Here is a 72089-nt window from a genome sequence, read left to right on the forward strand (position 1 = left end):
CCACATTTTAAGTGACCCACTCCTTATTTGTTTAAATAACAAATTGACAAACTTTGGCCTCTTTCTTTCCTACATCACTTTTGGAACCTCCTCAATGTTCCAAATGTTATGGTGCATGGGTCATTGGGCTTGAAGGCAAACCACAAGGTTTTCTACCCTATTTGTTGGAGCACTAAGCCAACAAATATTTCCCTCACGTATAATATTTGGAGTTTCCGTAAGTCTCTAAATGTCCTATAAGCTTAGAACCAAATTCTAAGTTCTTCCGCATCATTTTGTTGGAACACAAAAATCAACAGATATCCTTCTCATGCATGTTGTTTTGACATATCCAAAAGTTTCAAATTCATCGTTGCATGAATTATTTGAACTTGGAACCAACTTCCAAGTTTCTTCTATCCTATTCATTGGAACACAAAAATCAATGAATAATCCTTCCAAACATAGGACTCAACCCATACTTTCCTCCATTTACTTAGCCTAAATTAAGTGAATGACCTCCCCTCTTTAAACACCAAATGTCCAAAGAGTATCTTTAGTTCACAACTTGCAAGTCGTGTCTTCTTCTCCTACCTTCTACAAACCAAAGGCGTATAACATCTTCTCATTCACTCAACTCAAATTGAATGAATGAATATCCTTTATTTGAATACCAAATGCTCAAAGAAACTTTATGAATTTGCAACCTCCAAGTTGCATTTCTTCCCCTTCTCTTACAAATCAAAATTGTAGGAGAACATCTAATCCTCATGTTTTGTATTATGGATTTTCTCAAAACCATAAATACATCATATTGTAAAACAATTGAACTTAAGATCAAACCTTGAGCTCTTCCCGTTCATTTGCTTAGCTACATATTGGGCAAGTGAACATCTCCCTTTGAACATCAAAATGTTCAAAGGATGTTTGTGAATTTGCAACCCTTAAGTTGCACTTCCTTTCCTTCACCTCTCCAACCTAAGTTGGAGTGAACCCCTCCTCTTTGAACACCTAATGATGTAATACAAAACAAGAATTACTTGTACGAAATTAATAAGTTGTGAACTTAGCATAGTTAAACATAAACGAATGCATTTTCAAGATAGATCTTAGAAAATTGCACAGAAGAACTAAGTAACGACAATTGATTATAATTAAAAGCAATAGGAGATTAACAAAATAACATCAACAACAAATAAGTAGAGCAAATGGCACGTTAACAAAATCTACGGTTTAAAATCTAGATCATTCACCTTGGAATCCCTCACTTACACTCTTGATATCACTCGGTTTAGCGGAAGAGGATTGCACACTAACTTAGGGATGCCACTAGTAGACACGTGAAGCCAAGGGGGTTAGTCGCCGGGGAAGGAGCCGGAGTTTGGGGAGCAGTTGGGCGTCCGGTGATTGTCCGCTCTTCCGTTGGTAGTTGCTCGTCGATGACGTCCACTAGATGGGGAAGAATACGGTTTAGGTATTCTTCAACGGTGTGGTCGAATCCGAATCCAACGTCGAAAAAAGATAATCGGATGATGTCGATCTCCCCTTGAGAATTGAACACAAATCCGTGGTCAAGCTCTGGATCGGACAAACATGATCATAGGAGATCCTTGCCGTGTGTAGTGGTGTTGTGGTGGAGGGGGGGGGAGCCGCCACTTGGGAGGAGCGGCCAAGATGAAGAGGAGAGAGGTGGGGGCTCGGATTGGAGGAGGTAGAGAAGGGGCGGCTAGGGCTAGGTGGGGATTAGGGTGGATGAATAGAAATCTGAAATTAAATTTCAGATTAGTAGGTGGGTAATTAATGAATAGGTGGCAATTAATTAAATAGGAGAGAGATGGAGAGGATAGGTGGTCGGCCATGTAGAGAGGGGATTTTGGTTTAAGTAAGTGGGTCCCAAGATTAATTAACAATTTGAATTCAAATCTAAAATTTATATCATATTTTTATTCATAAGGAAGGTTTCCTAATTTAAGTCCAAGCCTTTAGGAAACAATTGGATCCCAATATTTGATTGAAAATCCAACTTAGAAACTTTCCTAAGTGTCTTGAGCTTATTTTAGGAAGGTATTGAATTCCCCTTTGGAATTCAAAATTCAAAGGGGAAGCCAATGGGGAGTTGGCGGGCTGGTTAGGGGAAATTGGGGGGGCAGCGGGATGACAGCAAGGGGAGGAGTCCGGCGGGCTGGGCTAGGGAAAGAGGGAGGCGGATGGCAGCCAGGGGGAGGGAATCCGGCGGGCTAAGGGGAGGGGAAATTGTGGGGTGCTGGCTGGCAGCGAGCTAAGGGGTGGGAGGTGGAGTCGGCTAGAGAAAAAAAGAAAGGGGAGGAGAGAAAATGAAGAACCAAGAGCCACGAAGGGGGCTGTTGGGCGGTCCATGTAAGCCTCTCCTAGGCTACTCCTCTTCTCTAGAACCCACAAAGAGATCACAAGCAAAAGCTGAAATTTTCATATCAATAATCATCTCTTATTACAATGCAAGAGGCCTTCTAATAAAATACAAGAACAAATAAAAATACAAGATAAATCAAAGTAAAGACTCTGTATTGTAGCCGTCGATCTCTTACTCCGAGGATGGTACACATGTCGAAATCTGATGTCCTCATCACCTAAAGCTTCAAAGAAATTCATAATGACTTGTAGTACAAATCCACATGTCATCTCCTTGTATTTTCCCAACACAAATTGGGTGGATCATCGATTTTCTTTGAATGCCAAAGTATTCAAAGAGACCACTTGAATTTGTAACTCATATGTTGCATTTTCTTCTCTTATCTCTCCAACTCAAGTTGGAAGGGTAAAACCCTCTCTTTGAACATTAAAATGTTCAAAGAATATTCAAGAATTTGCAACTCCTAAGTTGCATCTTCTTCTCTTCCATCCCTCCAACCCAATTTGGAGGAATGAACTTCCTCTCTTTGAAGTTTGAACAGTAGCGTTCAAGGGATTTCTATGAGTTGCAACCTCTAAGTTGCATTTCCTTCATCATCTTATAAAAGCCAAAATTATAGGAGAACATACAAATCTTTCCTCACTTCTATAGGCCCCAAAAGCTCTAGAAGATTTCTAACCTTGACTCAAAAGTTATAGATTCCTCTTTTTCTCCTATAACTTCCAAGTTGTGGGAGATCTCACTCTCTTTAGAACCAAAAGCTAAGGAGGTAATGCAGGCAAAAATTTGGGAAAAAGCCTCAAATTTTTGCAAGCAAAAACTTAACTCTTCTTAGGATAAGAAAATACAGAAAATACTCAAAAAGACACAAATACGACAAACCATAACTTTTTATAAGATAAAAGACTTACAAATTTTTGACGCTTACAAACGACAAAATAAAGACATAACGACTTTCCTAAAACTGCTTGCCAAATGTTGAGGAGAAGGATACAGGTGAGGTGGATACTTGTGGGAAGAAGAACGAGATTAGAAGCCAAGATGAAGTATAGCTTGCAAGCTATAGAGAGGAGAAAAAGGTGAAGGACATAACTCGCAAGCTATTCCAAAGAAAGAAGAAAAAACCTCTCAGGTTTTTATCCAAAAATCACATTTTAACCACCCTTTTTTCATCTCAAATTATCTATAATTTATAGGCAAAAGGAAGAAGCTAAACAGCCACAAAACCTCCAACTAAAACCAATCAGTTTTGGGGAAATGAAAGGCCAAAAGACACCACAACATCCCACAAAAACTGCATAAAAAAAGGGAGAAAAAGCTACGGGAAACCCAGCCAGCAAAGCCACGGGAAGCCCATCCAGCAAGGGACCCGAGGAGTCAGCACAGGAAACGGGGCAGAGACTCACGGGAAAACAGCCAGGGGAAAACCGAGAGGGAGAAGTCACAGGAACAGCAACAGCAAGGGAAAAATCGAGAAGGCAAAGGGGAAGGGAAGAGACATAAGTCCACTCCACAATAATGAGAATACCTTTTTGATTTTATGAGCTATGAAGTGAATTTATTCCACCAATTATTGAGCTAAATAAGTAGAAGAGACTCATTAATGAGCTGATTTTAGAAGCTCACCAAAATTTAAAACCCAACTTGTTTTGACCTCCCCCTGCCTACATCAGGAGGACTCTCTAATATTTAGCCCAAAAGCTAAAATGTTGAATTCCTAAATCTCCTACCCTTAGCTCCAAAAGCTTATGAGGATCTTCCAATACTTAGCTCAAAAGCTATATGTTGGACACATTCTCTTCCTCTTCTTTAACCCCAAAGCTAAAAAAAGTATCCATCTTCCTAGCTCCAAAAGCTAAGGAAGATGTTCCAACACTTAGCCCAAAAACTAGTATTGGACACATTTTCCTTAAACCCAAACTCTAAGTGAAACACCCTTAGTGTGACATGTCACACAAGCCTCACACACTTAGGTGCACAGCCCCCTACACATGGTAGGAATATTATTTTTTTCTGCACATGTGATTGTCTATAGATTGTCTACGTTGTGGGCACTTGCCCTTAAATGGATAATGGAGAAATATATATGTTCTTCTTGCAGGTGATCATGAGGGGGTAACATAAATCATGATTATTCTAATATTGTTTGCTTGCAAGCGCTGTTTAAAATCTCCCAAAAGATATAACCAATAGGATAGAAGTAGATGCTTAGCACTCGAAGTGCTAAGCAAATTCTAGATGTAATATGTTTATTATATGAATTGCTTTCTGACTCTGTCTTGCAACTTTGAGTCTTTTAACTTTTAAATGTATTTTATTCGACTTAAATTGTATTTTTAAGTTGTGGGATTTAGTTAAAGAAAATGGATCAAGAGGATGTACCTACTGAAGGTGAAGCCTAATATTCACTTAGAAGTCAAAAGCTTGAAGACCCCACAAGTAGATTCTATAATAAAATTTGATTGAGTTGCATAATGGCAAACAACTCAATTGCCATATTTCATTGTAATAACTGAGACATTATTCACATTTTTGCCTTATTTAATTTATATTTTCAAATATGTATTGATTGTTTACTGGGAGCGTAATAGAAACATATTTTTTCCTACGCTTTTTCTCTTGTTTTGCTTCAGGGTGGCCTAAACTTTTGATACGGTGGGCTCTTAAGATAAAATTAAGATTTCTATAGTGAAAAATGTAAACAATCTAAAATCAATTTAAGCTCCATCTTTTTTTAAATAAAAAGAAAATTATATGGCTCATTTCAATGAGCCATGTTTTCCAAAAAAATAAAAAGTGATCGTGCATAGCCCAATGAGCCTCATGTAAAACAACCTTCACTTAGGATCAAATAACAAAAAATATATATTTGTAAGTCAGCATTCTGCATACCACTCATGGTCAGGCATCTTGGCCTAAAAGTCAAGTTATAAGCCCTATCCTTTAAATACAAAAAATAGCCTCCCTACTCTTCATCTGCATTGAAACTAGAAATCATGGATTTAAAAGCAACAAGGTGGCTTTAGTTGGTAACATTTTTTGGACAAGGCAATAAATCCAGAGGTCAAGCTGGCTATGCCTCCTTTGTGGAGTAATTTATAAGTCTATTTCACTTGTTAGACTTAGGCTCGAAGTACTATCCTTCAGTAGTACGCACCACAAATCTAGGATACGAGGCAATGGTTTATTTCAATAAGCATACTAGCCCTCACCATTCGAGCATTTCCTCCAACTCGTGTTATTGGAATATAAGTTCTAACATTATAATCAAAATGATCAATTTAAATAAAAATTGGATTCTAAAATGTAAAGCACAACATAGGATAGTTCGAGCACCTCTGAAATTTCTCAAAATCAAATGCTCATATTTCACTCCTTTGGCTCTTTTTCCAAAATCTGATTTCAAGTTGATCCCTCATCTTCTTTAAAATTCTTAAAAAATCAAAACTCTTTAAACAGGATTTCCTGGACTTTAAAATTAAATTTTAGCCAATATCTAAATGACTTTTAAAAGAAAAGAAAACCGCTAGTTTAATCAAAAGTATTCTCAAGTGCCCTATGGGGCATCTGTACCTCAGAATAAAAATAAATCTCATTCAACTAAACAATGAATGGGGAAATCTCTGTTAAATTGTAAATTTTATTATTTAGTCCATAAAGAAATTATATTTTTATCCTTCGGGCTAATATATCATTTTTCTTATGTTGTAATCAATTATAAAATATGCAATTTGTTTGAGGATAACAAAAATTCTCGAACACCACCTTGTATTTAAACACAAGTAACAGCTCCTACATGCATATCCCTAATGACTTTATAAGCATTATTAACCCCATTCTTTTCTAGAACTCTTTATAGCACTTCTCTCGAAACGTTATCATATACTTTCTCTAAATCAATAAATTATAAGCATTATTAACCCCATTCTTTTTCACACTTCATTTTTTTAAAGCCTCTCTAACTTTGGATTTACTAATATTTTGATAAAAATAAAAAACTCAATTTTCATTTAGAATGTTAGGGTCAATAAAGTCAATCATATTCTCATAGTCTTCATTGAAAAACTTAACAAAATATCTCATCCACCTTTGTAGAATATTCTCTTCTAAAAAAGCATTTTTTTTATTTTCATCATTAATGCACTTCACTTGAACTAAATCCTTACTAATTCCATTTCTTTGTTTGGCTAACAGATACATACATCTTTTACCCTCCTTAGTATCTACTTTATTATTTAAATAATTAAAAGCTAAAATCTTTGCATTGCATATACAGGCCTCTTTATATTTTTTCGAATTTTCAAAGTTTTACATCCAAACTACAAACTATAACAAAGCTTCTAATTTTTTATCTTTTCTTGAACATTTTGATTTTACCACAACTATTTTTATTATTAGAAGCTTTTCTTTTTGAAACTCCAAGCACATCCTTCGCAATATTGTTAACAGTACTTGTTATTTTTTTTCCACATAACATTCAGTTCCTCATGCACAGACAAATCTTAAGATATTGAATCTTACTTTAAAAAATATTTTTGTTAGTGTTCTTTAATATGTCAAGTTCTTATGCCGTACTCGATTATAAAATATGCAATCCGTTTGAGGATACAAAAATTCTCCAACAAAGCTCCTTGGCTTCCTCACGTAAATGAAATGACAAACCCATCCTTTCGTCTCCTAACTGATGGAACGCTTCTACCTTGTTGTCTTCACACGGATAGTCATTCTTCCGCAGCGCTTTGTCTTCTTTGTCTTCTTCACGATACAGGACCTTAGTTTGGGGTATTACATAATATAACAAGATTTCTCATGTCATCCTTCCGAACTAAAACGAACCTCAAAGAACCAAAGACACACTCTTGAAAAGGAACATCACATGTAACAGCAATGAGAAGGCATGCACCACAAAATGACCCTATAAACAAAAGATGATGTGGATTCAAAATAGACATGCTTGAAACGGGAAATAAGCTTTTTCAACTTAAAAAGAACCAAAATATACTGCCAACTTAAAAAAAATGCAGAAGCTGAAATCTTCCACCAATTTTCTACATGAATTCTCAGTATCCGGGTCTTACAATATGTTTAGCGTGGAGTGGCTTTAACAACAATACAATAATCCAAATCCAAAGCATGCAGATCAATTTCCAACAAATACAAAAGAACTTAAAAACAAATACCGTGGATTTAACCAAATTCCTACTCATTTAATCACACGTGACATGGTTATTAGCCTAAATTTCCACATACATGCTTTATGTTAACAGAAACTTTTGCAGCCAAGTATCGTGCGTGGATCAATTACTAACTTTGAAGCATTCATTGACTTAAGGTTTCACTATCATCATTGGCCCCATCCCAAATATTTGGCGTCAGCTTTATTAAACTTAATTGACCTGAGGTGTAGTAAACCAGAAACTATCTAGCCTAATATGTTTGCCAACATGCCAAATTGGGCATGGCTAACTTTACTTAAACCTGATGAGAACGGTATAAAAGGTTGGAAATTAAATATTAAATACAAGAAAATAAGTTAAAATCATGAAAGTTGCCAAACCTCAGGATTACGTGTTTTGGCATCATTTTCATGAGTACTTTTCTCTTGCACTTTCAATCCAAGCTTCGCATTTTCTGCTTCTCTTAGAATCTTTGACCAAATCAAAAGTAATTCACAAAAGCAAAATACAAGTCAACAATAGTTTACAAAAAACAATAACAAAAATTAAGGTGAGCAAAAAACCTGGCGTGGAGGTTGCAGTTTTTGACGAAGCTCCTCGGAACAGAGATCGTACACATCCAATTCTAATGGATAATCTACTTTCTGAAAGTAAAAGAAATATTCTCATTTAAACATAAAAAGACTCTGTATTACCGGCAATCTTGTTTTTATTGAAAAAGCTAGCCATTCAATTCTCCTCTGGTAAAGCCTGCTTGAAATCAATTTAAACTACTGTACTGCATATGCTAAGTTACAAATTAATGTAAAATAATAACAAAAAATAACTTACCCGCAAGATCTTTGCCTTCTGGTTTGTTTCTCTTTTCCAGAAGAAACGAACAAATTGTACAGTTAAATACCTGAAAATAACGGGCAACAATTTTCATTTCGAATGAAATTCACATAAGACAAAAGGATAAAAAGTTATTCTTGCCTCGGCAAATCACTGATACAAGATTCTTTGGTAAAAATGGCACTGCGCCCCAGTACAGGGGAAGCCTTCTCTAACTCAGATTTGAGTCCCTGTTTGAAACAAATCAACAGACAGGTAACTCAACAAAGAACATAAAACATATTAAAAATAAAAAAAAAATGAAGTACAAAAGTTCATAAACATGCAAAAACGAATGAGCCAGCAAAAAAATGATAGCTGAGGGCTGGAAAGCCACTCACAACCAAATTATCATAAAGCCATTGACTGATGCTCTGTATATTTTGCTGGTGATAGTACGAATAAAGCATTGGAAATGCCTTTTGTATCACATCAACCCTAACATGATTTCAGTCCCTACACTAGCAGTGGTAACTGATCAATTCTCCATTACCTTACCACCTTTCTTCCAAAATTTTCAATTAAGGTTTGCATTAGCTGAATCCCTACGCCAAAAAACAGTGAGTTAAACATTGGATGTAGCATAATTAGGTCAGTATACTTGTCCGCTTCCTTGGAACTAGCAGATTTTTCAAATAAAAAAGAGGGCAATTATCCTTCATCTCTCACTTATGTTCTCCAGCAACATGGGCAATAAACTCTCATTTCGTATCCACTCTGCTATTGTTATTACTAATAAATAGTAGTTCACATAAAAAAACAAGTCTTGTGTATATTTGAAAATATAAAACCAACCGAATCAAGAACCCCTTGAGTTGCAGTGAAAAGAATAATTTAATTAAATAAAGTGGAAGTACATGGCAATCTCCATTAAGAAATGCATAGTATACACTAAAGCACAGTCGATCACTTTCATTGAGAGATGCAAAATAGCCGAAAGTACATCATATTTCTACATTAGATGAACTAACTATGATGACCTGAACTATACATTTATGCAGACGAGCACTTACACACTTGAGCCCTTCATGTAAGTGATTGACTTCTTGTGAGATGTGGCATTTCAATGCATATACAGATTCTGTTTCAGAACTTTCTTCTCCACTTTCAATACAAACAATCCTAGCAAAAAATGAGCAGAAAATAACTTCAAGAGGAAGTTACCCAGCAACAAAAATATAAAATCATATTTCAATCACACATGGAAGATGCCAAAGCAAACAATTGGTGAAGCAATAGGCGAAGCGATCAATTAGTGTTAACAAGATGTTCCACATAAAGAAACCCAGAAATAACAGATATGAAATCAAATTTCAATCACACATGGATTTTGCCAAAGCAAACATTTGGTGAAGCGCTAAATTAAGCAATCAATTACTTATAATGCATATATACGTGAAGAAAACAAGTGAAGACACCAGCCCAAAGAAAAACGCACAACATATAGGCAAGCACTCTAGCATGCATACCTGCTAACAAGATCAATCCCAAAAAGAGTCTTCACAGCAGAAGATATTTCACTACACAAATTTGAAAAATTACATAAGATATAAATCAAGTCGACTAGCCAAAAAAAATTTCAATGGAACAAACAAATAAATAACAGTTGATATGGAACAATAAAGAGAATGATGAAAAGCTATCATGAAAGCTAATGAGAAGTAACTCAATGTTTAAAATAGAGAAATTAGAGGTGTGTATCACTACAATTTTGAAAAAAATGTTATGAGACATACAACTCACATTAGCTAGATGAGGTGTTCATATCAAATATTAGGATTTAGGTAATTTAAGAAAATTAATTAATAAATTTAATATATGAAATTAAACTTATTTTATTACTTCTCTAAATCTAAATCTAAACCAAATCAAACCAAGAACCACAAGCACATCTTCAACTAGCAGCTAAATGCAACACTTGCAATCAACGACGCTCGCAACCACATGCCACACCACTTTCGCTCCTCCAACACCTCTCCACTCCTTGCTGGTAACCTATTTCCTCATTTTATTTTGTCTTTTTTAAACTTCTTTTTTTCTTTATTTACTTTCTTTTTTATCATATGCATTTCCCCTTGTCTATTTGTTTAGATTTTCTCTATTTCGACTAAACATTTCAGTTGATGGTTATTCTAAAATGGTTGAGACTCTGAAAAAATGCTCTATGGGAAATGTACTAGATCCAGTATGGAAGTAGAATGTTCAAATGCAAAATGACGCGAGCGAAAATCTTACATTTTTTTGAAGTACAACTATTGTGATGAAATGACTAAAGGTGGTGAAAAAAAACTGAAAAAATATATTTTTTTTGTTCACATGAATAAAGTGATGAGTCAAAGCATTTAGTACCATGACAATTTGATGATAGAGTTGATAGTAGCTCTTACTATGGTAAAGGACCAAGTGGAAAAAATACATTTTATTCTTTTCTACATATCTACAATAGAGGTGCAAGGGGCCTATAGATCAATATAATGTATGTGAAGGGTGACAAGAATGATAGTATGAGGGTAGCCCATTAAATATTTGAAAAAAAATGCAAGAGAGGCTCACAAGCGTGTTTGTATAGACATTTACAAATTCTTTTATGAGAATGCCATTTAATTTAATGTGGCAATTTCCCCATTTTATGTCAACGGACTCATCCTATATAGCTTCCTATAGTCAATGCCTTAAACCTCGTTTATGATCCTTCTATGAGACTCAGACATTGATGGAGAAATTGAATAACATTGAAAAGGTTATTGAGGAGATCAAGAGAATTTTTTGTCACAAACTGGAGTTTATGATCATGTATGATGGTTAATCAAATATTAGAAATAGGAACTCTATCAATATTCTAATAAATAATTCCCATTACAATATTTTCTAAATTCAATTGAAGTGTCAAATAAGTAAAGGATGTAAAATACATTTCATATTAATTGATGGATTTATAAAGGTAACTGGAGAGCATTTACTAGTCCAAGTTGTTATTCATAATGTTAGTACTTACAAGAAGAGAAAGCATATTTACAAAGAAAAAGACCAAAATGGTCCATTTACTCTATAGGAATGATCAAAATGATCCCCAACTATATTAAAGTACTATTTTGTTCCCTCAACTCTTAAAAAAGAACTAAAATAGTCTCATTGTTACTATTTTAAGTAAAAATCAATAAAAAAATGAATACATTGATGATGGGAGGGTATATCTGAAATATAGTAAATTCATCGAAGCCAGCTGCTATAAATTCCTAAAGACCAAGACGAGAAATTGAAATTGAAGGATTTATACCTTAGCGACAAACCCCTTGCAGTGTTGAACCCCCATCGAAGACGGAATTTAAACACGCGAATGTCGAACCCCATCGTCGAACTCCAGCAATGTTGAACACCAGCAATCGATTGTTCTTCACATCCTTTGGCAACATCAAACTCCAGTGTGAACCCTAGCGTCAAATTCCAACAATATCGAACCCTAGTAGTCGACTATTCATCACGTCCTTAGGCAGTGTCAAACTCTGACAAAGTTGAACCTAGCAGCCATGAAGGACACCTTTCTATGGAGTTGATGTCCTTTGGCGCAAGGAAAATATCATCGCAAATTGGACCCCCACCCGCCCAGTCGTCGAGTTCAATTGAGCACCCACGTGATCAATTTAATTCAATCGAGCAATAGCTAGTGAGAGGTATATTTTTAAGTTGATAAGTTTGAGAGATTATTAGGCAAGTTTTGTTAAGGCAAATTAATCAGTGGTTGCTCTTATAATGATCATTCTCTTTCTTGCCAATACGTATCTGCTGCATTTCTATTGTTTAGATATATTGCTTAGTGTGTTTAAAAATATTTATTATATTTTGTTTCAAACAAAGGGGTATGATGTTTTACAACAGTGAAATGATAAATGTAATTTCTTTATTAGTTTATTGAATTAGCTATGGTTTAGTTTTCTTTTTAAAATTTAGATGACTTACCTCAAGCAAATATAAAGTTGTGAATGATATGATTAATTTTAAAAAAAATTGTGAACCGAGTATGATTAATATTTATGTGTTTCATAAATATTTTGTTTTAAATGATTTATCCTCCTTAATTAAATAACAAAATTATATAATTGAAAATTGCATTTGTTTATTAATGAGAAACTATATTGTATGTTATTTTATTATGTATTCATCTGAATGCTTTTTGCAAATTTTATAATAGGAACAAATAAATATAACGAAGTGGCGCTAAATCCAAAGAGTGACGAAGACAGAGATATTTTCAATCAATGAATTTATATTTTGAAAATTCAACTAAAATTTAATGAAGTTTTCGTGTACAACTTTTTGCCAGAAATTCTATATGAAATATTTAATGATTACCAAGAAGCATTACCAACAGAGTGACTTGAATATTTAAACTTCTCGCTATTATTTAATAGTTAAACCGAGATGACTAATATAAACACAAACAAGGGCGAATAAAGTAGTTAAGGTGATGATGATAATGATGTAGAAAATACTTGTGTTGATTCAGATGAATCTAAAAACTTTAATGATAGTAACTATGAGATAAAAAAAGCTAAAAATTTATCTACAAAAAAGAAGTAGATGACAGGACGAGATGGATCTCATGTTAAAGGGAAACAAACCATTGAATCTATTGGAGAATATCCCACTAAAATTTTAAAGGGGAAAAGCTATGATTTTCATTATGTGAACTCAGATGATGATGATAGCATACATGGTAGTAAAAATGATGACATTGGAATTGGCTGGCCTTCAATCCTGAGGCAGATTTATCAAATCAATCTTTCGAAATTGGTATACTTTTTAGTGGTAAGGAGTTTATGGAAGCGGGTAAGAATCGGTCAATTTGAGGAGAAAAATAATTAAATTTATAAAGAACGATTAAAAAAAAAGATAAGGCTATTTGTAGGAGACCAAATTGCCCTTTTCATATCTACACCTCAAAACATGACAGCATAGTTTAAAACTATGTAATTAGAGGTGTGCCTCAAGGCACGACTCTGCACAATTTCACCCAAGACGCCTTATTGCTTAAGCAATTCTGGGACAAGGAGAGGCGTACGCCTCATAGAACCTGAGGTGCGTCTCAAAGGAGCAATTGCGCAATAACAATGGAGGTGAACGCCTCAATTAAATGGGTCTCACTCACTTAAGTGCCTAATCAAATATCCCATTCATTCCTCCCTAGCGTCCCTTGGCCGACCCGAACTGCACGAAGCTGCAAAGCCCCATACGACCCGCCCTACCGTCCCTTGGTCGACCTTCCCGTCACCTCTCCTGCCGGCACAGCCTCACGCCGGTGAGCAACACGTGTCCGGCCGCCCTCTATGAAACCTCTACTATCGGTTTTGGATTTTTTTAAAAAAATTAATCTTTGATTTCTCAACTTATAGAAAATCTAGGGTTTAAATTTTATAAACTTATTTGACACTGCATAACATGTTGGATGTTAGGCAATCTCTTGAAGCCATGTTTACATCGATACAATGGCTTAATTGTCCATGGGGCAAGAAACCCGAGGGGAAGAAAATACGAAGGATGATTTTGAATGATAAATTTTGAGCAAGTGTGGCCTATGCCATATTGAGCACAAGACCCTTAGTACAAGTGCTATAATTAGTGGATGGCGAGAAGAAATCAGCCATGGGTTTTATATATAATGCAATGGATGAGGCAAAGGAGTTGATTGCACATAATTTGGGAGGAGAAAATGCCAGTTATAGAGAGATTTGGGATATAATCGATGCTCGGTGAGAGGTCCAGTTGCACGGTCATCTACAAGCAGCTGCGTATTATCTCAATCCTCAATTTCAGTATTCAAAGAGGAAATCCTCAAATCCAGAGGTGAAGCTGGGCTTGTACCATTGCATGGAGCGGTTGATACCAAACAAGTCCGTCAGGGTGCTTGAAGATTTAGAACTTGTTCTATTTCGGAATAGGGAGGGATTTTTTGGTCTGCAAGCAGCAAGATCTATTATTCTCAAATGCTCTACAAGTTAGCTTATTTTTACAAAATAACCATACATGCATAAAACTTTAATATGTTCTGATCATCGTTGATCTTTTTGAAAATAGTTAAATGGTGAATCCAATTTGGTGATTCCACCCCTGAGTTACAGAGTTTTGCAGTTAGAGTTTTCGGCCTCACTTGTTCTTCCTCTAGGTGTGAGCGAAAGCATAGCACATATAGTCAAATGCAAACGAAGAAAAAAATTTGACTTTCAATACTCAGAATGAACTCCCTTGTATATATTATGCACAACAAGAGGTTGAGAGATAAGAGGTTGAGGAACAATGGGTTGAAGGATGATGAGGACCCTTTGGTGTGTAATGATGTAGCGTCTGATAATTAATAGTACATAGATGATGAGACATATTTGTCATTATCAGACCTGCAGCTAGAGGATTTAAGTGTGCACATCAAACACATCCACTAATATTATAGCATAATAAGCAAACAAATGTATCTCACAATTTCTTATATGCTATTATATTTAAAATATATGCAATTAACAACATACTAATCATTCTTATTGAACAGTAAAAGAAAAAGTGGGTAAGATTGAACATGATGAAGATTTGACATTCAAATATACAATTGGAGATGAAGATGCATCCACTGAAGATCCATTTAGTGATAAGACATGATTAAATTTTAGATGTTCTTTCTAATTTGTACTTTGGGAGTTCTGATAGACTTCAATTTGTAGTTTTGTACTTTGAATTATGCTATGAGATACATATATTGCATCTATTATATTGTTATCCACTAAGTTCACTTCTCATTTAGATATTTTTATTGCATCATAAACTCTTACTGTTATTTACCTGCTAGAATACTTAAATTTGCATTTATGCAATTCTTCATCCGTGAGGCTTACGCCTCACACAACTTCGAGACTTATGCCTAGCCTCACGGACGAAAAATGACTCGAGACTTATTTATGCAATTTTAAACCTTGCATGACAGATCATATCTTTACAAAAATATACCTAAACATGTAATTATCATATTAAGACTTTAAACTTTACAATCATTGTGAAGGGGTATGTAAACAAAATCAAAGTCAATCCACAAATAAAATGCAATACAATTAGAAAAGAAGTGACAGATGACTTGAGGTTGCGAAAAAGAGTTGACCATGAATAACCATCACATTCAAAGCCAAAAAAATTAGGTAGAGCCAATGTAAAGCTTCATTGCAATAGACGCAGACAGAGCGAACACAATAGAATCACTTGTGAAAAGAGGATGCATATTGAGGAGAGACGCAAGGAGATGATTAGGAAGTTATACAACCATAGGCTGAAATGGTACGTCATGTAATTCCATCAGTTCCGCTTAGTTAACTATTTTGATTTAAAAAAGATATTTTTGAAAATTTTGCTTAGTTCAGTTAAAGAGTCAAACATAGTGTGAGTCAATTTTGCAAACTCCTACACAAGGATCTTCCAATACAAAACCTTTGGTAAGTTCATTTAAATTTTTTACTTTGGGGCTTACCATCTATTTTCTTTTATGAATTTAACTAGTTTCTTCCTTTTGCAGGTGTACACCTCCAAAAGAAAAAAAAAAAACTCACTGATTGAAATATCATGTTTCAGACCATGAACGTTTTGTATGGATGGTGGGAATAATAGTACAAAAAACTACATATTTTATATTTTATTTCAACTTTTGAATGTAATTAAAAAATAGACATATTTCAATAAATATTATATTTTGTATCGATAAAAGAGTACTTTACTGTTCTCTTATGATACATTTCAATGGAAAAGATGAATTTCTAGCTTTATTTAATGTTATTTTTTAAGAACTTTTAAATCTAATGAACTTTTACTAAAGGGAATGAATGGTTCTCATACCACACAAACTGCCCCCTTATTTTTCAAGGGTTGTTACATCAAAAACTCATTGGATTCCGAAACCAATAACATCTCAGTATATGCGCCTTTCAAGGCTGAATCGGAAGGCAACTTAGTTGATTGTGGTGATCATGCTTCAGTCACTTCTTGTGCAAGTGTTGGCTTATTTAGTAAATTATCATTCTAGTGGTTGAATCCTTTGATGAAGAAAAGCTATGAAAAACTGCTAGAGGAGAAAGGCATTCATATGTTAGGAAAAAAAGACGAGCTTCGTACTCTGTATTTCTTTATTAATTCTTTATAATGTTGTGGGTCTTGCAACTATAGCAGTCATGATTGTCATATTATTTATATCTACTGCTACTTTCTTAACTTTCCATTTCCTTAAAAAATTCTCTTAATGGGATGAAAATTATATCTAAAAATAGAGGGCTTGATAATTCGCTAGAATTCTTTTATTGTCCTTTTTTCAACTTCTACTCATATGTATGTAATTGGAAATTTTTTTGAAAAATTATAATTACTTGAAAATTATATTTGATAAATAGTTTTAAATAAAAAATTTTTAAAATATCGCTAATTTTAACACCATTAAGTCCAACATCCATTAGTTGGATGGTGGGACTATTTTGATTCTTTTTTAGGTGATGAGGGACCAAAATGATCATTTAATATAGTTAAGGACTATTTTAGACCTTCCTAAAGAGTAAAAGGATCATTTTAGACCTTCCTAAAGAGTCAAAGGACCATTTTGATCATTTTCTCCATATTTATAGTACGCGATATATATCACATTGCATTGATTTAATCCTTAAAAAATTGAACTATTGCCTCAGCATAAAAATGCCTCGACTTAAAAGAGAAAAATAATAGCAAGTCCATTTGCAATCATAGTTGGGTTTTCACCTTGATGAGAAGTTCATTAAGAATGAACTCGTTAGTCCTGCAACTACAAGATTGTTACGGCATACTTAACTTTACAAACCATTCTAGAAGCAAGGAAAACTTTGGTGCTATGTTCACCTCCACAAACTTGCTAAATTGTGTTTGAGCTAAGAAACCTTATGGAAAAAAATATTAGAAATAATTTTTTTGAGTGAGAGATTTTGATAATTGTGACTTCAACTATCACAACTATTGAGCCCTTAGTTTATGTTTTAAGAATGGTTGATGCAATGAGAAAAGTAGCAATGCATTTTATTTATAATGCAATGAATAAGGAAAAGAAGTTGATATCACAAAACGTAGGTAGAGATGGGTCAACAACAAAAAGATCTTGGAAATTATTGATAGGAAATAGGAGCTTCAGGTGCATTGATATTTGCATAACATTAGCTATAACTTGAACCTCAATATCAGTATGCTCAAAACAAGTCACCAATTCAGAGATCAAATTTGATTTGTACTATTGTATGAATAGACTGATTATTAACTCAATGCGAGAGCAAAACTTGATCTTTAACTTATAGCTTCCAAAATAATGAAGGATTCTTTCTATCACAAAATAAGAAAGGAGTTAATAACACTTATATTCAAATCATTAAAGATATGTATGCAGGAGCTATTACTTGTGTTCAAACAAAAGGGGGTTTGACCAACTATTTCCCTATTTCGGTTGGGTTACATCAAGGATCAGCCTTAAGCCCATATCTTTTAGCTTTAGTCATGGATGTTCTCACTAGACTTTTGCAAGAGGATGTACATTGTTGTATGCTTTTTGCTGATCATATTTTTCTTGTAAATAAGACTAGAGAGGGAGTTGAAGGTAAACTTGAATTATGGAGGTCAATCTTAGAGTCTAAAGATTTTCGTTTGAGTAGATCTAAACCGGAATATGTGGAGTGTATTTTAGTAGTAATAGACCTAACGAGGGGATTGTAACTTTGGGCGATCAAGTCATTAATAAGAGTACACGTTTTAGATTTATTGGATTTATTGTTCAGAATAATAGTGAAATAGAACGGATATTATTAGTAGAATTAAAGTTGGATGGTTGAAGTGGAGGAAGCATCGGGCTTGTTGTATGATAGAAAAATACCCCTCAAACTTAAGGGAAATTTCTATAAGATGGTGGTGAGGCCTGCAACGCTTTATGGTGTCGAATGTTGTCCATTAAAAGAGAAACATAATACTAAGTTAAGTGTGGCAGAGATGATGATGCTCAGGTGGATGAGTGACTTTAACCCTTAGAGATAGGATACAAAATGAGCATATACATGAAAAGGTTGGAGTAGCTCTAGTAGAAGATAAGATTAAAGATAATCGCCTTAGATGGTTTGGTCACATAAAATGACGACCTTCCGATGACCCAGTTAGGAGAGTGGAGGCATTAGATTTGACTTATGTAAAGAAAAGTAGAGGCTGACCTAAAAAGACTTGGTTAGAAAATATTATGAATGACCTTTCTTTATTAGATTTAAACAAGAATTTGACTTTTAATAGGACAAAATGGAGAAAAAGGATTCATGTAGCTGACCCCACGTAGTGGGATAAAGGCTTGATATTGTTGTTGTTGTTGTTGTTGTTGTTGTATAGTAGTTCATGGAATCATGTACACTTGTAGAAAAAACAAATATCTGACTCAGCTAAAACTAATCACACTTTTAGTCCAGTAAAAAAATGAATGAAAGTAGAAGAAAAAAAAATAGTCCTAGGTCGTAGATTATCAAATTGAGATTTTACTAATAACTAAATGATTGATTTTTTTATATGCCTCAAAACCCTCTTAAAAATAAAAAAATCGTCTTCATATTTACACTCAGAAAACAATGCAGCTAAGTGGATGTTTTGTTCGAAGTAAAACAAATGTAGTATAAAATTTTGGCATATTTTGAATGCACCTTCTAGTATAAATTTGGTATATTTCAAGTTCATCCGATCTGGGTTATTTCAAAATATACTATAAATTCATCGTCATTATCATCAGCCACCGCCACCAAGAGCTGCCACCCCACCTCTGATCGCCACCGCCACCCACCCATCGCCGCTGTTGGCTGTCACTTTCGCTACCACCTACCACCTATCTCTGGCCACCAATAGCCACCATCACCAGCTACCGTTGCTACCAATGACCACCACCACCACTACTACAATCGTGACAACCACCATCTTTGAACTTTACACTACATTCATTCTACTTTAAGCTAAACAAGAAAAAATAATCATCTACATACATTTTACACTCATCTAAACAACTCCAAAGTATTTCAAATACAATACATTCCTTTTACACTGTATATATTTTTCAGCCAACCGAATAGCCCTTAAATCCTCACATCTCACTCAAACTCTATAAGTTGAATGGTCCTCATTTCTTTCCAAAAAGAATGAAAAAAATTAGTTCAATAGGTTGAAATTAGTTAATAACAAATAATTTGTTATGCATCTCAGCTATGAGTTCTGTTGCAGGGCTTCAACAAGCTTTCATTGCTCTCTCTAGAACATTATCTAATGCTGTTTGGACCTTTTTGGATTGATTGCATTACTATCAAATAGTCCAGCTGAATTTCTTATCGTCCATTAAAGTAAGAATGCATCAAATCAAAATCCTCATATAATTGCAAATTACATGTATAAAGTAATACTCTGTTGTTTAGAATGGTAACTTAGCAGTAACAGGAAGCCATACCTTGAATCTGATGATTTGAGAGATTGAGAGAGTGTATACATCAACTGGGTCCAACATTCTTCAGCATCCTGTTATTATTTAGCATAAAGAGTATCAAGGTTAATGAAATAAGCATTAATGAAGGGAACCAAAAAGTATAAGTAGTCAAATAACACCTGCTGCATATAGGCACCATTGTGCTGCTGTGCAAATTGCGGATACTTCTTCCTTAATATCTATGAACACAAGTAATGGTAAATTACTGTGAAGTTATGATGAAGAAAATATATAAGGTTAGTTGAATGAGTTCTTATCCTTCAGGGGAAAGTAAATACCCCCCTTTTAAGAGAAACTGTTTCAATACATTAAGGCAAAGGCAAAAATCATGATGCAAATAGATCATGTGTAAGGTTAGAAACGCTATTAGTTTTTAATTTAATGTGAAAAGTCAAAAAATAATAATAATAATAATAATAAAGAATTGCTTTGGGATATAAGAGAATAATTAGGTTTAATCCTGGTTTAATCTCCAACCAATAGCTCCAAGTTGACTGTTTCTCAATTTACAAAGATTAAAGACATTCGAGTTATATGCTTGACAAAGATTTAACAATTTAGAAAAGTAATACAGCCAAAGCAAAGAATTATAGATTTTGAGAAAACGGTCTAAGACCATCCATATGGAATAAACAATTAGTACATAAAACTTCATCATAGACTATGGTTCAGTGAAACTCTAACCACTTTCATCCAACTCGAACAAATTAATTTTTACTAATAACCATGTAACATAAGCATTGAGCTCCTGATGTCTTGTTGGAAAATAACGGATAGGTCCAAGGTTTTTAAAGCTTGGAATTGTAAATGAGTGCCTGAGCTCGACTTTATCCTCAAACCCTTCAAACTTTTCCATATTCCTAGACCTTGCTGAGGAAGTTGAAGTCTAGTTAATATTAATTACAAACAACAAGTCACCCAAAATCAAAAGACATGTCATAGTAGAAGATTCTATGAAGTTACAAAGGCAAACATGAGGAACAACAACTCGGATAATTTGAAGTTATATCACACCACCAAGACACCAAATCAGGGTAAAAACATGAAATTAATCAGCAGGAAAAGAAACACTGAAATTTTGACTGAACTAAGAAAAATATTGCACTTTATTAAATGTAAGACCATCTCAAAGTGAACTAACCGACAAAAACTGCAATGGTGCAACTGGTCTGACATTTCTATCAAGTTCACTAAAAAGATCACGAGTTGCAACAGTTAGAAGATGTGAGAACTGATCCAAATCATTGCTTCTTCCAAAGTTTGTGTAGCTGATCATAAATAGAAAAATGTCAAACTATGTCAAGAAATGGGTGGGGGTACAGATCAATGAATATTAATAGTCAATCAAAAAGGATAAAAGCACTGAAAGAGTGGGAAAATTCCAACCAAAAGAGCAAAAGCTCACTTCTCTAATGCTGCTTTCAACTCAGGAACTGAATGGAGGCATTGCAGAGTAGAGTTCAAGTAGCAGGTGTTTCCCAGGTTAAAAATGCCAGCACTTTGACCCTAATGATGGACCAAACAAAATTCAACCATACAAAGAAAGAAGCAGCAAAGTGGTGATACAAAACATGAATGACAGACATTATGACTAATACACTATGGAAAGAACAACCAACAAGAATAAGATAAATTAAAAGTTTTAAAGAGACATGGAAAAGGTAATAAATTTTTGTACAAGCAGCAGTCTCGGGCATTCAAAAATGTGACGTGACTTGAAAACTTCAACTACAAAACCACTATTCAAAATTCTAATCAAGACATTTAGTTAAAAAAATTTAGAGGTGCCCTTATAAGTTGCATCCTTGAAAGTCCCTCTCCTATGTCAAGGATAAGTAAATTGTTCGGAGGAAGCCAGATTAACCCTGTCAACAGCGACCTATACTCAACAGTCATCCAATTTAAAATGACTTTTGCTAGTTGCTGATTATTTTCATGAATTATAAGCTGCAACTACTAAGGCAACAACCTCCTATGATCACATCAAAAACATCACCACTGTAACCACCTGTACAGCATAGTAGTATAAATTACGGGAGCACATTTGTATTAGCAAGCATTATGTATAAATTACGGGAGCACATTTAGAATGAGACAATTTATGTTATATGGATTTGAGTGTTTGAGGTAATGAAGTCATTAGAGCTAAACTGAGTATAGTATAAATAAAAATGATAAAATGAACATGTGGTGAAATTAGAAATAATATATTATTAAATGGTTTTACTGAAGTTATGATAAGATCTCTCCAATCCCGCCAGCTTCACCCACTCCTCCACCCAAACCAGCCGGCCTCTTCCCACAACCCTCTCTTCTTCCCCACCGAAATTCCCCATCCCCCTCCTAAAGCCTAACCAGCCATCTTCCCCCACCTCCAAACTGTCAACACCCTCACAAACCCTAACCCTAATACCTCCATAACCGCCGAACACCTTCTTCCTCCCATTGGCTCTCACAATTTCATATTGTATTCAAAGCCTTCCTATTTTATACTTCTTAATTTAGTAATGAATTCAAATTCAAAATTCAAATTAATTTGAATTTGAATTTGTTTCCTAAATTAGGATTCTTATTTTAGGAAAGTTGTTTAAATTAGATCCAATTACACTTCTGATTGAATTTGATTTCAATTAATTTTCCTCAATTTCAGATTTCAATCAAGACCCAGTTTAATTCCCTTTCCTAAACCCTCTCCTCTCTCTACCCTCTGCCCCCTCTCTCCTATCATCTCTTGTAAAACTCTTTTTTTTATCGTAGGTGTTGCACGCATTTCGATGCATCGCGACAAAACTTAAGTGAAAATTTAAAGTTAACTGATTCTAACGGAAATAATTTTATAAAATTCTACGTAAATTTCTGAATCATTTGATATATAAAACTTATAGTAAATTTTGTGTATTTTGAGAGATAAAATTTATGGAAGCCTCTAAATACCCAAACTACTCCTAATATGTATTAATGCCGAAATAGTATAAGTGATGGCAAATAGGTCTTCTGGATTTTACTATCTCCTAATATAGCAAAAACCAAACCCTCGCTCATTCCAATTGCACGTTCGGCAGAAACTGAGAGGAGAGGAACGAATGACTAGGGCGAACGAGCGGACGACGAGGTGGCTCCAGCGACGTTTTTCCGGTGAGGAAATTAGTGGAAATCGAAGAGTAAGATAAGGGGAGTATTAAGGTATGCTTTATTTGAAGCGAATCCTTCTCTTTCTCAAGATATTTGGAAAGGGATTTTTAGAGTTTTCCAAAAATAATAAGATTTTCGTCCAATTTTCTTTATGAAATCAATATGGAAGATTTAGTGAAGTGGTTTAACGATAGAAACGAATTTTTTTCACAAATTATTTTGAGTTTTGAAAGATTAGGATTTTTCCTAATTTATGATTTTTAAGCAATTTATAATTTTTATTCCTTATGATATTAGAAGTGTTTTAATGATAAAAATTTTGGTTTTTAATAAAAATTTCATTTGACATAATTTTCTAATTAATTAAATCCGAAAATAATTAAGGTAGTTATTAAAATAGGTTTAGGAGAATTTTTAGCATAATAATTTGAGTGAAATTTAAGATTTAGGATTTTCTAAAATTTGGATTTATAATAATTCCGAAAATATAATTTTAATTATAGTAATTATTGAAAATATCTGTGATTTATGCTTAGTTCAGTTGTAATTGTCCGTAGGTGTGGATTAAGGAGACGACACGTGGTTAAGCAATGTCATGCAGCGTAGTGGTTGTTGTTCGATGCTTTCAAGGTAGGTGATTACATTTAAATTAAGTTTATGAAATTTAATTAAGTAATACTGCACTTTCAAAAATTATAAGTTAATGTTTATGAATTATTCATTATTGATTTTGCTTTTCAATTATTACTTATACTTACGACATGTTACTTAGAAATTTTAAAGCTAATTAAACAAACTTAAGGCATAGCGAGACAATTTTATTACCTGAAAAACATTTATGAACATATGATATAATGAATAATTTTAATCTCCTTGATGAATATAAGTATTATAAAGTGCATGTGCATGATGATCCGGAAGTATCAAATGGTAATGGGGTTCTACGGAGCCAAATTGTAATTAAGGAGTCTGTTGGAGTTTATATTGATATTTATGTGTTTATGGATTTTAGTGGTTGTGGTTTAGAAGAACTTTATTGGATAAACTTTCAGTTAATATTTTTAGTGGCTCTTTCTTATTATGTATTGATGATGTTTGTCCTGCTATAAAAATAAATGAAATTGTTATGATTTATATGTGTTTTCCGTACGACTGTCTGTTCCCGCCCCATTAATTTGAGCTAGCCGGGCAGGGTTGTGACAAGAGCGGTATCAGAGCCAAAGATTTAAAATTGATTAATGAAAAAGCCTATAGGATGATTGTTTGAGTGTTAGAATGTGTAGAAAGTGTGAATTTTATAAATTTCCGTCTTATGATTATTGTGTTTCATCTCAGGAATATGGTTCTTGAGTAGAATGTCACTAATGGCATTGATGGTGAGGAAGGGAGAGAGCTACCAGAAGTAGCAGAACCTCAGAGGAATAATAATAGCACCGCTATGGAGTCATTCGCTCAAATGATGGAAGCAATGACTCAGATGATAAAGACCTTTCAAACTCAGACCAGTGGTAGTGGAAGTCGTTCTATGGATAAGAACTTAAAGCTATTTCAAGATATGAAGCCTCCGTTGTATTCAAGTGGTGGACCTATAGAGGTTGAAGATTGGCTGATGCGAATAGAGAAGATCCTGGAGGGCATGTCTTGGCTAGAAGATAGGAGGGTGACACTTGCTTCTTATGTCTTTGATGATGAGGTAGAAAGGTGGTGGCGTAGTTAATTATAAGAAACTGTTGGAAGACAACCCAGTAGTCAAGTCTCCTGGGAAGAGTTTGTGAAAGTATTCAGAGGCTTGTATGTACCTATGTCAGCCAGGAGACAGATGCAGCATAAGTTTAACATATTGGTTCAGGGAGATCGATATGTTTCTCAATATGAGACAGAGTTCACAATGTTGTCCAGATATGCCCCTCACTTGATACCTAATGATGAAGAGAAATGTCACCGCTTCTTGATTGGACTGAAGGATATAAAAAGATAGTCTCTCATACCTTTTGGAATTGAAAATTATTCTACTTTGATGGAAAGATCTAGAAGGATCGAGATAGACTTGCAAGCAACTAAGAAAAGGAGGGATATTCAGAAAAGGAAGATGAAGGGCAGCCCAAAGCCCTCTCAGTTTGCTCAGTCTTCTCAGTCGGAGGTGTCTACTTGAAAGAAGCATAAATCAAATAATTCTAAAAGTAGTGTTTCATCTGCTATTTTATGCAGCAAGTGTGGGAAACTGCATAAGGGAGAGTGTTTCTCTGGCACAAATACTTGTTACTGGTGCCATCATCCTGGACATATGGCAAAGCCTTGCCCTCTTCGAGGACAGAGATCTACTACAGAGGTCAGGAAAGGCAACAATACTCAGAGGAACACTAGCAGACCAAGAGCTGTGGAGTCTACAGCCTCTGTTCCTTCTCAAGTTCAGACTCGTAAGAATGTTCGGCCTCGAGTCTCTGGATTGTTCTAACAAGAAGCTAAGGGGTCTTCTGACGTTGTTACAGGTACGTAATTTAATTAACTGCCAATGAACATCTTTTTTAAATGATATGAAAGAACAATGAATGTCATGTCTTATAAATGAATATTGTGACCTTTTTATGATTAGGGACAATCCTTATATGTGATAGACCTGTTAGAATTTTGCTTGATACTAGAGCGTCACATTCCTTCATTTCTGAGGGTTTTGTTAGATCAATCAATTTGCTTCCAACAGTTATGGTTAGATCACTGTCAATTTTAAAGCCTAATGGAAATCATATGGAAGCTAAGCAAAAATATCATGTGGATGTCAGGATTTGTGATAAGAACTTAGAGGCAGATCTTATTGTATTACCCTTATCTGAGTTTGATGCAATCTTAGGCATGGATTGGTTATCTTGTCATTTCGTGATTATAGATTGTAATAAAAAGGAGGTTAAGTTTAGTATGCCATGAGAGGAAATTTAAATTTCATGGGGATAAAAGGGTAACAGCTGTGATTGTGTCATCTATAATTCACGCATATAAATGTTTATTATGATCTTTTATTGTTTCATTTTCATACTTAATAACATATTTAAAAAGAAAATAAAAATATTTCATGAATTTAAGATAAATGTTTATCACCTGCTGAGCGTTGGCTTATCCTATTATTGAAAATATTTTTCAAGAGATAGTGTTAAGAAGTGATGGCTACGAGATGACAGTACACCTACCGTCGTAGATGACCTTAGGAAGAAAGGTTTTATATTTTCTGTTATGTGTATCGAGTCAGTAGATTGTAATTAAAAAGTCTGTTTGAGTTTATATTGATGTTTATGTATTTATGGATTTTAAAGGTTATGATTTAGAAGAACTTTATTGGATAAACTTTCAGTTGATATTTTTAGTGGCTCTTTCTTATTATGTATTGATGATGTTTATGTCATGTTATAAAAGTAAATGAAATTGTTATGATTTATATGTGTTTTCCGTACAACTGTATGTTCCCGCCCCGTTAATTTGGGCTAGCTGGGTCGGGTCGTGACTTCTCTCTACTTAATTAATGCTTCTCCATTAAGGCCCCCAATCTCTCTCCTATTTTTAATTAAATCCTTCCCAAAAAAAATGGAACTCCATTTAAGGGAATAATTAAGTACCCCTTCCCTCCCTTTTTCATTTAGTTTGAAATTCAAATGACCCCCCCCCCCCAAATATCCGTTCTACATCAATTCTCTATAACATCATTAAGTTTGGCTCGAGTATAAACTTACAGTGTGCATACGGAGGACAAGCAAGCTATTATTACATTGTCCGTCAATCAAATAAACTTGATATGGATTTTCATGTGAAGAGACCATAAAATGCAACTTATGATCTTAATACTAAACTTGATGTAGTAGGATTTGTGGAGATCTTATACTAGCTATGCAAAAATCATATAGACTATTGCAAGCAAGATGATAACAAAACTAACTAAAATACTATAAGAAGTTTTTAATGGTTTGCTATCATAGGCATGCAAAACACATTTTATTATGTATAAAACGCAATAGAAAAATTTTGGATAAATAACTAACAATGAATAATATACTATTAATTTTAAAAATAATAATAATAGAGAACTTCAACAAATTGAATGGTTTTGTAAACCTTAATTCTATAAGTCAAAAGAGCTTCTAGCATTTGGGATCATATGCCATTCCTAGCTCAGATCATAAGTTGCGGAGGGGTGAGGATGTTAGTCATCATTCACTTAGAATAAATTAAGAACCATCACTAGAATAACAAAGAAGATTATGAAATTGAAAAGATAAAATAAATAAAGAACATCCTGCATCTTTTAAGCCTACTTACAAAGCATACGCACAAACTTACTTTCGACAATGCAAACACAATTGAACGAGTCGGATGCCTTAGTCGCCTATGGAAATGAAGAAGATGACTACCGATAAAGCTTCAATCAAGCGTATGGCACTCGTGTGTCCTTGTCTTCCTGCGAAAATGAAGAAGACAATCAACACCAACCTTTAACACACGTTTGACTTCGAATGCCTTCGAAAAATAAACAAGACGGCGAAGACATGAGCTCCTTCGGCCTCTCTTGCTCGCGTATTACACTCCTTCAGCCTCGGCTGCTGGCTATATAAGTAGGCATGTCCGTGTTCGACACTGCATACCTATATAAGTAGGCATGTTGATGCATCATAGATATCGGCATCTTCAACTTCCTCACCATAGCATCTCCGCTCCAACTTCCTCTCCCTCCAACGATTCTGCCATGTATCATGGGTGCGTGATGAGGACATCGTCAGCATTTTCGACGCCGGAGATCGACGGCCACGAGCATGACTTGTATTTTGTCATTTTATGTAGTAGCGTATTTTATTTTGATGTTTTTCCGTTTTTGCCCTTATGGGCATTTAGTCGCTTATGTAGCCCGGAAGGGCATTTGTGTCATTTCTTATTTTTTTTTTCATTTTGGCCTATTTATATGAGGCCTCATGCATTGTAATTTCAGTTTTGATGAAATGAAAATTTCGGCGAAGACACGAGCTCCTTTGGCCTCTCTTGCTCGCGTATTACACTCCTTCAGCCTCGGCTGCTGGCTTATTATGTTGCTCCAACCTCACATGCTCTCATAAATGAGGAAGACTATGCAAAACCATCACCTACTTGCAAAAGCGACAGAATACGAAAGGATACGAGATAACCTAGATGTACGCATTTCGGCTCATTTTGTTTAATTAAAAGGCATTAATTTTTTTTAATTAAATATCATTGAAAATATTAGGATAGGCATTTCCATTGAAATTTAAATATTATTTTAATTTAACACATTTTAGCCTTATCCGACACGTGTCACAACCGTGTTGGGCGCATATCCGTGTTCGACACTGCATACCTACATAAATAGGCATGTCGATGCATCATAGATATCGGCATCTTCAACTTCCTCACCATAGCATCTCCGCTCCAACTTCCTCTCCCTCCAACAATTCTGCCATGTATTATGGGTGCGCTCCCACCTTTCTTCCATCCTCCTTGCATGACCCGATCCCACAACTCAGCTCGACCCCCTCCATATTCGATCGCCCACTCCCCTTGCTCAAAATGCCTCCCATAGTGCTCGAACACCCCACTACCTCCACCATGAGAAATTTAATCTATTTTGTAACTGGTACATTTTGCTTTGTTGATGCTAGTTACCCACTTCAAAGGGGATTTTATTAAGCATTATCCAGAGACACGATATCATATACAAAGTTTTGTTCGAGGCAATCGACATATTAGGGGTCAACGAGAGTTATTTAATAGAAGACATTCCTTCTTAAGAAGTGTAATAGAATGTGCTTTTGGTGTGTGGAAGAAGAAATAAGACATTCTAAGAGATATGTCAAACTACTCATTCTAGACAAAAGCGTCTTATTGTAGTTCTTGCAATAACACTACATAATTACATGCAAAGACATCAATCAAGAACTCATACGGAATTTGAGGAATGTGACATCGATGAAAATTTTGTTCATCCATAGTCACATGAGTACAAAGTGGGAGAAGAAGTTGAAGCCCTAAGAAACATGGACGGTATTGTAGACTTGCTAGATGGTGTAGCTGCGAGCAAGATAATTGAAGTTAGAGAGAATATTGCAATGCAGTTATAAAATTGTAGCATATATACTCCATTTAACATCAACTTTAATTCAATTTGAATATTGCATAAGTAATTTATATTATTGATAAATAAATCTAATACTAAATTAATGATGTATTGGTTATAATATATTCATTTGATACAACAACAACAACAACATCAAGCCTTTATCCCACTACGTGGGGTCGGCTACATGAATCCTTTTTCTCCATTGTGTCCTATTAAAAGCCAAATTCTCGTTTAAATCTAATAAAGTCTGATCTCCTTTCCCCTAGATTAGGCCAATAGAATCCCGATCAAATCTTGATTAGGGTTAGCAATCGGAACCACCGGTGGAGTTCTGAATTGTATCTCCATGAGCTTCCTCATCATCACTTCCAACCTTCCAAATCGACTCTCCATTTGATTCTCCATTGCTAAAAATCTTCCTTCGATATCTGATTCTCCATGGCTAAAAATCTACCTTAGATCCTGTATAACCTTTCCTCCATCTTGAACTTGATTGCTCTAATTTACCTTCCAACGCATCCACCTTGTTTGCTGTCATCTCTAAAAAAACTCGTTATGATACCAATTTGATGTGTCTTGGAAGTAAAAACCGCAAGAGAACAAGAAGAAAATTGTAGGAATTTGAAGATTGGGGTTGATTTTTTATTATCTTTTCAATAATAAAGAAATATACAATTGATCTACTACTCAATAACAAAAGATCAACTCTCCTACAAATCCTAGACGCCACTAGGAACGACTCCTAAGGAAAACTACAGCAAACACAATCACATAATGAAAATAAAACAACCTAATTACCCTTTAATAAACCATCATCATATTTTCCTCCCAAATCTGAATTTAAATCAGACATCTTACCCTTAATAAAATCTTTCTAATTCCCTCCCAAATCTGAATTCAAATCATCCCTCTTTCCCTAAATAAAACCTTCATAATTTCCTCCCAAATCTGAATTCAAATTAGCCCTTTTTCTTTAAATAAACCTTCTTAATTTCCTCCCCAATCTAAATTCAAATCAACCTCCCTCCTCTAAATAATTCTCTCCTAATTTTTATTAAAATTTTCCTAAACAACTCCCCCTTATTCCTCCTTAAATAGTGAATTAACTCATTTGGGCCCCACAGGGTGGGCTACTTAACATATCAGTCAACTATAAAGCAATCTAAGAACAAATATTCGCCATCTAAGAAAACAATAGTATTAATGGTGTGCCTTAGCAAACACAATCAATCCATGCTAAAAAAGAAGAATATTGATTACATCGGAATGGAGTGTTGTGTGATGTCTAATAGACCTCTCTCCAATGTGTTATTACTAATATATTTATAGTAGTGTGTCCACTTGTATTATGAACAAAGCACATATAAATGGTCAAGTAGATCGAAGCACTTGGCCCCAATATTCCTTTTTGTTGTCGTAATAAATATGTCAATAATAGCATGTTTCACATCTTTACATTTTATTTTTCTAATATATTTGTAAAAAAGGCAATTAAAACCAATGCTTTACATTCTACCAATAGGAACAATAATGATATATAATTATCTAAGAGTTTGTCAAACTTTTGAGAGGAATCATTCCCAAACTTTGCTTTGTAGGCCTAAACATCAAGGCAACAATGACTTTATCCACATGTATAATGGAGCTTCCAATTCTAGAAATAAGTATTGACGTTTACATTTCTTGCCCCCATTTTGAAATTCTGTAAATGTCTTGTCGCCTCTAGAAATGTTCATCCACTATTTGTTGATCCTCACATTCCTTATTGTGACATGGATCTTTCTATGCTCTCTATGTCCAAGGGGAAATGAAAAGAAGGTGAAAATGCCCATGACTCTCATGATCTTGTTCATGATCCCGCTTTAGTGTTACTAATTGTGAACTCTCAAAATACTTACTAACCCAAAATTAGACAATTTTAAACCAATAAAGGTGAAAATTTTGATGATGAACTTAGAGTTCTAGTTAAAGAAGGTCATACCATTGATGCCGCCGTTGAAGATGATATTTTGATATGTGCATTTGTATCCTTCCACACGAATCCCTGATTCCTCCATAGAAGAAGGCGATGATGATGGTGATAATGAAGGTGACAAATCAAATATCCCCTCCCCACTAGTCATGATCATAGACTTGGTCGTGGAAAATGGAGAAGTACAAAACCTTGCCATAGTAGTTAAAAGAATGGAGAGAATTCTAGAGAAGCATATGCTAGAGATATAAAATCTCTAGGAATTTAGACAATTTGTTGACTCAACAATCATCAATAACTTGAAAGATTCAATATCTCCTCCCTCTTCCTTATCTCCTCTCTTGATGGAGAAGGCAGATGATATTGAAAAGAAATTGGAGTCCCACAGTGATGAATTACATGCACTTGGTAAGAAGATGAATGCTCAAAAATTAACTTTTGAGGTTATTTTCAACTAGTTATCTACCATTATGTTAAAATGTACAAGTATAAGCTGTATTATCTTAAGATCTGCTCAAATGACCGTAAGTGCAAATTGAGCACAATTGACTAGAAAGTTTGGCTTACCCGATCCAGAGCAGTCTAAGTACTGGAATTAACTGAGAGCTGAATCTCTGGAAATAGGAATGTATATTGTGGCAAAACTCGATTATCTTTCCCTTGATGAACTCTTGGATTCAAGCATCGAAGCTTTTTTGTCAAAAATAATAGATGATATTGGGATGATGTGGCAAGATATATTATATCTAACTATCTAAGATGCCTAGAATTGCTCCTAATGAACTGGTAAATGTGGAAAGAAAAATTTACCAGGCAAGAAGTTTGGACTTCACTCCTTGAGAGAACCACGACAAGCACGGAGAGGTGAAAAACACAAGAAATAGAATACCCAGCATGAATGGTGTCAACCAATGTATCTCAGTAATACATAATAAGTATTCTTCATTTTCTTTCTTCCAAGATTTACTCATTTTTTAAATTAATGAAAAGTGATTTATTCTCTCAATTTCGGGTTTCAAAGTTGTACATTGTCTTAATGTTCAAATAGTAAACTCTATTTTTTTAGTATTTAGGGAAGCTATCGTCAACCATCAATCATGTTATTCGAGAGCTTTCAATGTGTATTACCTTGTAGATGAATTATTGAGAAATTTTTATCAACTTCCCAGGGAGAATTGCTCAATATATTAAATGCCGTAATAGAGGTTTCTTACTATTTACATTCGCTAGAATATGACTACTCAACTAAGATTTGTGCTCATAACTTGTCAAAGATTCTTTAAGATTTGAGCAATGATGATGGCAGGCAATTAATATGTGATACTTCGTATTCTGAAATTATACATCAATACCCCATTAGGGTTCCACCATATATTCTACTCAAAAAAATAAATCACATTTAAATTCTCTCATGTTGACACCACAACTTTTGCTCTTCCTTGAAATAAGATGTCTAAAAGGAATCTTTTTTCTTCTCGGCATGATCTTCCCAACCTTGAGCATTGTCTACCTACCTTCTTCCAACAAAGGGTGAAAAAGCTAATACTTTTTTGTAAAGTTGAACAAGGAATTGAAGTTCCCCACCACTCTAGACTTACCCACCATTGAGATCTTCAAACTAAAGGTCTGAATAGAGGAGTTGGAGAAAATGTTTGCAAGTTAAGCAAAGAGGCCAAGGCAATCCTGAGCTTAAAAGACGTTAGAAACCCATGACTAAACTTTAAGTTCATTGAGAAGGTTGATCCCCTATCCTTGCTTTCAATGACCAAAACAGAGCAAGATAGGATCAAGAGAAGGAATGATCCTACAGAGTTAGGGAAGATGCAAATTGGCAGTTTAAAATCTTGAGTCACTGAGAAAAAGAGTGGTGCAATTGCTACTTATGTCAATATTGCAAAGAAGTCCAAGTTTGAGGCATTTATAAAGGCCATTGCACCTATCAAATGACCTATGAAGAGAACAATTCAAACCCTTCCCTTAGTGAAAGGGTGAAGGCCATCGTTGTCAATAAGAATATTGATATGAAAAATAATAATTAAAAGCACTTGGTCGTGCAAGCCATATTTCATGGTAACTTACTGGTCCTAACATGAGGCTCGCGACTATTAGCCCTCCCTCTTAACAAACAATTAGTGAATACCATGAGAATAAGTCTCATTAAAACTATCGAAGGTGAGCTCTTTACCTGTAAAATAATTTTTCTTTTGGAAATTTTTTTGGAGTTCTTGAATCCACGGATACATAATTCTAACAATTTGTTTTTACCCTCTTTATTCAAGGGAGGCAGTGGAGACAACAGTAAGGAACCTAACAAATGGCCTTTATTCAAGGGAGGCAATGAGGCATGATGTCAAAATAGTAGTGAATGAACCAAAACTTATAACCATTGAACTCAAGATTGTAAGGACATCATCTTGGACACTAATGATGAAGCAAGCATGTAAAATGTCCCAAGGCGCTTGTTCCCACAAAGTGGCAGTGTTTGAAGACAAGTAGATCAGGATGAAGATGTAGATCCCTAGGTCCAAGCACATTGAGGAACACAATTATTCCTTAGTAGATCACACCTAGATGGGGCAGACGCAAATCGCCCAGCGAACATGATAATGAAAGCCCACTAGCACTTGTGAAGACAGATGCAGAGGTGTGTAGAGGGAGCGCCATTAGGTCAAGGCAAGCATAGCTAGATGTAGCATTGAGTGCCGCTAGGTAGGACAATGCCAATGATAAGTTAGAAGATAACTATCTTTAGGGATATCAAGAAGTTCATGGGAGGGTTCAAAATGATTGCTACATATGCTACTGACACTCTCACATACATAAAAGATGGATTCAGTATTTTGAAAAATGTAATTGTAAAGGAGAATGTAGTACATTATGAGGCCTTTGATGAAAGTACTTTTGAAAATTGCATGGAGAAGGGTGAATTGTTGAGGAATGTAAGAAAATTTGTGATTGATTAAATGTAATTAGATTTTTTTTACTGAATAAATATTATTTTACACTTTTAGTTATTGGTGTTTCATTTATTTTGTGTATTAGTTGTGCATTTGAATATATTTAAGCTATTGCTAATTGATGTAGAACTATCTGCATAGGTTGATGTTTAATTGAAAATTAAATGTTGGACGAAGAGTAAGAACAACTTCAAGCAATTTTAAATGACAGATTGAAAACAATAAAGAGATAATTAGATTAGGCAATTAGTAACATGATATTAGTTAGGAGCACAAAATAACCAGTTCAAATCAAGCTTTGCATTATATGGAGGTTTTCAAAGGAAATCCCTAAATTAACATTTAGAGTAGTCACTATTAGAATCTCTCACTCACATTCTTAGTAATTGGATAGGTGGAGAAAGCTTGCATAATCTTTATGATACCACAATTGAGGAAGACTTGGAAGGAATACGATTCGGGAGAGAGTTCACCTTTGTCAAGATTCGGAAGAGAGTTGCAACTGAATGGGAGGTTGTCGTTGATCAAAAGCGGTTGCAAGGAAGAAGAGGATTTGTTCCACGTACTCTTCGAATGAGATGTCGTTCTCAAGATCTATGTCGAAGAACGGAGATCGGAGAATGTCGATTAACCCTTGATTGTCGAAAACGAAGCCGTGATTAAGCTCCGGATCAGCCATACATGAGTGGACAGCAAACTATGGGTTGGGGAACTTCTGGACGGTAGGCAAAGGACTTCCGAACAGCGGGACAGCAAACGGCCTTTGCTGAAATTTCTGGACAGCAATTTTTATGTCCAGGAAATCCGGACAGCAGATTTTGCGAGGTGGAAATCCTTTGGAATCGATGTTCAGGGGAAGGGAGTTAGAAGGACTAATTCCAAGTAGAAAGGGGGGGAGGAAGTGGGGGTCAGCCATAGAGGAAGGAGAGTGGAAATAGCTCCGGAGTTTGTGTGTTGATAAAGGAAGGGAGGCAATTCAAAATCTGAAATTTAATTTGGATTTTAATGTCTAGAGAGGAGGGGAAAGTTTGAATTTGAATTCTCCAAACAAAGAGGGAAAGGAGGAGGGGAGGGGCCGGCCAAGCCTAGGATAAGGGAGGGGATTTGGGGAATTAAAAGAGTTGCCAAATCTTGTCTACTTGTTAAGGAAATAGTTTTTAAATCCAAACACCAATTAAACTTGAATTGGCATGAATAAGGCAACTTCCCTAATATAACTCATCTCTTTAAATAGAAAGAGATTTAGGATTTGAATTAGATTGGAATTTAATTCAATGACTTTCCAAATTATTAGACACTAAATTTTGGAAAATATTTAGGAGATGTTTGAAAATTAGGGTTTCAAAGGAGGGGTGTGGCCGGCTATGGGAAGGGGAAGCGGTTTAGGCCGGCGGCAAGGCGGGGAAGAGGAGGTTGGGGGACCGGCGGCTTGAAGGAGGATGGGTGGTTTTCTGGGCCGGCGGCTAGGAGGAAGGAGTGGTTTTGGCCTAGGGTTTGGGTGGAGTTCGGCCAAGTGAGAAAGGGGAAGAGGTGGAGGGGTCCAGCGAGGGTTGGTGTGGGGTTCAGCCAGAGAGAGAGGATGGGAGATGGTGGCCAACGGTTTAAGGAGAAGAGAGGAAGGAGGTTGGTGGAAGAGGTGACTAGAGCTCGGACGTTCCTGTGGTGGGTAATATTGCTGCCCTCACCATGGACTTAGACTCTCACAAGAGTTCCTTCATAATCATCATCATTCCTCCCAAGAAAGAAGGGGCTATAAATAGAAATAGAATGATAAAACCAAACGACAAAAGTCCCTGGTACTGACCTACTCCCTCGAGAGGGTAAAATCGAAAAACACATAAATAAATCAAATACAAATAAAAGCTTAGAAATAAATGGGTGTAATTATGGCCGTAGATGTCCAACCTCTTCGCTAGTAAACTCTCACTGTGAATGTCCTCATCACTAATTGTTTTTTAGCAAAGCCCATTTTTTAAATAGGATGACTATGCTTAGATTATGCACAGTCCGTTATAACTTGTGTCAATATACTAAAACTTTGGTTGTTGGCGTTAACATAAAATTTCCTTGGCTAATGGCAACATGGAATAACCATGCTGTGGTTGTTCATTGTGGTCAGTTATTCTGCTTTTGGTTGCAACGACCATATAGTTGCACTTTTTAAGTTAGTTTGGCATCAAAGATGTTAAGAATTACAGAATCTGAAAAGATAAAGGATTTAACGAAAAATGACAAAATAAAAGATAAAGATGACTTTCATGATTGGAGATCCATACAGGTTCATTCATTCATTTACTCAATTTCAATAACATTAATTAGTCATGATATTCATGGAAAATTTTGACTACTGATTGCACAGGAAAATTCTCTACTCTCATCATCCCAATTCATTGTTTTGGTTCTCAATCTCAACTAACTAAACTTTAGAGTTCTTTCCCCAACTTGTGCAAGATAAATTACCTGTACACAATCAACCATAGATTAACTTCCAAGTATAATATAATTCAACTTCGGAATTAGTTCCCCCTGGATCTCTACCAATGAAGAGCACTATGAACCATTTCATCAGAAATTTTTGAAAAGCTTCCATAGGAGAGCTCTCGCCTTGGCTGCTACAACAAAAGTCAACCATTACCACTCAAGATATTCAAACTTTTGTGCCTTGTTATTTCCTAATGGGCTGGCCGAGCATGTGATCTCTAAGGGCAACAAAGTTGTTGCCAAATTTAGTCCTCTTGAGTGTGTGGTGTAGTTTCTTTGTTTGTAAGAGTGATTAATGCATCTTATGTAATTGGAAATAGATAGTGTATGATATGTGTCTTTTATCTGTTAAAATGATGTTGATGAGTCATTCATTATATTATATTTATATATATATATATTATATATATATATATATATATATATATATATATATATATTATAGCAGGCTGCAGCACCCTAATAATATGTTTGTTAAGAATATTTGAACAATCAAAGGTACACTTCAAAAACTACAAAAGGCCGTCTAGGTGGTCTCACTCGCCAGAAGATTAGGCTGGTTGCTTACCACATTAACTATTTGTTCTTCTTCTGGAAGATCTTCCATAAACACAGGACTTTTTCTGGAGCTTTAACAGCTTCATCAGCTGTACCCATCAATCATCAACCTTTGTCCCTATAAGAAAAAAATGTAAAAATAAAGGGCAAAAGACAGAGTTAGGAATTGAAGGTAATTATGGGAACACCTCCTTTACACCTAAAGTAGACCAGTCTGCATCATCCTAAAACAATGAAATGAAAATCAATAACATGCTCTTTATATCATAAATCTTCACTTATGTCTAGTTTGGTAAAGCAAATCCCATACCTTCAGAAGACCACCTTTCACCATGATTCTTTGCCTTTCAGGAGGTACACAGTTAGGTCATACAACTGACACTTAAAACATAAGGAGGCTGATTGGGTCTATTTCAACCGCAGGAAAAGTTTCTTTTTGCCATTTCACACTTACTGTGTAGAATTCCATTTTTAAACAAGTCAATATGAATTTAAAAAAAGGAGAGTAAACCTGAAAAAATAGTCAATCACGTGCAGAACAATGATTAAGAGTAAACAAGGAATACCATACATATATATATATATATATATATATATATAACATGGACTAAAATGAGGATACTATGAATTATTTTAAACCAAAAAGGTTTCCTAAACAAAATGGTTATTGACGCATTTAGTCTTTGGAGGCCCTTCCCTAATTAATATTAATACGAGGGATTGTTTCCTTTTCTTTCTTTTACAAGCTTAATTAGAAATAAGGGGACCTAAGTATATATTATTTTGGATATTAAGCGTATAAATACCCATCCTATATAGAGAAAGGGAGTTTTTGTTGAGTAAGATGTGTTCTGATTTTGGGGAGAATTGCCCACTCTGGATGGGCAAAGAGGCAAGGAGAACGTAGTGGAGTATGGGATTCACCACACAATATCAAGCACTCTGACACTATTCCTCCAGCAATTCTTGAGCCTTATCATGGTCATTTCATCAGTTGTCGAGTGGTCTTTCCTGTGGGCTATGATAGTCACTCCAGAGGTAAATGCCTATTGGAAAGCAGCACACTGGGTATCTTCTCACTTCTCAGTTAGGGGCAGTGAGGTCAGCAATTCAAACCTGTTGATCTTCCCGTCCGCTAAGGGAAGAAAACCAGGACATATTTCCCAGAGAGTGGAATATGAAATTCTGCAGCCAGTAGTAAAGTGATATGGCTGAAGTGCAAAAGTCTGTTAGAATTCTTGATCATAGACTTTCTAATCATTACAAGTTAGCCAATTCTTACAACAACAACTACAACATCAAGCCTTTCGTCCCACTCGTGGAGTCGGCCCTTTTTCTCCATTGTGTCCTATTAAAAGTCAAATTCTCGTTTAAATCTAATAAAGAAAGGTCATTCCTAATATTTTCTAACCAAGTCTTTTTAGGTCTACCCCTACCTTTCTTAACATAAGTCAAATCTAATACCTCTACTCTCTTAACTGGGTCGTCGGAAGGCCGCCTTTTTATGTGACCAAACCATCTAAGGCGACTTTCTCTAATCTTATCTTCTACTGGAGCTACTCCAACCTTTTCACGTATGCTCATTTCGTATCCTATCTCTAAGGGTCAAGCCACTCATCCACTTAAGCATTCTCATCTCTGCAACACTTAACTTAGTATTATGCTTCTCTTTTAATGGCCAACATTCGGCACCATAAAGCATTGCAGGTCTCACAACCATCTTATAGAATTTTCCCTTAAGTTTGAGGGGGACTTTTCTATCGCACAATAAGCCCGGTGCATTCCTCCACTTCAACCATCTAACTTGAATTCTGTTAATAATATCCCCATCAATTTCACAATCACTATGAACAATAGATTCAAGATATCTAAAACGTGTACTCTTATTAATGACTTGATCGCCCAAAATCACAATCCCCTCACTAGGTCTATTGTGACTAAAATTACATCCCATATATTCAGTTTTAGATCTACTCAAGTGAAGACCTTTAGACTCTAAAGTTGACCTGAATAATTCATGTTTACCTTCAACTCACTCTCTAGTCTTATCAACAAGAAGAATATCATCAGCAAAAAGCATACACCAAGGTACATCCTCTTGCAAATGTCTAGTGAGAACATCCATGACTAAAGCAAAAAGATATGGACTTAAGGCTGATCCTTGATGTAATCCAATCGAAATAGGAAAATACTTGATCAAACCACCTTGTGTTTGAACACAAGTTAGCCAATTCTTAATTTTTTTAAAAAAAAAAAAAAAAAGTTAGCCGGTTCTTGTGGGTTTTTAGCTAGAATCACCAATTTATTGTGCCAAGGACCATCTCAAATCAAGTTCTTTGTTCATCTATCTTCTGGTTAAGCTATGCATTTCTTGTTTCCGTGAACAATGGAGGCATCGAAGTTGAAAGACGGCCAACATTCAAAAACAGAGGGCAAAGATCTATAATACTCAACAAAAATCTTTTTTTTTTGTTGAAAATGAGAGCTTTAAGGTTCTTTTTAGAAGAAACTTGGACACTCCATTGAACAGTATGAATATGTCCTTGATAATTGTGTTTTTCTTGGAAAAATTAACGCCTTAATGAACTCAAATTGAATGATTTTGAACTTGTTAGAGTTGTCTCATTGAGATAGGTATTTTGATTATAAGAATGTAATATTTGGAGCATGCTTAGCTCTCCAAATTACCTCAAAAAGTTTTTTATTATGACTTTGAACTTTGATCCAAGCTAACTATATATAACTGGGTTCGCCTCGCCGAACTACACTTGTCTCATTTACAAGTTTTCAAAAAATAAAGTTTGGATGGTCACAGAATCAATTGTTGAAATTATGAGCCCAATTAACTAGATGCTTTAAGATCAAAAAATTGTATCAAAATCCATATTTTATCATATGAATTTTCTAGTGGCATATCAATCCAAAATTTTCAATTAACTACATATTTCATAATCACTTATTGTGATTTATGTGTGGATTAGTTCAAAAAAAAATTTCCAAGTTATGCTCCTCAACTTTATGTAATTCATAATATCAATTACTGATAGCCTTTGGTTCTTACGTCATACCAAGTAAGAACAATATATAATTCTCCAAATAGGTTTTCCTTTCCCAACAACAATAAATCCACTATTGCAATTTTGCAAGGTAGGTTGAATATTATTCAGCAAGAGCACATGTATCATTTTCTTATGCTTGGCAGCCTTGATGCTTTTCAAGATCTATAAAACCCAAAAAAACAATTTCATATAAGATACACTAGAGTAGGATTTAATTCAAGCAGGATTTAGTAAACCATGTAAATCCAAATTTAATAAATCTTTAAGGGATTAATTCCTGAAGACAAAATTGCATGATAGATCTCGAATTTAACTAAATACTAATAAATTACTTGATAGATATTCTCAATATCTAGAATTTAAATGAGGAGAACGGCAGCACAATGAGAATTGTAAATCTCTTAAATAATACTTCCATTAGAATTTATTAAAACTTAGATTAAACCTCAAAAGGAAGAAAAACAACATTTTAGAAAGCAGTGATATTTATATGGGCTTCCACATAACGCACTGTTCAAAGAAGAAATTGGCAAACTAATTTCATATCAATCAAATAAAGGGCAAGCATTTTAACTACAACTAGTAAAGGCCTAATAGCATTTTTTTTCATCAGAGGTCAGCCACCAGACAAAGCTAAGAGGCTGTACATACCAAAACAACGGATGCAGCCCGCCGTACAGAACAAGTGATCATCTGATTCACTAAATAGATTAAACAAGATGAATAAAACAACAAGGCATCCCAATACAACACGCAGCACAGTAATCAAGGATCGCCGTAATGTATCAAATGATAAAACGTAAACTAAAGTAATCTACACTGTTGAAATGGCGCATAACAGATGAACAATCAGAACGCTAATGAATTAATCAAAAAAAATGTCCGGGAATTCAAGAAGGAAGCAATTGCTTCCATTAGGGAGTAATCATTGTGAGAAGTTCAGCTGAAGTTCATACCAGTAGGCATTCTTGCTTGAGAAGACGAGTCTGCTTAAGAGATTGGAAGAGAGAATTTGAGATATCGGACTACGGCTTTAATGGAAGAGAAGATCGATCCGCCGCCGTCTGCTTTGGGGATTTCCGGAATCGGAGATGGTATTTAATGGAAAATTATGACGGCGTTAAGGCTCGGCAAATTGAGAAAAGGGCGACGAGCTGGGATCGGGGATGTAAATATGGTGCGAGTCGGGCGGATCCCCATTGTGCTGAGAGTAGGGGGTGTGGGGGGTGGGCCACAATTGTCGGGGTTGGGGTGAGCCACAATTGTTTCCTCTAAAAAAAATTATTACATGATTTTTTGTAATAATTTGTTCTCTTTTCTTTATTTTTTAGTCTTTAATATAAGAATTTTTAGTCAATTGCCCCCCAAAAAGTTTAAAAATTTTATGATCGTTAGGCAATTGTCCCCAACATAATTCAATGCATTGTGTATAGGTGTTATTGTTAGAGAATGATGAATCAAATATAAAAAAAAAATAGTAAATAGAATTGATTATTTTATTTATTAATTTGAATTTCAAAAATATCCTTACAATCAAAATTTGTTAAACACATTGTGTAGAGGTGATGTTGTTAAGGAACTATGAACCTAATACATAGAGAAATAATAAAAAGAATTTATCATTGTATTTATTAATTTGAATTCCAAAAATATCCTTACAATCAAAATTTATTCCAGTGGCACCTGACCAGGTAGGTTGAACCTTGCCAGGGGGCGCTGCCCCCTTGAACTCCTGGCATATTTGCGAAGCATACAATGATTAAGGATATGAACAAATATCAACTTTCCTTTTTATTTAGAGTCCTTAGTTACTTTTGGTTGGTAAAAGATATCTTTAGCGACCTTTTTTGTCTCTTTTTTTTTTTTTTTGACAGTATTAACTCATTTTCTTGTAGTTAAGGGTTTAGACAAATTCAAGGCAACGCCAACAATTACTTATAAGATTACTATGCATTATTTTTTAGCAAAATTAATAGCTCCTTAAAAAAGAAAATTTCCATTTGAAGATGCAACGAAGGGGACTTCGAAAGGATAACCCGCGACTGGTTAACTTTAACTTACTATTGAGAATGAAATGAAAAAAATGTATTAATTGCTTTAGAAAACATCAAGAATTAGTTAACATCCATCTCAAAAAAGATTATGGGATACTAACCCCAAAAATGTATTGATCTAGTTGAAGCAATAGCCAATTCACAGAAAAATTATTTGGTGTGGACTCCAGATGTAGCTCTATGTCTGAAATCCAATATCATGCCGCCCTATGGTGGCCCAACAACCCGACGACCCAACGACCTAACCCAATGAAATTATAATATTTTTTATGTCTTTTTTTAATTTATCTCTTGACTCGATGACCTAACCTGTTCTAGAGGCAAAAAGTGACTTTTTACTAAGAGAACAGAGGTGTTTAGTGGAAAATTAAATAATGAGGCCTTTCAAATTCTCTTATTTCAGTCACTCTTCATCTTTTGAAGCTCCTTTTTGCTAGAGATTTTCATCGTAGAAGCAATGGCTAAGGTCAGCTTTATGTTCCCAGGAAAGAACAAGTGCTTTTTCCCAAATTTGTAGGTTTTATTTGTTATGTAAATGTCATGTAATATGTTTTTTCTTATATAATAGAGTTGTTGGGGTTTAGGTTTAGTGTTTAGAACATTTGCATGTTGTTGTATAATGTTTTCTCACATGGTTTAGAACTAAGCTTTGTATATTGTGTATTGTTGTGTACTCATTTTCATTCGAATAATTAAGTTAAAAGAACTTTTTCAGTGATGTTTTTGTTCATTTTATAAATTTGCTATTGATCTACCTTTGTTATGTACTACTGTGGATGGATGTGTATTATTTTCTATTTGCATGATGAAGTTAATAATATATTTTCAATATTATTTGGTTCATTTTCATACCATTTACTACTGCCTACCGTTGTTATGTATCGGTGTGTACTATTTTCTATTTGTATGATGAAGTTAATGGAACATTTTCAGGGATATTTTTGTTCAATTTTTATACTTGTTGGTATTGTGTACAACTTTATATTGTTGTGTATTGTTCTTTATTCTCATGATGAAATAATTAGAATATTTTTAGTCATATGTTTTTCATTTCATATACTTATTAGTGTTGTGTACCATTGATGTGTAATGTTGTATCCTGCTATGTACCGTTGATTTGTACTATTATGTACCATTTTAATTTGTTATCCATTCAGATGTTCAAGTTCATAGAACATTTTTAGTGAAGTTTATGTTTAGTTTTTGTATTTTTAATGTTGTGTACTGCTACATTAGCATCTTGTTCTTAACCACTACACATAATTTTGCAGGGATATATTCCAAAGATAACTTTTTATTGCAAAACTTAACCGTTCAGAGATATCAGCGATCATTTGGTCGATACTTTTGCCCAAGCTTTTGTGGGTAGACTAAACCAACTGCACATAAATCACTTTTTGTTGATGCATTGCTTCCGTCAGAATATTCCCTTGGTATACATGTTATTATCAATGTGGGATATTCGGAAGTAATGTTACATCATCATGGGGCATAAGTTACCATTCATTGTAGATGAAATTATTTTGATCATAGGACTGCCCAATAGAGGAACTGCATTCGAGTTGGGAAATGTGAGAATCCCTAGGAAATCTTCAATTGATATTAAACATGAGATGCTTAATCTCTACAAATTAACTCCGCTTCCCCAACTTGTGAAGAAATTTATCATTTTTTGTTGTTCAACTTAATCTTTCCAATATATAACTATCGAACCCTAGCTATGATCCTTACTCTAGCATGTAATGTAGATCAATTTACATCTTATAACTAGCCAGCATCCATTAAAATTTTCTTAGTAGCCAAGTTCGATGTGATTGCTAGGAAGTTTGCCAAAGGTAGACCACTAGATATATGAATGGCTTTGTACATATTATAATAGTGGGTGCATCCAACATTTTAGAACTTGTGCATTATAGGAATTTATTTTATTCACACACACACACACACACACACACACACACACACACACACACACACACACACACACACACACACACACACACACACACACACACACACACACACACACACACACACACACACACACACACACACACACACACACACACACACACACGTACACACACATAGAGAAGAGAACTTCTCAACCTATAAAAATAAAGGATGCAAATCATTGGAGCTTTAAGAAAGCTATCACCAATATTATCTTATAATGCAAATTTTTATATAATAGATTGGTGAAGGTTGAATCAACGGCTAGGCTTCTTGAGAGGTGAGTGATTACATTGGAACATCATATATTTGAACAGAAGTGGGAGGAAGCTAAATATGCTTCCATAGAGAAGTTTATGCTAGAGAACTTTCCTACCTACAAAGCATATCAAATAGTGGCCAGTAGAATCTTCCTCAATGATGGGAACATCTAATAATATTATTAATCCGCTTGCAGTAAAGATTGTTGAGGAAGCCTAAGCCCCAATATTTATAAATTCCCTAGATGACATTGATTATAATGCCTCAATTATAGATTTGTTCTTGTCGCAAATAAATAGAGATGCTAAGTATGAAGTATTGAAAGATCAGGCAGATGATGAGTGTCATAACCCAACCCAACCAAAATAGATTCTATTGTGTTGAGATTTGACAAGCTTTTGTTGTATCAGAACAATAATTTTGAAATTGGATTATAAAATAGAGCCTTAAGAATTAATTTGTAATAATTATATTGGGGCTATTTGAAGTCTGTCTAGGTGTTCATTATCTTTATGTTAAGTGCATATTTGTTCAATTACATATTATGTGTGATCATGGATACACTGTATCCATATATGACAGATGGACAGAGTGCTTGTCACGAAGCTTCTGTATATAATGCTGCTCCAACAGTTGGTTTAGATGAAATTTCATAGTTTACTACTTTAATAGCCAAAATAATGGGTGAGGCACAAAGCTAGGTTTATGTTGTTATATCTAAAGGGGTAGACAGACATCTACATATATTTTTGAGACTGAAGTCTCCAAGATTCAAGGGTAATGTTGAACCTAGAGTAGCAAAGGACTGGTTGAGGAGGCTAGAAAAGGCATTTGACAATATGTAGTGTCCTCTTAAGAGGAATGTACCATTAGTAGTATTTCTATCATATGGAGAGGCAGAGCGTTGTTGGATGGGCCAACATAAGGAAAACTTTTATGGGAGATTGAACTCTCTAATTACCTTAAAAGAGTTCTCTGATGTGTTTATAGCCTAGTTTATACCACCTTCTGCATGACAATAAATGTAAGAGACATTTTTTAGGCTAGTTAAGGGCAGTAGAATAGTTATGTAGTATGAGCCAGAGTTTATGAATTTGGTTAAATATCCTCCACATGTAGTTAGAACTCCTTCGGAGAAGTGCTACAGGTTCTTAAGAAGACTTCGGAATAGTCTGAGATAGTTCTAGTGCCATTTCATATTTTTTATTTCTCTAAGCTTATGGAGAGAGCTCATTTTATAGAGAATGACTTGATGGCTACTTAGCAGCAGTGGACATCTAGTAGGAAGTGGTTTAGTGGTGGACTTTTGGTAGTGGTTTTTTTGGGAAGAAGAGTATATTTACACTTGGAGATTTTAGGAGAGATGGAGAGTCGGCATCTATGGCAGTCTCTAGTAGTGGGGACATAGCTAATTCTGGTTATGTTAGTGGGGAACCTATGTGCAAGATTTATGGATGATACCATCCTGGCCAATGCTATAGGATCATTGGATAGTGCTTTAAATGCAATCAAACAAGGCATCAGGTAGCAGAGTGTCCACATGCAGAATTTGATCGACATTTAGAGTCTAGATCTAAGTGCTTTATCAAACTATCAGAGAGATCGAGGGAAGTTACTCTTCGTACTTTATTTTTTAGGTAACATATGATAGAGTTAATGGTTTGGGTTTAGTAGAAAGGAAGCCATGTGGTAGTGGTTAGAGAGAGCCTAGTAGTTTTGTTGCTCTAACTCCAATTTAGCCACATATATATAGTTTGAATAAGTAGGTGGTTCTTGATGATCTAGATGTTTTGACAGGTATGATTTATATTTTTTAGCATCAATGTCATATTTTATTTGACTCTAGATCTAGTCATTCCTTAATTTCCAAGCATTTCTTTTATTTACTATACTATACTTGTGTTGTACTGCCTATTTCACTTTCTAATATTTTGCCGACTAGAGATAGTAATATAGCAAGTAGATTTTGTTTTTGTGATATTGAGATTTCTAATAAGAAGTGGAAATTCAGTTTGATTTTATTGCCCATTTTCTCATATAATTTTATTTTAGATATGAATTTGTTATGTCAGTATGAGGCTTAGATTGATTGCTTAAAGAAGTGAGTTATGATATTTATGGGCAGTGAGAGTTGTGTATTCGAGGGAGTTAAAGGTGTTTTAACTTTTTTTATCTCTATGCTGGAAGCATATAGATTATGGAAGAAGGATTGTATGGTATTTCTTGCATCAGTTCAGGATAGGAGTATAAATGATGATTCTCTTTTTGATATCCTAGTAGTACAAGATTTTTTAGATGTATTTCTTAAAAAGTTAGTTAGTTTACCTCCAGTTGGAGACTTCAAATTTTATATTTATATATTTTCTGGTGTGACCCTAATATCTAAAGCTCCATATAGGATGTCACCTAAGGAGCTTCAAAAGTTGAAATTCGGCTTTAGTAGTTGGTTGACAGGGGTTTTATTCATCCTAGTGTGTCTCCCTAAGAAGCATCTATTTTATTTGTGAAGAAAAATGATGATATAATATTTATGTGTACTGACTATAAAGAGTTGAACAAAGTCACTATCAAGAACAAGTATCCACTACCGCAGATTGGTGATCTATTCGACCAGCTTGTTGTATCTTCTATATTCTCAAAATTTGATTTGCGATCTGATTACTATCAGGTAAAGGTAAGAGAGACTGATATGATAAATTTATGATTTCTAAAAGTATTAATATGATTTTTAAATGATATTTTCCACTCACAAAAAAAAAAATGCTCGCTATGTGAAAGTATTTGAAGTCAACAAGAAAATGTTTTCATTGTTCTATCTCTCTTACAATATTTTCATTTCGTCATCTTTCAAATGATAACAATGGTTATACTATGACTAGTGTAAATAGATGTGATTCAATAGTGTAGACATTTGAGATAACAATAGTTTGAGAAATTATTAGAAGGATTATACACATATTTGAATTGTAAAATCACTATGTGGCATGTAAAAAAATTGGACCTTAAATAGGAGAGACAAGAAAAATCGTCCAAAGCTGCAAAAGTTTCAAGTTAACATGTAATGGATTATCCCGTACGATCGTGGATCATCCCGGACAATTTTACTTAAAGTGTTGAAAATGATCCTAATGAATATTGGTACGAATTGTGTTCATACACAATTATTGTCCCGTACGAACTAGGTTCATCTGCATGATCAATTATTCCATAGGTCGGTTCCCAAATTGTGCAGAACACTGCCAGAATATGAAATGTTAATTCACTTCATCCCGGGACTATCAGGACTTCGTTTGGATGATATTTTTATAGAGAAGAATTCATCCTATGATGATTTGGATTTCGTTTGGACGAAATTTTTACAGAGAAGAATTCGTATTGGGACGATTATAGATTTTGTCTGAACAAAATTTTTACAGAGAAGAATTCATCCTGGGACGAAAATAATTTTATCCTGGATGATTAGGACTTAGAAAATTTTTTTTAATTCCTGATCATTCCATTGCTCTTACGAGGAACTAACTGACCTGATCTTCTTGTATGAACTAGGTTCATCCCGTACGATCAGTACAAATTTTGTAAGATCTCCTTAAGTGTGTGTGTGTGTGTGTTTTTATTCACTCAATTTCAATCACTCCCTCTCAATTCAAAGAACAATTTAGAGCTCGAATTTGCAAAGATTGTATGCTGAATTTGATTTGAAGTCTTCATAGTTTGGAGTTCAATTTTTCTGAAATATTAGTACACACAAGAGCAAAAATAATTTTTCCATAAAGTGTTAGGAAATAATTGCACATAAAATAATAATATTTGAAATCATCAAAACTATAGAAGTTGTAAGAATGTAACATATACAAAAAGCAACTTTCTTAATACCTTGTTCATATGGGACGAACAAGTCAGTTAATCCCATTGGAAAAGAAATGGAATAAATAAGAGATGAGAAAATTTTCTAAGTCCTAATCGTTGAGACGAATTTCTCAAATAGTCCCGTGATGATCTGCTCTGGATTCATCCCAAGATGAACTCCAATTCATCCCAAGACGAACATATTTTGTACGGGACGATGATCAGGTACGAAGATAGTTAATACCAATATACATTGTGTTTGTATGCAACTAATTAAGTAAATTCGTACGGGATGATCTTACGATTGTACGGGACGATCCACTACGTACAGACTTGAAAATCAACAATTTTTGGACTATTTTTTGTGTCTTTCCTATATGAAGTTTAATTAAAACTAACTCTTAATCTTTTTGCCTACTAATCTTCATGCCAATCAAAGGGAGTGTCAAGGAGAGAGTGTTTGAAGGAGGATTCTTACTACTGGAGCTTGAAGGATTCACTTGGTACTCAAAGGTAAGAATCTTTACTTATGGTTTTATATTACTTCACTCTTTTCTCATGTCCTTCTAGATTTTTTGTGAGAAGATCTGTCAAGGAGAGTGTGAACAGCCGAAGGGTTTTTTGCCTACACTTGTAGAGTGTGAACAGCCGAAGGGTTCTCTACCTATACTTGGAGAGTGTGAACAGCCGAAGAGTTCTCTGCCTACACTTGGAGAGTGTGAATAGCCGAAGGATTCTCTACTTACACTAGGAGAGTGTGAAAGGACTGACGGTTCTCTGCTAACACTTGGAGAGTGTAAAAGGACGACGGATCTCTGCCGCACCGGGTAGTGATGGAAGAGAGTTTTGTAAAGGCTCTCTGCCTTGCTGTAGGTGCAAAAGGAGAGTCACTAGTGGTATTAGTGCAATACTCGGAGGGTGCCTCTGGGGAGTGGATGTAGGTCGTATTTGACCGAACCACTATAAAACTTATGTCTTTTATTTTTTTCTCTGCTTTATTTTTTTTTACTGTTTTAACTTGTGGTTGAAAAATGTTTTCTACAAAATTTACTAAAGTTGTTTTTAGTATAAAATTTTTTAAAAGAGGGATAAATTTTTAATTACCAATTCACCCCCCCCCTCCTTGAGTAGACCACTAATTTAGATTTAATTTAATTTTAAAGGAAAACCCATAATTAATTAATTAATTTAAATTAATTAATTACAAATATTAAAAAAAATTCCAAAAAATTCTAAGACACTTGGAAACATTGCTTTTGGTCATTTCTAACCTTCGGGGGGATTTCAATGAGTTTGGAATTAATTTTGATCAAAACTCTAAAACCCTCTCTAATTAAATAACTTTAAAAATTTCAAGAATAGTCAACCTTTGAAAAATCATAAGTAATTCTAAAAAATTTTAATTTGACCAAACTCATTGTCATTCAACTTCGCATAAAATATAGTATTTTTTTAAAATGTCAAACCTTAAAATTTCAATCAAAAGCAAAAAAGTACTCACCGATCAAGTGTAGGTCAAACCAAAGTTAAAACTTTAAAAATTCACAACTTAATGTAGAAAATTCCAAATCCAGTAAACTTAGAGTCTAGTAATGCATCATAAGGTCTAGTATTTTATAAAAATATTAAATTTTAATAATTAACTTAAATTAAAAAAATTAACTTTTAACCACTAATTTAATGCATAAAATTATTCCAAAATTCCTAAAACTCCATAATTCACTAAAAATTTCAAAAATTTTAATTTAATCATTCAAACTAGCAATCAACATATTTAGTTTAAATTTGTTAATACTTAATTCATAACCAACTAAATAACCTAATATGTACTAGTTACTTCTAGGTAATCGAGGCCTACAAGGCTATTAACTTAGCCCCAAGAAAGGTGAAATAAAGTTCACGAACTCGATGAAAAATAAAGGTAGTAAACATCTAACAATTAAAATATACCTAAAAAAAATTTAGTACATTAATATTAAAACTTACACAGAAATTTTCCCTTTGACATTTAACAAATCTGAACGCTAGATAACTTCAAAAAATTACCAAGTTTAGAACATAACCAAGTCATAAAACCTACCTTACACACTTTAGATGGTTTACTAGGATAACCAACTCTAAACCTAGGTTAGTGTGATATTTACTTTTTTTATTACTTGTCTATCGAGTTTTTTGGGTTTTCACTTAGGGACTTTTTGGTTGCCTAAAAAATAAATGCAGTGTAAAGTAAATGCACTGTATTCCGAATACTTTGAGACTGTAAGGTTTTCTATAAATAAATGCATGAGAATTATTTCCCTTGTTTGGTTAGGTATATGTAGAGTAAAGTAAAAGTGATGTATTTGTAATAATTTATTTTGGCATTACAACTAGTATATTTATAAAAGTAGTGTAGTTATAATAATTAGTATTATTTGGTGTCATAAAATAAAATCAGTGTATTTATTAATTGCCCTATCTTATTATAATTTTTTTTTAGATTATAAGATATAATATTATGCTGTGTATTAATTTACCAGTGTGCTGTAAGAGAATCTGATTATTTACTCTTTTACAAGATGAGATAAAAATAAATAAAGAAATATTTCATTCTAGCTTTGCATTTTTTTATTTCAGTTTTATGTAAGAGGAACCAAAACTACAGATGTTATATAGTTTCTATTTGGTGGAAGGGATGAACCAGGTAGAGTTACATTCTTTGTAGAAGAAGCAAATAACTCTTCTCCCAGTTTGAATGAAAGAAAATAGAATGAATCACACCAAGAAAGGTTCATGTTCTTGCTTTCCTAAAAGGGTGCGACTAAGAGATCCACCCAGCTCTTATCTTCCTATTGCTTAATTCATTAGGCCACAACAGCATCAAATTTGGTTGGTGAAGTCAAGTTGGCAAGGCTGGTAGTGGGTGTGAGAATAAGCTTGGAGGAGGCTCGGCATCGAGAGGAAGTGGAGATCGGTCAAGAAAGGCAAGGGCTTTGCCTCTGCATATCAGCATTGACGAGAGTGTTTGGAGGCCTATCTTGTAAGGTTTCTAGCTTGGAGGCATCTAAAGAGGGTGAATCTATGGGGAAGAGGGGCTTCCAGCCACTTGAGCATTACTAGGAGATGGAAGAGAGGGGCTAGGGAGAATAAAGAGCAAGAGAGCTAGGGAGGAAGAGGGCTTCATCCTCTTTGTCTGAGTGTCCCCATCAAAAAAGTGAGAGAGAGGAGGTCGGCTCTTGAGGAGTGCAAACCATAGAGATGACAGAAGGAGAAGAGAAATGCCCTTAGAGGCATTCGTCCTTCCCCTTGTTAGAGCATGTATCTCCATTTTCTAAATCACGGTCTCTGCATTGACTTCATAAAACACCGTGTGAAATAATTTCTAACCCGCTCAATTTGAGCGGGTCTCGAAGTCGCATGAATGGCCCGTCATAATAAATTACTGAGGCTTCAGAGGAATTACTTACGTTCCACTCAAAACAAACCAAACGACCTAATTTATGAAATACACGTCAATAAATTACTTTGCCCTCCTAATTTTGCATACCAAACAACCCTTAAATGTGTTTGAAAATTAATTGATATGAGTGTTTATTTACTTGAACTACAATTTGGGAAATGTTTGATTGATGATTAGATTACCTTTAGGTTATGAGCGATCTTGTTATTTACAAAATTTTATGAAGGTGGCGTTGCTCATGCAAGGTTATATAAAAAGGAGGCTAAATTTAATAATTATTATAACTGCTACAGGTGTTTCAGTTGCTTAGCCCCCAAATAAATAAGACCATGGCCAAGTGCTATTATTTTATTTATCGAAATCATATAACTGCTTGGGATGTATTTTATTTTTTATTGCTTATTATAGTAGTTTTGCAAGAGAGTCTAGATATTTATATCATTTTTGATATTATTTGATTCAAAGTTAAGAGTTATGAATGTTGGTCTTTGAGTTGGGATATATAAATCTAAAGTTTAATTCCAAAAGGAAATGATGTCTCTCAAGGGAGAGATTTTTTATTTCATTTGTAAGCCCAAATTTGGATTATTTTACTACCCTAAGAGAAAATAATAACATCCACATTGGAGGAAGTGTTTTCTTCTCATTTGGTATCAGATACAATGAATCCAAGGAGCCTGAAGAGGAGAAGGATGAAGAGTTGAAGATAGAGAGTATCCCACTTTAAGTCACTTGTATCTTTCCTAGTATTAAAATCCTAGTTTGTTGTCAGTGGTGTATGGCAATTTTTTATTTTTGTAAATTTTGTGTAGTATTAAATAGACATTTGCCAATAGGAATTTAATTAATTTGATTATTGGATTGATTGCTTTAATTTGATTAAGATTAGGATTGCATGCTTTCTTAATTTTTTTAATGATTTTCATTTTCTATTTTAATTTAGCCTAGAATTTGATTGAAGGTTCATGAGGGCACGTATAAAAACTTTTTATACTTAAATTTAAATAAAAATTTTTAAGATAACCTAGAAACTCTAAAGTTCTAAGAAGTAAGCTCCGTACCGTTGGGATTCTGAATAAGCATATTTTTATTTTCTCCTATTTATTTGGCAGCTCCCGGCTTGCAGGTTATGATATATCACATAACATGAGAGGGTGTAGATCTGTTAAGGCAATGTTGAGCAATCTCTAAGGATTTTCTTTAACTTTTTTAAAAACTGCTACATCTCATTTGTATTCATTTAATAGAGTCAATTAGAATGCATTGTATTAGATATGAACTAAATGATTCTAAATTTTTAATTGGATTGGATTCAAGCATTTTTTATCCAACATAAGTCAAAGGACCAATTAGGATTTGCTTTAGATGTTAGTCTTAATTCTCAAAAACTTTAATTAATAACAGCCTATGTTGTATCGATATGAATATGATGACACAGATACGACACAATACGAATATGTGACATGTTAATTGAAAATATAAGATATAGGTACGGTGCAGACACGACATTATAATTTATAAATCATACATAAAAATTAAGAAAATAAAAAAAAATGTAAAATTTTAAATGATAAAAAAATTAAAGCAATATCATTTATAGCCATGTAGCTGATAATATCAAAATAAAAGTAACTATTAAATGTCTAATAACTCCTTCTTTCCTTCCATACTCCTTTTGTTGGCTTAAGCAATTTCTCAATGTTAGACCTCTCTTTACATTATTTTTTTTTAAATGAGACACGTGTATTCGATATGTGTGTACATTCAAAATTAAATATTATTTTAATTGGATACAACTTTGCCATGTCTAACACGTATTAGTGCCATATTGAATGTGTATATGTGCCTGACACATATCTGATACAACACCCCTTCATAAATAGGTGTATCGGTGCATCATAGATAATAAATCACCACTTTTTCATAAAAATGACTGGATTCATGGATTTTAATCGACTAGGTGGTCAGTTGGCTCCCCAATCCTGGCTGGGATAAGACCAGATCTTACACAACATTAGCTAGGATTTAGCTACTATGACCTAATGCCCAATTTAAACATAGGATATAGGGTAGATTTTGAATCATAAGTCCTCAAACCTTAGGAGTATAATATCAAATTTCTAATAAATTATTAAACTCAAATTATGGTTCCTCTCAATCTAAACCTTAAAACCCAACACTCAAATTAGGTTGAGACACTTCTAAATCACTTTATATCTCAAATGTCTCCTACCTCTCTTTCGTTGATTCTAAAAATAAATGTTCAATCTTGATCCATTCCCAATTCAAATTTCAAATTCACCTCATTTAATAACACTCCTAAAAAATTTTTTAAACAAATTTTCTATCATTATTTTAATCGATAGTTTTTGTAGGAGACTCCAGTTTTCCAACGAAGGCTTGCACTTGTAGAAGATTTAGAACCCAAACTACTTTTTTAAAATCAATTTTCAAAATCTAATTAATTTTCTTTAAGAAAATTAAAAACCAATAATGATCATTACTGTCATATTTGACTAATTGATAACATACAATATTTCCTTCCCTTGGGAGGATATATCTTTTCCTATAACAATTATTAGTATCAAATTAATGTTCTTTAATCCTGACTATTATAGTTAGATGCTCGATAGAGCATCATATTAACACTTCAGGTATATATGTCGCTCCTTCTTGAATTTGACTGTTACAATATAGATGGAACTTTTAGTTTCATTATCTGAAGTCGTTAGGGAAAGATATCTTTGCCTTATGAGGTGTTATATCGTTCATAATGACATGTTTGATTTTAAAACTACAATTTCATAAATTGAATTTTCTAAAGCAGATTAATATTTCAAATACTCCTTTTAAACCCCAAATAGTTATAAGACCTACCATACGGGTCATTTAACTTACATGGCATTGTTAGAAGTTCTATCTTAAGACAACTTTTAAGGAATTCATAAGACCTATCCAACAAAAACACTTGAGCATATTAGTGTATAAAACTATGTTGTAAGACCCATCATTTGGGATACCTTTAATAAAAGTCGTATGACCCACTATTAGAACTACTTAATTTTAAATGAAAGCTATAAGCCCCTATCTAAATGAAACAATCATTTAAAAGTTCCTGCATATAATTATACCTTTTTTTTATAATAACACCCTTACATTACATATCAAGTTGAGGAGTGCAGGTATCATATGAGCAACCAATTAACACATATATTCAACATGACCAACATTGGGAATGTTTCCAAAGCCAAAATTAGATCATGCAATTACTTCTTTTGCCCAATAATTATTCAAAACCTTCATACAAATGAAATAATAATATAAGAAAGTTGTACTCCAAAAGAAGGAATGAGTTGTATATTATCAAAATTGTTTTCAAGTCCTTTTATCATTTTTAGTGGTTTCTTAGACTATGGAAAGAATCCAAACATTCAATTGATATATTATTTACAGTCCAAGAGAAAGGAAACTTTCAAATAACTTGTAGAAATTGTAATTCAATTTAAAAATTTAGAGAAATTTAATAAAGACATGTCTAATTCCTTGGAAAATCTGAAGCATGAACTAAACCATACCGAGATGATTGCTGAAACAATAATAGATGATAGGAAACTCATTCAAGATGGGATTTATATTTAAACTGAGAAAAGGTTGCAGTTTCCATAGAAAAATTTAAATGTATGCTAGATGTATCATTTTAAAATCCAATTATAAGAATGTTTTCAGGTTTTTTCTAACTAGTTTTCTTCTCTAGCTAAGTTTTTTTACAAACAGTGAGTCTTGAAGAGGCCGACTACCATTAGAAATAAAACCAGAAGATTTGTTTTTAGAGAAAATATAGATTAAAAGAAACATTAATTGATTTCTCATTAGGAAGAAGGAATGCTGTAAATATTCTAAAAGACATTGTTGACAAAATCTAAGAAATGGAGAATTTCTCATATAGTTGATTCCATAAAGTTGGAATATTTTACCTATTTGAGCTAGCAAATGCAGCATAACCATCAATATGGAGATTTCAAATAAATGAAATAAATGGAAGGTAACTGCCACATTCACATGTTGCCCACGATCTAAAAAAAACCCAATGATTCTGAATAAAATGAAAAAAAATGATCAAAATACTCATGCTTACAGACATTCAGTTCCATTCTTGGCTTGCCAACTTTGGTTCTCCCTTAGCGCATGGTTCTTTCTCTTAGTATCTTGTACAAACAGCTATCAGACTCCTCACCTTCCTCTACGATACAAGCCCTTTTCATTGATCCCACACACAGGCCAAACCAATCCATGTGTAGCCTTCATTTCTTTTGCGTCGAGCCCAACTATGCCGCACACAAGGTATGATCTCTTCCCCCTACCTACAAACAACCTTTCAAACTCAATAATCTCTGCACATCTCACCTGATATTCCTTTCCACCAATTCGGTCTGTTTTATACGCCCAATTTTTTTTTTGGGACATTTAGGCCATTTAAGGCAAACTCACACACACAACGCATACACAAAGACTCGAACCCTGAACCTCTTAGAAGGAAGCCTAAGCTCTCAACCAATAGGCCAAGGAGAGTTGTGTATACGCCCAATTCTCTATTAGCTTTTTTAAAGCTGTAAGGAGAAGGAAACATTTAAGGCTATTATTAATTAATTTATTATTAGTAATTATGATAGTAGTTAATAATATTTAAAAAATACTATTAAATACTATTTTTAAAAAATGGGTAGGTAACATCGCGATGAATAAATTGAAGAATTGAAAGAAGTCTTATGGTTGATTTGGTCCCTTAAAGCCCTCGGTCGTCAATCTGATCAGGCTTAGTGGATTGAAGACTCGAAGATAATTTTTTGGGATCAATTCGCTTCCCTGAAGTCCTCGCTATTGAGATGTCTGACTAAGTCGAGCTAAAAGGGTAAGTGTCATTCCCTGAAGTCCTCGCTAGGAGGAGATGTCCGGAGGCTGCAAAAATTACCCCGCAAAACTACCAAATCTAGCTCAAGAGATTATTAGAAAAATGATTTATTTTAAACTAAATCAATTTAAAGTCAAAAATTTTATTTTCCTGATTTAAAAAAATGGATAATTTGGATTAATTATAATTGAAAGTTATTTAATTGATCAACAAAGAAAATCTAAAAAAATATGTTTTAAACATTAATCTATAATATAATCTAATTTTAAAATCCAATCTTTACTTAAAACTTAACATTTAATTTATTAACTTAATCAAGTAATTAATGTAACTAAATAAAAATAAAGTGCAAAACAAAATAATATTCACACTAATTGGCTCTATACAACTCACACTAAAACTTAAATTCCTGAAAAACTAACCAAAACAGAAAACATAAAGAATTCCTACAAAAATCCTAATCTAAACTCAGGCCCTAGCGAAATTGGCTCCGGTGAGGTTGATGGACGGCCGCCGGCTTGCGTTGGCAGTAGGAGGAGGTACAGCTTTGGTAAAGGAGATTGTTGGTCTTCGCTCCTCTGCAGATTTGAGTAGGGGAAGGGCCGATGTTGGGGTTTCAGGTGATCAAGATATGGGTGGAATCCTGTGCAAGAAACCCGTAGGCGGTGCTTGCGGTAGGACGTCTGGTCTATTGGTGATTAAAGAGAACTGTATGGAATCGATCAAGTAGGTTTCGTTTGACGATGGTAAAGGCAAGGAGATTGGTGTAGAAGAGGGAGGGGTCTCACTTGATACAGGAAAGAAGGTTGTTGATCAGGACACTATTGTTCCTGGGGCGTCTTCGATCAGAAGAAACAGTTGCAATGATGGAAACAGCGTTTCACATAATGGTGATAATGAAAACATTGATGTTACATTATGTTCAATTTCTGCTTTGGAGTCCAACAGGGACACGGTTAAGATGGTTGATGAAAATCCTATGAAAAAACTGGAGGGGATGAATGGGAACCCGTGGAAAAAGAAACCATATATCATGTTAGACTTTCAAGAGGAGGGTAAGGTCTTCTCGTAAGACGGCAAATCAATGAAAATGGTGGAGGAAAGAGAGATTTCCAATTCTCACAAGCTAAGGAACTCCTTGGTTATTAAGGTGTTTGGGAAGGAAGTCCCACCTAATGTTGTGGCATGGGAGATAAGGAGATATTGGAAATCATTTGGGAATTTTCACTTTACAACACTAGGGAAAGGCTGGTTTCTTTGCTCCTTTGATTCGAATGAGATGATGGAAGGAGTATTATCAGGAGGTCCGTGGTTTGTCAATGGCTTTATTGTGGGGATGGAGAAATGGTCTGTGGAATTCTCTTCTCTCTTATTAAAGGGCCTAACCTCTCCGATCTGGATCAGAATGCCCCACCTGCCCTTACAGTGTTGGGATGAAGTGAATGTTGCTCATATTGCTTCAGCCATTGGGAAACCGTTGATGATGGATGGCAACATGTTCCGATGGGGAAAAGAGTATTTGCAAGAGTTTGTGTGAGGGTGAAGCTAGATCAGTGTCTTCCACTTGGACTATGAGTCGACAACATTTCTGGGAAGTTTTTCCAGAAATTTGAGTATGAGAAGATATGAACCCTTTGCTATGGTTGTGGAAAGTTGGGGCATCTTATAAAGGATTGCAACTTAAAAGCTAACGGGAATTCTGATAAGAAGCAGCATGAGAGTGAATACAGAGAAGTCAATATGGAAAAAATAGCTCAAGAAGAGACTACTGATCAAGCATATGGCCCATGGATTGTGGTTAAGAAGAAAATGAATAGAATACCATTTGAAATGAAGGAGAATGTGAGACCAGTTAAAAAACAGTGGCTGAGGTTGAATGGTGTTCAAAAGGCAATGGATGGATCTGGCAATCAAGATAATGAATCTGCTAAGGATATGACTGAAGTTACTGTGTTTGATCAACTTGAAGAAGGGGAGATTCCTATTACTAATGCTCAGCCTGAGGTTGCTACAGGGGAGGACGCTAGCCGAATAATTGTTATGCTCTGAAGATTATTGAGTCCCTTAGTAATCCTCCTATAAGTGACGGTATGTTACTGCATTCTAATCTTATGTTTACTGTCAATGAGAATAAATTTGAGGTGTTGAATAAAATGGAGGAGGAAGGGTCAGGAGTCGACAGCCTTAAAATCTTGGATAGAGGTGATGTTCCTGCTAGCAGTGATAAGAATTATCCAATTGATGGCTGTCAGGTTGGTTTAGTAGATGATAATGTCTGTGTGGATAGCATATGTGAAGTGAGTAGTGAGAAGGAACTTATGTCCAGTGGAGATATGGGCAAGTTTAAACTGGCTAAAGAACTCAGAGCTTTGGGACCCATAAAAAGAAGCTCTAGAGGAAGGAATGTGGAAGGGGGGATGAAGAAAAAAGGCGGGGGCTCTTCCCCCAGAGGTGCTTAATGAACTCTATCATCTTCTGGAACTGTAGGGGGGCCAAGAAGAGGGAGGCCTCTCTTTATTTAAAGGAGATTATTAAGGATCATAAGGTTTTCTTTGTTGGTTTGATTGAAACTAAAATAACTGCTATGGAGAATGAATCGTTTACAAGAATGATGGGACAGGGTTGGGACTTTTTTCTGCTTCCATCTGCTGGGCTCTCATGTGGTATTATGGTGATGTGGATATCAGATTTGGCATCTTTCCCTGTTGTAAAGACCTCTGAACAATGTGTTATGGGTGAACTCAATGTCTTCAATAGAGGAGTGTGGATGATCACCACGGTGTATGCTAGTAAAGAGACTGTGAATAGAAGGTGTCTTTGGAATCTGATACAGGAAGTTGATCACAGTAGTATTCCTTCTATTATTGGAGGGGATTTCAATTGTATCTTGGCTAAAGAACACAAGAAGGGAGGAAGGAGGTTCAGATTCAATCAAGGGTCCGTTGATATGGTTAAATTTATGAATGAAAATGACTTTCATGAAGCTGGGTTTGTTGGACCAAGATTCACTTGGTGCAACAATAAGAAGGGAGGAGACAGGATTCTGGAGAGGCTTGATAGGTGTTTGCTTAACTCCTTGGTTATCAACAAAATTCAAATTACTATGGTTAGGCATCTTGCTAGAGTTGCATCGGACCATTGCCCAATTGCTTTGAAGATGTTTGATACGGCTTGTAAAGGTAGAAGTGGGTTCAAATTTGAAGACACTTGGCTTTCATTCAGAGTAGTTGAGCACATAGTAACTAACAGATGGAGGAAGACGGTCTTGGGAGATGATATGGAGGTTCTCAACAAAAAATGCAAAAGAGCCTTAAAGGACTTATTTTATTGGAGCAAAAATAGGTTGAAAGATTTTAATTTGGAGAAGGATTCACTTAAAGTTGATATTGTGAAGTTACAAGAAGAAGAAGCCGAAGTTGGATGGTTGACTGAGGAGAAACTTTGGTTACTAAAAGCTAAGGTTAAAGAACTTAATTTGGTTCTTAATAATCTTAACATTTGGTGGAGACAAGGGGCTAAAGCTAAGTGGATCAATGAATGTGATGACAATACAAAGTTTTTTTAGTCTTTTGCCAATTTTAGAAGGAATGCTAATAGGATTTTCCAAATTAAATATCCTAATGGGGTACTAACTGAAGATATAAAAGAAATTGAGGAGGTCTTCAGGTGTTATTTTCGGGGTAAATGGAAACACAGGGATTGCAGTCTTGCGGGCTGGCCAGAACAGAGGAAGATTTTGGAGGACTGTGATAGTGAAATGCTGATTAAAGAACTGGAAGAGGCAGAGATTAAGGAAGTCATAAGCAATTTGGGCAGCAATAAATCGCCGGGGTGTGATGGAATTACCCATTCTTTTTTCAAAGCATTTTGGAATACTATTCGCATAGACGTGGTGAATGCAGTGAAGTAGTTTTTTGTTACTGGGTTGATGAACAGAGAATGGAAAGACACCCTTATTGTGCTCATTCCCAAATCTTCAAATCCCATGACTCCTTCGGCTTATAGACCTATAAGCCTTTGCAATTCGATCTACAAAATTACGGCTAAAGTCTTATTGAATAGAATGATGGTGTTCATACCAAAGATCATTTCAGAGGAGCAGATCGGCTTTTGTGAGAGGAAGGGCTATCTATGATCATATTCTTTTGGATCAGGAGGTCTTCAACAAAATGAGAATTTCAAAGGCTTGTAGTGGCTTCTTGGCTATTAAGGTGGACATGGAGCAAGCATATGATAGTATGTGCTGGACTACCTTGGAAAAAATGATGCTTGAGTTGGGCTTCCCTTCAAGATTTATGCATTTAGTGTTGGAATGTGTTACTACCCCAAGGTATTCTTAAATGATCAATGGGGAAAATTCCAGCTGGATTGAGGGGAAGAGTGGCTTTCGTCAGGGATGCCCTCTATCACCATTTCTCTTTATTATGTGTTCCCAGTTACTTTCGAATGCCTTCAATAACAGGAACTCTGACATGGGTATAAGGATCTCTTCTAATGCCCAGAAGATTTCTCATCTACTTTTTGCAGATGATATTTTACAATTTCTTGAAGCAAAATGGAATGTCATGAAGAAGGTTAGAGAAACGATGAGGGACTACTATAATTGGACGGGTCAAAACATAAACTACCACAAATCGTCATTGGTTTGTAGTTGCTCGATGGAGAGGACAAGGAAGAATAAGATTTCCAAGTTCATGGGTATTAAGTTGGTCAATGAATTTGATTACTTGGGCATCAAATTGGCATTGAAACATCTTAAAAAGGAGGATTTTCAGGTAATATTGGATAAAGCCAGTAAAAGAATAAATGTTTGGGGGAATAAATTTATTTCCTTAGCTAGTAGACTGGTTCTTATTAAATCAGTTGCCCTTTCTCTTCCCTTGTTTACTATGACTCATTCACTTATTCCAATGAAAATTCTGTTGGAATTTGAGAAAATGTGTAGGGACTTCATTTGGAAAAAAGCTGATGGTAATAGGGGCATTCACTATGTTGCTTGGGAGAATTTATGTAAACTGAAGCATGCTGGGGGTTGGGGTATACAGTCTGTGGTTGAGAGGAAGGATGCTATGAGAGCAAATATTGCTTGGAAACTAATTGACAATCATGAGTCTTTATTGAGAAGACATCTTGTTGCAAAGTATGGAGCGATGTGGTGGAGCTATGGGCTTAACAGGAGTAGCTCTTCGACAAGGAAGATTATGCTTTCTTGTTGGAAGGCACTCAAAGACGATGTTAGATGGAAAATTGGCAATGGATGCAATATAAAAGTGATTAAAGACACATGGATTTTACATAAACCTTTGCTCAAATGGCCAACGTTTGTTGGACAAATTGATGATGAGGATGCCTCTCTGGATGGTTTCATTTCAAATGGCTGCTGGGACCGAAGGGAACTGGACAGGTTCTTCAAGGCAGATCTTGTGGATCTCATTTGTGAAGTCAAAATTGGTGATAGTAGGCATGAGGATGGCATGGAGTTGAAGCATAAGTTGACTGGTAAGTCCTTATCGGCATCAATTATGCAAGACAACATCCAGAATATGAATGAAATGTGGGCATTAAGATGGATTTATAAATTGGAATTAAATACAAGAGTGGAGGTGTTTATTTGGAGGTTAGTTTCGGACGCTCTTCCCTCAGGTGCCTTTTTATTAAGGACGAAAATAGCTGTTGATTCTGATTGTCCTTGGGGTTGTGGTAGAGTGGAGGATATCAATCACATTGCAGCTAATGGTTGTAAAATCTTGAATGTTTTGAATGTGCTGAGAGGTTGGGGATTCCAGGTTCCTATTTTTAATGATTGGGAGGACTGCTGGACCAGTCTTCAGAAATTGAAAAATGAGAACAGGATTATGGTCAAACTGTATTTTACTATTGTTTGGCTTGTGTGGAATCATAGGAATAAGTTTAAACATGGGGATCCGGATGTGAGTGAGGTTTTCTTAGCCACTTGAAGCCTCAGCTTTGTTGGCATGGATAAACAGAATTCTGACCGATCGAAGAACTGGGTTGTTTATCAGTCCTGAGGACTGTCTTCTAGTGAATGGCAACCTCCTCCCCCTGATTGGATCAAAATCAACTTTGATGCTTCACTTAAAGGCAATTATGAGGTATTGGTGGGATTGCTAGAGATTACAAGGGAAGGCTTCTTCTTACATTTGGGATAAAGAAAACACATTGGGACATTGCCCAGTTGGAGCTGTCAGCGCCTTCAGCAATTACAAGAATTATAAGTGACAGATTCAATAATATTGGTAGAATTATAGTTGAAGGAGACAATAAAAATGTCATAGAATTTCTTCACAAGCTGCACAGTATACCCAAAGAAATCAGATTGGGGATTGGATCTTGAAGATTCTTCATTTCTTAATAAGGTAAATAATGTGGTTTTCATTAGGTTAATAGTAGCTGTAATAGATTAGCCGATTTTTGAGCTAATCATGCTCTTAATTCTGACTTTGTGTGGGAATTATTTTGTGAGAGTGAGCTGCCTTCAAACTTTTGTGATTTGTTAAAGGTGGATTGTTTGAGAGCTCTCTCTTTTTAGTAGTTTGTATCTAGGGGGCTGCTTTGGTTTTTCTTTTTAATGCAATTTTAGCATTCTTCAAAAAAAAAACTCTGCCCCTAGCAAGATCTATACCCCTGGCCAGTTCCAACTTCTCAGAAAGACTATAATTATAAGCTCTAGTCCCTATAATTGTAGCCTCTGTGATTACAAGCTTAAGCTACTATAAATATTTCTTATGAGTACCTACAAATAAGTAGATAAAAGTTAGCACATTATAAAAAAAATTAATTCTAAAAAGAGTAAAGCTAGCTACTAGAGATGGAACAATGTGCAGGAAAATATGAAAGAAGCAAACAACAGTGCTAAAGTATAGAAACAAACTACTAAAGTTGCAAAAATGATAAGCACATAACCATAAGTCACTGACGTTGGTGTAAAAACACTAAAGTGTGTAAAACCTAAACCCTTAACCCTGACAACTTTCAATGAATGTTGAAAGTCCGTCTTTAGGGGAAATCTTTAAGAAAAAATTACCTAACCCCTAATCCCTTAAACTATCTTCAGCAGCTTCTAATAGAAGCTATAAGTCCAACTTATGAGGGAAATTTATAGGTAATAGAAGTACCCTAGACCCCTCACACGATCATCCTAGTCTATAGAGCTAGCTTGTTATCGATGTCATTGTTATATGAGGTCAATCAAGACCAATCCATTCCTCTCATTCATCGTCTAATGGCAGAAAGTTGTGTTGAAAAATATTTTCATGTCGACCTGACCCCGATTAAGCCCAATAGGGTTTGATCATACTTGATCGATATTATTGAATCTCGTTAAAGCAAAATGGACCAAAAATTAACCTTGATTAAATTAAATTAAATTAAATTAATTAAAATCAAATCAATTAAATCAAACCCCGTAGAGCCCCATCAAATCAAATTCAACATAATTTGATTCAATTCGGTGTTAATTCAAGTCTAATTTAGTAAATTAGGCTTGATCGGATGCAATCAGAACTAAATTGACTCAAGTCGAGTCCTATTCGAGCTCAATTTCAGCCCAAATAAGTACATTTGGGATAAATTGTGTCCTAAAATAAGAATTTGGAACCTAGGGCTGAGATTTTATCTCAAATCTCGACCAATGTTTGTGTCAAATCATGCAAGAAATCCACTCGAGTGGAAATTCCCTCATCTCTTGTATTAAGGAGTCAGGGTAGGCACATTTTGGGCGGTAGGTGTTGAGGATCTGTTTTCATGATTTATGATTTTGATGATGGCAAACACTTCTAATTCTCTACGACGGCCTTATTTACTAATATTTCAGGTCCACATGAGTAGACTGCAATTTGAACCAGCTCAAGATTGGGTAGACTAGGTCTGAGTCAATTTGTACACTTTTTCCTTGCTTGAGTATATTGCAATTAGTGTGGCTCATGATGTTTTTTAGCTTGGAAGATTTTTCTGTTGTTCCCTAAAGATTTCTATTTTTAGTAACATCATCTGGGATGATATTTATATCGACCTGGACGATCGGTCCAAAAATAGAAACCTTAATTTGAAGTTACTAGATGGACAAGAGGGGGGTAAATTGTGAAAACTTCTTGACAATAATTAAACCTAAACAGGAGTTCTAATTTTTTTTTATGTTTTAAAATTTTAACATGAAAATTTAAATAATTTTTTTTTTTACAAATTTTCTCAAGCAAATATTGAAAAAATAAAATGCACGCGTAATAAAAGACAATAAGAAAAAAGCACACCGAGTTTTTTATAGTAGTTCAGTCAAACAATGACCTACGTCCACTCCCCGGAGTCCTCTGCTCTGGGTATTTCACTACAAGAAATATCTCTCCTTTTGCCCCCCTTGGCAAGGCGGAGAAGCCCTTACAATACTCCCTTTCACCAACCCGGCGTGGCGGAGTACCAAACTCTATTTTCACCCTCCTGGCGATGGCAGAGAACCTTCTCGTTTTTCTCCCTCTTGGATAAGGTAGAGTACCTCGAGGTCACAGATGTAGAAGAGCCTTTCCCCTTGGAGATCCACCCTCAAATTCTTCTAGAGCCACAGGAGGAGCAAGATGCAGCAAGTTCAGAGCAACCGTGTGATCTCCCTCACACCTCTTCTCCCTCATAACTCTCACCTTCTCCTTCCTCTCTCAAACCCTAAAGAACTTCTCAAGAGCTCTCTCCCTAGGAATCACTCTCTAATAACGTTCTCCTCTCTCTGATTCACACACAAAACATTACAATTTTGACACCTCAAAACGGGCTCCAAAATCCCTGATATCTCAATGTAGTCGTTACTATCATACAGTACTGTTTCTAATCATACAATAGGATATGTATAAACAGACTTCGTCCTGGTACGAAGTGGTATGAATAGTTCAAAAACATTCGTACAGTACTATTCTAAATCGTACGATACGATCTATAATATGATTGTTCGTACAGGATGATAGTCAAGACGATCAGACATCGTCTCTGTTCATCGTATGGTACGATAGACATCATAAAGTACGATGAGAAAAAATCGAAGGGATCGTCTGGGACGATCTTCGGGATGATTATAATTCGTCTCTGTTCATCGTATTGTACGAATTTGTTTGTACAGTACGATGTTCAAATTATAATTAATCCTGAATTTCTTGCACTAATCACGGGTTAAATTAAGTAAGTAATTAAACATGATCATACAGTACGAACAAGTTCGTACAGTACGAGCGGTGGAAAACAACTTACTTACGTTAAAATGGCGATTAGGGTTTTGGCATTGAACATATCATACAGTACGAATTTATTCGTACGGTACGATCTATTCACAAAATTATCCTACCAAGCTCTGATAGTACGGTACGAAATACCATCATATAGTACGATTTACAGAGAAAGAAAACACTAAGTTTTTTATTAAAAAACACTCTCCCCTGTGTGTGTGCATGGTTGCTCATTCTTTTATGCATTTTGTGGGTAGACTCAAGAAAATAAAAATAAAATAAATAATAAAATACATTGCAGACTCATACTCCTAATCTACCCATTCTTGAGTCTTCCTGTCATCTTGAGTAGCTTTTGATCTTTACTAAAATGTTAGTACTCACCGACAATAGCAAATAATATTCAATGAATCTCAAGATAATTCAAACGACATTATTTGTCATCATCAAAATCTCAAGCTCGGGGTCATGGGTTGCAACAATCTCCCCCTTTTTGATGATGTCAAAAAATTTGTTTTAAGCAAGTGTTACAAGCATTTTTTTTAAACATAAAAGTAAGAAGAAAAGAAATAAAAAAAGATGTAATATGAAAAAAAAACATGCATTTAACCATAGAAATAAGGGAAGATACAAAAACTTCTCCCCCTTTTGACAGCACCAAAAAGAGGAGCAAACACGAAAAAGAAACAACAACTATAATACAAGGATAATTTATAGTGGAGGATCCTGATCAGTAGGTGGTGGTGGTGGGTTTGGTTGGAAGTACTGAAAGAGAGTGTCAAAGCGCTGATCAATAGCAGTAAAGCATTCTACAAACCATTGCATATCTGTCTCGTGTTGTTGATGTTGATCTTGAATGTGAGTATCGAGACGAGTTTGAAGTTGTTTGAAGCGTTCGACCAAATCATCTTGTGCTGGTGCAGGTGCTCGGGGTGGTGCATGTCATCGTGGACGTGCTAGAGCTATGGCTGGGGCATCTTCTTCGTCAAAAACAGGTTTGTCTGGCTCGTGTCCTCGATGGAAAAGAATACAGAAAGAGGCATCCGTATAAAAAATAGGAAGATTTTTGGGTTCACCAGGATAGGTCAATTGATATTTATTTTGGAGAATATATCCTATAAGGTGGACAAGAGCTATATTTTGTTTTCGGCGTGTGGTATGGAGACGAACGAAGGTCATATGGTGAATGTAGTCAACAATTAGATCGACCTCGTTGAATTTGGTGTTGGATATGATGAGATAGGTAGCAATAGATAAAACAGGGGTCATGTTGATCCGGTCGCCAGCTTTGGGAATTATGGAGATTCTAAGGACATGTTGAATGATTCTGGCATTCTGATTTAGTGATTAGATAAGGGGCTGGTGTTGATAGAAAGCGGCGTTCTTAAGGACTCGATTAACATCACTCCAATCAAAGTCATTTATGAGGAAGGAACAGACCCTAGGACCTTCAGTGGATAGCCCAATATATTGTGCGATGTCGGCTCTGGTATTTTCTATGTTGGTATGACAAACAAAGGAGTGGAAAGTGGTGTTGTCGACAGTGTAGGTGAGATTCGCTAGAAATTCTAATAAAAGTTCAGAGTTATAAGGAAAGTCCAGGGTGAGGAGGAACAGAAAGGTGGTGGAAGCAAAGAGGTTCAGTACCTCGAAATTCAGTGCAGCCTGATTGAGCATTTTGGAAGGAGTAATTTTGCAGGCCTTATACTTATGGTAGGCTTCCTCATTTTCAGCACCCAGGAACCGAGCGCTGAGACGGCTAGAGGAAGACGAACTGCCAGTTGCCAAACGGCCTCTCTTGCTAGAGCTAGACATTATTTAGAGTGAAGTGAGGAAGGTGTGAATTGTGAGAAGGACAAGGTGTGAGTGAAGTGAGGAAAGTGTGAGTGAAAACAGCTTCCTAGCCAAGCAATTTATAGAATTTTTTGCATATAGTATAGTACGGTAGTAACTCGTACAGTACAATATGTTAATAATTTCTCTGACGGTTCGTACCGAGAAAAGGAGGTCAAAACGTACAATACGATGAATATCGTACAGTACGATCAGAGGAATATCGATCGTCCCAAGGAATTCAGTACGACTTTTGACCAAACATATCGTACTGTATGAACAGGTGTATCGTACAGTTCGAATTGCATTAATATCATACCGAACGCCTTTATTTCGTTCTTATCCATTGGCTGAGGTGGATCATACAGCACGATGTAAGTATATCGTATCGTACGATCAGCAATAATAACATACCGGCATGCTTAAATTCGTCCCAATCCGGTCGCTGACGCCACTCGTACAGTACGAAGAGGAGATATCATACCGTACGATGACCAATAATTGATCGTACATAACGAATTAAGTCGTATAGTACGATCAACAGAGACGAAACATACCAGTTGGTGTGTTCTGTGTAGATTATAGTATACCATACAATACGATCGAGGTATCGTACAGTACGATATTACAGAGTCAAGATTCGTGCTTTATGTGTAGTGAGTGTGTGAGATGATCAGGAGCAGCCCTATGTATTTTTTTTTTGTTTTTTTTTGTTTTATTTTTTAATTTTTTTCTTTTTTTCTTTTTTTTATTTTTTTTATGCAGTTATATTTATGACACTTAATCTAGTGTCAAGGTGTTAAAGGTGTCAAAAGCTAGAGGTTTTGTGAATATATCAGCTAATTGATCTCCTGTAGCGATGTGATGCAATTCTATATCTCCCTTAGCAACGTGATCTCTAATGAAATGGTGTCTAATGTCTATGTGTTTTGTTCAAGAGTGCTGAATTGGGTTCTTAGAGATGCAAATTGTTCTTGTGTTGTTACACATGATTGAAATGGTTCCTACAGGTAGGCCAAGATCAAGAATTTGTTGTTTTAGCCACAGTACTTATGTAACACAACTTCCTACTGCAATATATTCTGCCTCGGCTGTGGAAAGTGCTACTGAGTTTTGCTTCCTACTGGACCAAGAAACTAATGATTGTCCTATGAATTGGCAGGTACAAGATGTGTTTTTTGCTATCTATCCTACATCCTGCAAAGTCAGAATCTGAGTACCCTAGGATTTCCAAGGAAGTGTTGTGCCTAGGATACCAAATTCCTAAATTTGGGGTGCCTAGTAGATATCTAAGAATTCTCTTGACAGCAGTTAAGTGAGACTCTTTAGGATCAGCTTGAAAACGGGCACAGAGGCACACACGAAACATTATGTCCAGTCTACTGGCAATCATGTAAAGAAGGGACCCAATCATTCCTCTATATTTTTTATGATCTACTGATTTTCCACTAGGATCTTTGTCTAATTGAATTGTTTAGCTCATTGGGGTGTTCATGTGTTTAGCACTATCCATTTCAAATTTTTTCAAGATATCTTTAATGTACTTTGTTTGGCTAAGAAAAGTTTTGTTATCCATTTGTTTTACACTAAAGCCAAGAAAGTAACTTAGTTCTCCCATCATGCTCATTTCAAACTCATTACTCATTATTTTTGAAAATTCATCACATAAAATTTTATCTGAAGATTCAAATAGAATGTCATCCACGTAAATCTGAACAATGAGAATTTCTTCTTTGACCTTTTGTAAAAAGAGTATAGTATCTACACTACTCTTTTCAAATCCTCTATCCAATAAGAATGAGCTAAGTCTTTCGAACCATGCTCTAGGTGCTTGCTATAATCCATAAAGTGCCTTCTTTAATTTGAATACATGGTTTCGAAATAGTGAACTTTCAAATCCGGGGGGTTGCTCAACATAGACATCTTCCTTAATTACTCCGTTAAGAAATGCACTCTTTACATCCATTTGATATAACTTAAAGTTCTTGAAGCAAGCAAAAGCTAAGAGCACTCTTATGGCTTCTAGTCTAGCAAAAGGGGCAAAGGTTTCTTCAAAGTCTATTCCGTCAATTTGGTTGTACCCCTTAGCTACTAGTCTAGCTTTATTCCTTATGATTGTTCCTGAATCATTCACCTTATTCTTGAAGACCCATTTTGTTCCAACAACACTTTGTTCTTTAGGTCTCTTGACTAACTCCCAAACATCATTCCTAGCAAATTGGTTCAGCTCTTCTTGCATTGCTAAAATCCAAAATTCATCTCCTAAGGCTTGATCTATACTTGTAGGTTCTATCATAGAGATGAATGCTGAATGACTAACCTCTTTCCTAAGTCCATGCCTAGTTCTTACACCTTCTGAAGGGTCTCCTAAAATTAACTCTTTAGGATGACTAGAAGAATATCTCCATTCTCTAGGCAAATCTTCCTGAGGTTCTACCCTTTCTCCTAAGGTCATAGTCTCTACTCCTTGAAATGCCTCTATTTCATCATCTATAAATTTTAGATTCAGAGGGCTTATCTGATTCATCAAATACCACATGGGTGGACTCTTCTACTACAAGGGTTCTCTTATTAAAAATTCTGTAGGCCTTACCTATAGATGTGTAACCTAAGAAGACACCCTCATCAGACTTGGGATCAATTTTTCCTAAGGGATATTTGCCATTATTCAAGATGAAGCACTTGCACCCAAAGACATGTAAATGTGAGAGGTTTGGTGTCCTACCCTTATGGAGTATGGAGTTTTATTCAGCTTAGATCTAATGTTCACCCTATTTAAAATATAACATGTTGTGTTGACTGCTTCTGCCCAAAAGTATCTAGGAAGGGTTTACTCTGCCAACATTTCCCTAGCAGCTTCTACTAATGTTCTATTCTTCCTTTATTCTATACAACTTTGCTGAGGTGTGCTAGGGGCTGAGAAATAGTGTTCTATTCCTAGCACTTGACAAAAAGATTCAAACCTATCATTTTGAAATTCTCCACCATGATCACTATGAATTGTTGAGATTTCACAACCTAATGTCTGTTGAATCCATGTGGAGAAAATCTTAAATTCCTCAAAAGACTTATTTTTATGTGCTAAGAAACTTACCCAAGTGAATCTAGTAAAGTCATCTACAATCACAAATCCATAATTTTTCCCACCTAGGCTGGTTGTACTAACGTGTCCAAATAAGACCATATGTAGGATTTTTAGTGGCCTAGCAGTGATCACATCTCTAATTGAGTGAAAGGATGATTTAACTTAATTTCCTAGTTGGCAAGCATCACATAAATGGTCCTTTGTGAAATCTAATTTAGGTACGCCTCTAACTAGGTTTTTCTGAGTGGTGTTTCTAAGAGTTTCCATACGAGTCATCAACTATTATTTTCACGAGTCATCAACTATTATTTTCAAACAAAATGAATTTGAACTATCAATGCAATCAAGGTCTAACATGTAAACATTGTTCATTCGTTTTCCTTCTAAAACTAGTTTATCAAATAAACTAATCAGACATTTATCAGATAGGAATTTAATATCAAAACCTTTGTCACACAGTTGACTAATGCTAAGTAAATTATGCTTCAAACCATCAACTAGTAAAACATTTTCAGTTAAAAAAATTTTAGCATTACCAACAATACCTGAGCCTATCACCTTCCTGGTAGTGTTGTCTCCCAACGTTACTTTGCCTACAGTTTTGGTCTCCAGTAGGATGAACTTCTTCATATCTCCAGTCATGTGTTGCGAGCAGCCACTATCCAGGTACCACATGCTCTCACGAGGTCTTTTATGAGAGCACCCCTCATCTTGATCTGATTGATCAAGGTTATCATTAGCCATAAGACATAGATTTGTTACCTCCTCCTCTGCTTCTTCTTTTGATGATTCTGAGGCAGAGTCGGCCCAAAAAGCTTTTTGTGTCTTTATCTTTCCTTTCTTGTATTTGGCTTTGTCATCACCTTTCTCCTTAGCTGGTTGGCTCTTCCGATTGGGGCAATCAGCTCGAAGGTGACCTGTCTTCCTGCACTCAAAATAGATTGTATCATATGAAACCTTATTGGACCTTGAGCTCTTACCTTTATTCCAGCTATTCTGATGACGCTTCTATTTTCTCTTTAGGAAATTTTTGAACTGTCGGGTCATCAGTGTTATCTCATCATCTTCCTCCCCTGTAAAGCTTTCACTTTCTAAGTTGCTTGCTTTTAATGTCACCGTTCGCCCCTTCTTTTCACCTGCATCACTTAGTCTCTGACTCACTCCTTGCTCGTATGCAATGAGTGACCCAAGGAGATTATCAATAGAGTAAACATTAAGATCTTTAGATTCAGTGATAACAGTTATCTTTGCATCATAAGAACTAGGTAAGCA

The 72089-nt window shown here is 35.1% G+C and overlaps 1 protein-coding gene across 1 annotated transcript; it reads right to left on the reverse strand.

The window, feature by feature from the left end:
• Positions 1 to 7891: 7891 nt before the first annotated feature.
• Positions 7892 to 41387, reverse strand: LOC110114739 (ubiquitin carboxyl-terminal hydrolase 7). Its single transcript, XM_028692059.1, is given in 19 exon segments — positions 7892 to 8015; positions 8109 to 8189; positions 8377 to 8446; positions 8521 to 8609; positions 9432 to 9540; positions 9888 to 9938; positions 19910 to 19977; positions 20065 to 20124; positions 21087 to 21213; positions 21351 to 21451; positions 37165 to 37214; positions 37217 to 37256; positions 37258 to 37272; positions 37343 to 37378; positions 37465 to 37514; positions 37517 to 37543; positions 37546 to 37560; positions 37563 to 37607; positions 41170 to 41387. Coding segments are annotated over 19 exon segments (1152 nt in total). The 5' UTR covers positions 41180 to 41387; the 3' UTR covers positions 7892 to 7907.
• Between the last annotated feature and the right edge of the window lie 30702 nt (positions 41388 to 72089).

Source organism: Dendrobium catenatum, unplaced genomic scaffold, assembly GCF_001605985.2.
Source record: "Dendrobium catenatum unplaced genomic scaffold, ASM160598v2 original_scaffold_111801, whole genome shotgun sequence".
Classification (NCBI taxonomy): Eukaryota; Viridiplantae; Streptophyta; class Magnoliopsida; order Asparagales; family Orchidaceae; genus Dendrobium; species Dendrobium catenatum.